Here is a 72,089-nt window from a genome sequence, read left to right as displayed (position 1 = left end):
AATTTTACCTCGACGGGCTATTTTCACAAGAAATCATTAGTTAATTTAGTAATTCATATGCCGAAGAACGAATTTAATGTTACAGCTCAATTCTGTTGGAATAAAGTTTGCCTGCACCATCCCATTTATTTGAATTACACAGTTCAAAAAATTAGGAGAAAATGTTTTTGAACGTATGCCATGTTCCACAAAACAATACCTCACACCCAGATGTATTACCAACAAAACCTTTATTTTTTACAGTTGAAGTATTCAAAATAACATCGATGGATTCGCGTTCATTTTCAGAACACAAGCGGAAATGTCCAAATAGGGGCGAAAACAAAGTGATAACACTCCTCCAAGGTGGATTTTTATCACAGTTGGAGAGCTTCAGTATGGTGTATGTCCTTCACGAGCATTTGTCACAGCTTGGCACCTACGTGGCATGCTCCGTATAAGTCGACGGAGATCACGTTGCGGTATCAGGTCCCGTTCTTCAATGAGAGCCTGTTCCGAGGTCTTGGAGAGTCTGGTGGAACAGGACGCCCACGAACACTTCTGTCAAGCCCATCCCACACATGGGCGATGGGATTAAGGCCGGGAATCACTGTTGGCCATTCCATCTCTTGAATGTACAGTTCTCGCAAGACAGCTCTGGTGATGCGCGCTACATGAGCCCGGGCATTGTCGTGCAAGAGTATGAATTCAATGCCAACACTGTATGCAGCAACCAACACACGTTGTAGCAGTATCTGCTCGATGTACACGGCGGCGGTAAGATTACCACGGACGACGACATGATCCGTACGGCCATCAATACTGATGTTACCCCACATCATCACATAACCTTGTCCGAATCGGTCGCCTTCCTGGACAACATTTGGCATGTATTGCTCACCACACCGTCTCAATACACGTCGACGTCTGTGTCAGGGGAAATCTGGACTCGTCTGTGAACAACACAGGTCTGCATTGGCGAAGTTACCAGTTGACGTGGGTATGGGCAAACAGAAGGCGAGCTGCGCGATGTTGCTGCGTTAAACGGAGCACTCGATCAGGACGTCTGGGTCGTAAGGACACTTTTCTTAACTTGTTCCTTACTGTTTGGTCAGACACTCTGACTCCAGTGACCCTACTGAGGTCTTGTTGCAGTTCTCCGGCAGTTGCTGAACGACGCCGCAACGCACATATGTTCAGAAATCGGTCATCCTGTGGGGTTGTCTTGCGTCCACGACCTTGTCCAACCTTCCTTTTGAACTGGCCTGTCTCATTGTACCGATTCCACAAGCTGTAAATAACTGACGGAGAGACATTGAGATCCACAGCAACACTACGACAAGTCCATCCTTCCTGGGTCAAAGTGACGGCCCTTGCGACTTGAACCTCGTAGAATGTCTCATGGGATATGCTGGTTTACGTACAACGTGCTCATATGACCGGAGTTGTCTGTACCTCACAACGACACACGGATGCACCGCTATACACTTTGTTTGGAGGGGTCATCTGACAGTTTAATGCATGGCTACGCCTACAGATGGAGTATAACTTCGATTTGATATACCCTGGGTAGGTAAGGTCTCAAGGTATGCTGCACGACCATAGGAACTCCATCTACCAAATTAACGTTCACATACCAGACATTACAAAACATATTCCCCTAATTTTTTTAAACTGTGTATTTTCATGTTACCTCAAGAGTTAAATCTATTTCATAATTAACACAGTGATCATCCACACTATCATAGTTAGCCTAGATGGCATTTTCTGATTTTCAATAAATCATGTGTAATTTTTCTATTTCATGTCGCTCTTTTTCATCTCCATCACGACGCGCAGATCGCCCACGGGAGTCAAATAAAAAATCTGCACTTGGCGAGCCGAACTTGTCCTCGGACACTCCCGGCACTCAAAACCATACGCCATTTCACCTGCCGAACCTAGCGTTATTTTCCCTGCCAGTTACGGTTATTTATTTAGAAGTCAATGAACACCCTTGAAACGTCTTCTGCTTGCTGCTGGCCTTGTTACGGGGACAATACTCTACCACAACGATTTTAGGTATAATTGAAACTGCAGTCCGAGAGGGCATATAAGTCTCTGGTAAGACCTCAACTGGAGTATGGTTCCAGTGTATGAGGACAAAAACTATGTTATGAATCATAAAAACAGTTCGGGTAGAATGATGAACTTAATTTCTGTTGTTTGTACAAAATTTTAAAAGTATAGACTTAGAAACGAACAAAAGTTATGAAATTACTGTTTAAAATCATGCCATATGAAGGACTTAAACAAGAAAGTAATACAGGTCAAATTAACCCGTCAGTCGTCCTATAGCGTTACGCCCAACCCTTTAGAGAGGAACAAATGTACTCATTAGGCCCCATATGCCGTTGATAGATTGCTCTAGAAAGTTGTCTTACTTAACAGTGAGGAGATCGTACTCAATGTCATGGACAGGACACGGTAATCAAAACTCCCACTGCTGATGTCAGTAACACGTGACAACGTTTCTACTCTGCACGTAACGTGTTTAATTCAGTCTGCTACATTCTTTGTGAACTGTTGAGAATCGATCCCGGTATAAATAGCGCCGTCTCTGAAGGCTTTGTCGACAGTCATCCAACACAGTCCACAGCGACAAGTATGACTTTAGTGAAGGTAAAGTAATATAGAACTCTAGACTAGTTCTAGTTCTTAGTTTCAAATTGACCCTTATCAATCTGGTTACATTACTCGTATATATTTTCCTAGAAAAGTATGGGTTTATTGCTTTAGGCTAATATTTTGATACTATCTAAATCTGAAATAAAATACAGTACTCTACATGATTACATGTCCGACTCATTGGCTGAATGGTCAGCGCGGTGGCTTTCGGTGCAGAGCTCTACGTTCAATTCCCGGTTGGTCTTGCGATATTAACCACGTCCGGTGAATTCCTCACAGAAACAGAATTGTGAATAAATCTCTCCACGTAAAGTACGTCTCAGGAAGCGCATCCACCCGTCAAACTGGCCTTAATTACAATTAGTGCCCAACCCACATGATTGGCAAAATACCAGGAAAGAAAGTAATTTGTTCATCACCTTAAATACCTGTAACCGGCTTTCTTCCTCTGCACACGAAATGTTCTTCCAAGATTTCCATTCCGCGTTCAGCAATAAACTTTACAGTCTGATGTATGTTACACTTCGGTATAGACTTCTTCACAATTTTAGAGCTGCTTAACACATCGTTCCAAGTAATTAATTACTACTAATAATAATAATCGTATGGCCTCAGCTACCGTGTGCAGACATTTCAATCTGACGCCATCTGGCTGTCTGCTCGTCAATTTCGACGTTCCGTTTTACTCTTGGCCCCCAGTAGGTGGCAGACCGAGTAAACCGAAACTCTCTTGGGCGTCTATGACTGAGATTTAATTAATTTTGTCGGGTAAACACCAAATGTGTCACCAGAGATCTTTTACATGCCGACATCGTACGACATGGAGTGTCGAATGGACTTTTTTCCGCCCTTCAAAAATCCGACTACCTCTGCCGGGTTTGAACCCGCTATCTTGGGATCCGGAGGCCGACACTCTACCGCCGATCCACAGAGGCAGCTAATTAATTACTAAACTGAGAGAAACAAACCGCGTCATTTTGAATGATAAAATGGTTCTGTTCACTGCTCGATGAACTTTATAGTAACTTTAAAACCGATAGTTTTATCAAAAAACGAAACACTAGGAGTTTCAGCGTCCCGAATGAATTTTAATGGGACACTTAATTGAAAACCGGAATTGTCCTGGGAAAATCAGAACAAATTTAATCCCTTTTCATTAGGAATCCGAAAAACCCTCTCTTATCGATATAATTGTTAATATTAATTCTTTCCCTAGATACTTGCGCTGGTTGCGCTGCTTGCAACAGCATATCTTAGCGTTAATGCTGGAGGTCATGGAGGAGGAGGTGGTAGTGGCGGTGGTGGTGGTCATGGCAGCGGCGGCGGAGGGGGCCATGCACATTCTTTCGCCTATTTCCATGGCCCAGTAGAAGGTGATGCTCAGGAGGTCCACGTTTCTGATGGCCATGGCGGTGGCGGTGGAGGACATGGAGGCCATGGTGGAGGCGGAGGACATGGAGGGTATGGAGGTCACGGTGGACATGGTGGACATGGAGGTCATGGTGGAGGCGGTGGAGGTGGTCATGGATACATTGACTACGTGGTAAGTTCCATTCTAAAAGTGTATTTCTGTTTAGTCTTGGTATTTAAAGTAGCAGTGTTCTAAAATGTGTTTTTTCCAGCTATTTGGCTGAGTTGTCAGCATACTATGCTTTGGCTCAGAAGCCCCCGGGTTCGATTCTCGGTAGGGACCATAGATTATAACCGCGAGCTAGAGTTCGGGGGCTGAATGTTTGTGTTAGTCGATACAGCTCTTTATCTATGAAAAACTCATCACATTGCCATTCATTACAGAAACATGCAATAGTGGACACATCCTTCTAAAATGGGTTGGCGTTAGGAAAGTTATCCGACCATGAAACAGGGATAAATTCACATAATCCATATATTTTGCGTTTTGCGCTTGCATTTTCAAGAGACTCAATGAATCGGAACATATTTGTGGCACATCTTTTAGGCACAGTGTATAAAGTTAACTCATTCCACAACTTAGGTGCAAAAGGGAAAAAGAACCCTTCAACTGGGTAATTAATTTTCTAATTGTGACCGAGACCTGAGTCTCAAATTTAGCCGGGCATTGTACTATAAAATAATGACATTCACCATTAAAAATATTTAGGAGGGATGAAGAACTGCTGTTTAACTAATTTTCATCCCGAGATTGGAACATAATCTTTTAAAGAATCTGAAGAACTTGTTAGCATATTCCAAAGAAGTAAACCATGAATTCCAGCGTGCGTGCACGGGAAAAGGAAATATTATTGCTGGAAGATTTGGATGAATTTCCGCGAAAAATTAATATAAGAATTTTTCTTGAATGTAAAGAAGGCATCTTAAATTTACATACAAAGTGGTTTAGTTGTGACATTTATTTTAAAATCACATCTCCAAATAAGAATACCTTGTGCAGGAAACACTGAACGTGCGTAAAATGTTCACCAATTATAGTCTCCAATGCTTTGAAACATGTTCCTATGTATCGAGCTGAATCTGATACAAAACCAATTACATTTTCATATGAGATCATATTTTAAGTATCCATGATTGCCCTGTTGCAAGTAGTACCATTTGCTTTGTCAAGAAAGGTGCTACTACCCAGAAATACGTCCTGCTTTGCGTTGTCACATATTGTTCGGAATAAAACCGCGAAAACACATCATCTTAGCCTGTCTGAAGTCTCATCTGCAATTATAACAATTGGCTGTTCTTGTAAGCGCTCCTTAACCACAGCTTTCATTACTTTTCCACAGCGAGGTACATATTCATGTCGCAATGTAGTTGCCTTTAGCAGATCTCTCGATCGTGGCATATACCTGAACGCACAATTGAAATTCATTAGCTAAAACCACTTAAGCACAAAATCTGCACCATGCTACAATAATTAATACTGGGCACTTAATGTGCTATTATACCTAAATTTAATGTATTTTACAGATATCATCTGTAAAGTGTAACCGCGGAAATGTCCTCGTTAAATTCATAGCTCTCTCTCTCTTAGGTTTTCAGAATTTGATAAAATTAAATACGCGGTATACAACCGTGAAATAAGGTAGCATAATTACTTTGTCAAGTACTCCCGAAAAGCTGGATGGTCAACTATGTGAAGAGGGATGTTCGCCTCCAGAATAATCTTTTGATGTGCTTTACTAAAACGTTCTTTTGCCATTCCAGGCGCCGATTACACAATTTATACGTTAAAATTTCACTATCACCGATACAAAAACTTTCCTGTTTATAATTTTCTCCGCACTGTTTTACAGACATTTTTGGCCTCACCATCTTAGCAATTTTTGAGCTGACCTATGCAAAAAGAATTAAAACGACTGTTGGGCAACGAGTTGCCGTCGTGAACAGATCGCCGATCCCACCATATTTCGCACAGTGTGGAAAACGCATAGCAAAACTTTCTGGACACGATACCCATCGCTCATAACCGTGAAGTCACGGAAGGTGACCATAGTGCGTTCCCGCTTTAATTTCCGTAGAACGGTGGTCAAGCCTTCATAAACATTACAAGGGTGTACAAACTCCTCAGTTGAAGTTCCCAGAAGAAAGAAAGAAAGAAAGACACAAAGTTTTATTTTAAAAACACGTGAATTGGGCATTATAATAGCATTTTGGTATGATTTTCGGCTTTTGAGTCAATTTTGCATTTTAGGCCTATCGCATTTTTCATAACATTTAAAAAGTGGTTTACGGGTCTTGAGCGATGAAAATACAGGAGTACAAGTTCTTAAGAGCAGTTGGCACTTTATCGCATTTGCGATAAATCACCACCCCTAACGATGCTATTTTTGAAGCAAATTAAATAAACTTCGAAGTCCACAAAACACAAAACACCCATATTAGATTTATTTAAAGGAGAGAGGAAAATTAATGTTATGTGTCTTCTCTTTTGATCTGGAAGAAGTTTCAATGTAGCGTATTTCTATACACTATTGGACCTAATGTACCATGCACCATTTGTTCTGTGTTAGGACGATATTCAAAATTTGATAACGGAACATGATTTATTACTGGACTACAGCTGTAAGTGATTATACTTTTAAAAATCGTGTTTGTGGATCTACGCACGAACATAGGCAAGTCTTTTCGTGACAACGGGGTACGATATTTAAAAGACTGGAAAGGAAGCAAACGTGCCCTTTATTATAATACATTTGTTTGGTGTGACAAGAAAAACCACGAAAACCATCTTCAGGGCCGCCAACAGTGGTGTTCGATCCCGTAACTCCCGAAAGCAATCTAACGCTATTCATTCAATGTTCATGAGGTTTTTTTGTTTTGTTTTCAAAAGTCCGCTTTACTAGTTCTAAATAGCGGACATTTCTTACTAACGGACGTTCTGAAAATCCCAAAACTAATCAGTTATTGGCAATTTTTACTGTACTTTATTGATATTGTTGTGTCTACTATAAATGCCTATGCTTTGAGGTTCTTGTGCCGAGCTCTTCAATTTCCTTCTATGATTTCTAGGCCCATCCAAGGTACGAGTTCGCGTACGGAGTAACTGACCACCACACCGGCGACAAGCACGGCCAGAAGGAGTCTCGTGATGGACATCATGTCGTGGGCGAGTACACGCTGAAGGAACCTGGTGGTAATGTGAGGACCGTCAAGTACCACGCTGACAACAAGGGAGGCTTCATCGCTCACGTCACCAACAGCGGTGGTAACGACGGAGGTGGTGGTGGAAGCGGTGGCCATGGATATGGTGGACACGGAGGCAGTGGCGGAGGCGGCGGCTATGGACATGGTGGACACGGAGGTGGTGGTGGAAGCGGCGGTCATGGATATGGTGGACACGGAGGAAGTGGGGGAGGCGGCGGCCATGGACAAGGTGGACACGGAGGAAGTGGGGGAGGCAGCGGTCATGGATATGGTGGACATGGAGGTGGCGGTGGAGGTGGTCACGGACAAGATTACTATTAGAAGACCGATAACGGAACCGAAAACTGAAGTTCTTACGGAGCATAACCACTGAAGTTATTAAACACATCTCAACACGATATTTTACTGCTGCCGGAAAAGCTGCAAGGCAGAGATAGCATAGTGAAATGAACGGTTTTCGTTGTATGGTTTAGTAGAACTACATCTGCCATGGAGTGATAGCGTTTTGGGGCCTTATATGGTCAATTATTATATGTGTAATTGTTATTATTTTGTTATTGTTTTTGTTATTGTTTCTTGTATTAAATGTTACCTGCGCTTTCATAATTCAGTCTCATTATTTGTTGTTCAACCTCACTGTGGTTAATTTACTAATATATAACCGACCTGGTTCACAAAATTTTAGGGATAAATTGAAAATGATATTGAGGGGAATAAAACAAATTCAGTCGAGCAGTAGCGGCAAGCGGGTGACCTCAGCAAAAATATACTCCTGATACCCTTCGTCACAGAACATGCTACACATTGCTCCGCTGATCTCCACTACTTACTGTAGCGGTGTACAATTCGGGTAGCCGCGACGAATAACATTTTCTGCGTATTTGCGCTAAGTATTTTTCTTAATAAGTACAGAAATTAAAGGAAATAATTAGCTGAAAAGTCAACAGGGTTTGTACAATTAAAAAAAATATTAATTCCTGGTTTCAGGCGGCTAAAAAAATGTAATTTTTCTCCACAAAGTGGGAGGGGAGGACTGCCCCTCTGGCCCCCCTAATCACCGCTAGTGCAATAGAGTGACAAGTACTGTGTAGAGATGAGAAGAATGCAAGAATGAGGAATGTGTCCTGCAAGCACGAACTTCCTGTTCTTTCCTAGACAGATCGGCTCTTATCTTCTCCTATCTGCTACACGAAAACATTGACTCACACTTTGCAGTTTGCTGGATTACAACTGACAAGAGCGAAGAGCTGATAGTAGAAGATACTATAAAGTAGCCTGGATAGTAGCGAAGATGCAATGGTAATCATTGCGTCACTGGCTCTGCTGGTGAAAACCCTTTCGCCCCGTGACTCATCGGGCATGTGCATTCTTCTGATCTCCCAACAGTACTTGTCCTTCGCGCCTTCATTTAATATTTCCTTTGACTTCCTGGATCACCTCGCGAGACTATGCTAATTGGATTTAGCAAATGAGTTCGAAACTGATATGAGAAAGGAATCGTTCCGGATATATCAGAGTGTTTGCGATGGAACTTGGGGGATGATCACGTAAGACATTACAACAACGATGCACGCCTGCAGGTCTTACATAGGTTATCCACCGCTAGAGCACATACACAATTCTGGACAAGAATATCCGGCAGTTACCTCGGTTGTGTCAATGAAAATAAGGTTATAAAATGCACGTTTATGGATTTCATACTATATGCTACTTTAGCTTCCATTGTAAACGATACAGTAATACCGAACAGTTATATTTTTATGTATTATAAACTGTTCATCTTAGTAAAATAGGTTTGTAGAGGACAAATTCTGTTCGTGAAGTCATTGACCACTTACAACAGAACTAGCAGTTTTTTCTGCGGTGCAGATACAAAATCATTTACGCCACCATCAGCTGACTGTGCTGAGTCGCCAAGCTACTCTTCAGCAATTAATTATAATACTACCGCAAATTCTATGGCAAAATTATTAGTAAAAATCTATGCTTCGGATATGTTCTTTGATTATCCACCCAAGTTTCACTGAATTCTGAGTGGTCGAACTAAAATAATTCCCGAGACAGAGAGAGCGGTGAGCAACAGATTTTTAAAATGTTCTGATCATGTTGATGAAAACTGTTTTAAGAAGCCTAACAAAACTTCCAGATGTCCTCCTTTGAACAGGAAGACTGTACGAGCCTGATGGAAAATATTGGGAACTGATCCGGTATTCAATATTAAATATTATCCTATCGATTTTTGCATTTGTAATATATATTAGGTTGTCCTTGTTTGCTCGGATATAACACTGTCTGGACCAGGGGCTATGCCACAGCCCGTTGAGTTAAATGTTAGGACCCTTTAAACAACAACCAACAACAACAATTACCTCCTCTTTGCTTACCGTTGTCGTAAAATTCGTTGAGTGCTATCCGCTCCGCTTCATTCATGCAGTCCGGATGATCTTCTCGTTCGCAGTTATTGGGATTGGAAGAGATGGAAGAGAAATGGTCGTCAATACATTGAACACTTGAATTAGAAGTAGGCGTTTGTTGGTTAAGAACATTTCTCATAGTTTTTCTCCGTTGGTTGTAATAGAGGAACTGCATTTCTTCGTAGCTCTATTCTCTTCTCTCTGTCCCTTATCGTCGCGCGTTCCGGGTTACATTGATTTTTATATAATCGTTGAATTAGTCGATCACGTTTAGTATTCCTGGCTTCAACGTATTTCGTAGTGGGGTGTTATGGACCTTGGAGAAGGCTTATTGATTTGGACAGGAATTCGGCAAATCCATTTGCGGCTATGTCGAAATCATCGAGCGTAATCCCTAGTATATGAAGCCAGTAGACTAACTCACTCACTCACTCACTCACTCACTAACATTAATGTTTACCCACTTCCAGATGAGCTAGAAACTTAAAATTCGGCAAGCTGATAGATATAAGGCTGTAAGCTAAGGACAAATTCCAAAAAGTTAACATTTTTAATATTTAACCGCCCTTCCCCCAAACAAAATGTCGGACGCAAATTCCGGGTGGGCTAGAAAATTGAAATTTGGCAAAATTATACCTTTTACTCTGTAACCAACGGAGAAACTCAAAAAAGTTCCAATGCTTAACTTTTTACCTGCGAGAAATATCGACATGTGGCGGTGCAGACCTTCGTTTCGAGATATTTCGTGGCTAAATGGCAATTCCTATAAAAATGGATAACACTTTTGGTTCTAAAAGGAAAGGATCTACGGCAAGAACCAAAATATTTGATCGTTTTATCGTCTATACGCCTGCCACCTTTCAAGACTATAGGTGTGTGCTAGGCTGGTGAAATAATGTTTAAAATTGTGAGAAGCGTACGAAATATGACAGATCGAAACATTCACCTCTACGGTATATATAGCCGAGATACGAAAAACTGTTATAGCCCCAAAACTGTAGGCCACCCAAGGGGTTGTCTGATGGTGTGATCCGTTTGTCGATTTCCCAAATTAAAGCCAGCAGTTATAAACGTGTATATTATCTCGCTTCCAATATCTATATCATATAAAACAGCATGGCTGGCTGACTGACCTGATTTCAGACAAACTAGAAACTTGAAGTTTGCCCACAACCCGCGGTAAATTTCCTAAAAGTTCAAATGTTAACCCCCTACCCTCCATCGTGAAGTCAAAATGGCTAACACAAGTTCCATTTACGTTAGAAAATCGAAATTTTGCAAAATTATACCTCTTGGCCTGTAACCAATGGAGACATTCCAAAAAGTCACAATGTTTATCTTTTTCCTCCCTGAGTATATCAAAATATAGAGGCAGATTTAACAACGCTGCAGAACATCGTTTCGAGTCGTTTTTGCGGCTAAACGGCAAGTCGTATCCCAAAATGGACCAAGACATTCGGTTTGCACTATGAAGAAGTCTACAACTTTGGCTCTATGACCTTTAGTCGTACCTCGATACCTTATGCCTTACATACAGCTGCTTTTCCCATTTTACGTCAATTTTGTACATTTTTCATAATTAATTTTACTGTTTAGCACACTTACAAGACTGACAGAATCATCAAATGTGGCAGAATCATTGGCAAGTCGATGGACCATATGCAAGACGAATTGCCTGATTCTAGCTGCCGTATAAGTATGGTATAATGGAAGGATTATGTGGAAACTGTACTCAAATTTCAGGCTAAACTAAGTTTCTAAACCAATCTAAAGTGTACCCAGTGGAGATACGACAAAACGTAAACAAAATCGAACTTGTAGATCGTTTCATTCTTCATACGCTTTCCAAGTTTCAAATATCCAGCTGTTTATAATTAATTGACATTGATTTTATCAAGAACATATGGGACATATGTACCCAAAGAATATTACACTCTTTACTCAAGAATGTAACTATCCCAATGATCTGCAAGTTATTATGAAGAGAATCCATTTAAGCTTTGGACATTTTTAGAATCTAAAAGAGCTTCACTGACAAAAATTGTTAATTTTCACGATTACAGACACTATCTATTCTTGATACTCATAATGTGTAATGTGACATTTTTTTAAAGAATATAATTGTCGCATGCTAACTTTAAGACGTTTTTAATGTGTTATGTAATTTTCATTATAATCCATGTATAAATAGTGTGACCGTATCGTCACATTGAATAGTTATTCGTAAATTAATATGTGGGGAATATATACGCTTGGAGCGTCTTTATTTGTGTGGGAGCTCACTTGCATCATGTTGCGCAATACCTTTCGCCAGTCCGACGCCTAACGCACGCAGATGATGGCTTAGAAAACCCCCGAAGTGAGCGCTGACTTACAGTACAGCCAACATGAGGATGTGATTTTGAATGTACTTTCGGCATAATAATGCTGAAATTAAACTCGATGCACACGGCGAAGAAACAGTCGGAATATTGGATCATCAACAAAATTATGAAAGATAATAAAATAATATCAGTCCTGAAATTACGTTTTAAAGGTGTTACGTAAGATGGTCTGGCTTCCCCACGCTAGCGATGAAACCAGACGGCCAACAGGGATTCCCCGGAACACACTGATTTAGACGACCGAATTAAGATAAAACCATTGATCGTCTTGAGTTCAATATTACATCTTGCATCTCTGAGTGGCGGGCCACACAACTTGCCGCATCGCTGATTTACAAAAAATCAGTGGATCTGGAGATCTAAAATTATGGTGGGGAGGAGTTCCTCAGCTCAACCCCCACTACATGTGAATCCTTACATGCTTGAACTTCAGAGGGTAGCAGTACAATCTTCAGAGTGTGTATGGCGTGACCAGATGGTCGGTTTGTGGTTGGACTTTCCCGCTCTGTGTATAATAAATGTGCAGTAAATGGGAGTGCGATAAGTATTATTTCCATGTGAATTATCAGTAAAGATCTGAACTGAGTGAGAGCGATATGAGAATTATAGTTTGATTGTGACGCGGCACGAAAGTACGTGAGTTACGTTGTGTTTTTGAACCGAGAACTGTGAAGCTATGATGTGCCGTGCATCGGACGTAGAATGCTACTCTTCGATTAATATACCATAGTAGAGTCAGAGAGGCCATCGATTGTGGTATTTTTTTAAAACTTTGTGAAGGCAGACGTGTGAATAGGGGTAGCACGAATAATCAGTGTCTTATCACATAAAAAAATTCCGATAATATTTATCGTGCTGAATAACGGCGTAATTTTTAGAAGTGCGCAGAAACAAGCGCAAGAGACAGGGCTTTGTAATAAATACAAGTACCACATATCACGTTAATTTGGAGTAATAAACTTATTCCAGTAACGAAACCGCGAGTTCGGTATTGTCTTTGCCAGACTGAGTTAGACTAGCTGTGTCCTCAATCGGGGTAATAAAGACGTAACTTTCGTTTTGTTAGAGGAAAAGAGAAATTTGACTGTGACGTGTGCAGAAGAAGTATTTGTGAAATCAGTGTAAACAGCATCTTTTCAGTGTTCACAACTCCGACGCCATGGATTACACAAGGATCATCGCGGGACGTCTTGTAACAGTGACCTCACACATCGGCGCCATGGAGCAAAAGCTTCAGGCGAGTCCCTTCGCGGACTCGGACGGTGGACGATGAACCAAAGCTGTTGAGTACAAAGCTATGATTTTATGATATTAATATTCCTCTTTGTAAATAAATAAGAATGTGATGATAGGGTTAGGATGATTTCTATTACTGAATAATTAAATTAGTTCGCTTAGAGTGGTCAACAGCTTCCCTTTAATTTTAATTTCTTGAGGCTATTTTGGGGAGGAAACAAATTAGGTGAATAGTATGAATTTCTGGCCCCAGTTATGTCATTGCATGTGCATGGTTTTATCTTTGTTTTACGAGTACTGTCAGAGGAAGAAGGGGGAAGAAAGTAGTGAATTTTGACAAGTTAAGGAAGTCGATTTCATCTGAAAAGGCTATACAAGAGGAGTCAGGATCATATGATGCTAGGATCTTTGCCAAATGCCTGTGACCAAGATAAATGTGGGACAGACGAAGTACTTGATTTTAATGTAAAGTAGTAGTATTTGCTGCATGGTAGGTTAAGGTTTGCTGTATCCAGATGTGTGTGAAGAATTCATCGTGCCGAGGTGCGAATGCCCACCCAACAAACACGAGCTAGGACCCTGTAAAATTTTGTTTGTTTGTTATTGTTTATTGGAATTTTAATTTAATTTTAATTAATTAATTTGGTCGGATATTTAATGCCGATATATTGAACGTAGCATAAATTCATATCAGGTACACAGTTCTCATTATTATTTTTATTATCTGAGTTAATAGTAAACTCTAGCTTGCTAGCTTGCGGAATTGTGGTAATTCTGCGACGAGGGGAATGCTAGGGGGCTTTACGTCGCACCGACACAGATAGGTCTTATGGCGACGATGGGATAGGAAAGGCCTAGGAATTGGAAGGAAGCGGCCGTGGCCTTAATTAAGGTACAGCCCCAGCATTTGCCTGGTGTGAAAATGGGAAACTACGAAAACCATCTTCAGGGCTGCCGATAGTGGGATTCGAACCTACTATCTGCCGGATGCAAGCTCACAGCCGCGCGCCTCTACGCGCACGGCCAACTCGCCCGGTACGAGGGGAATGATGTTTGAACTCCGGACTTCCGTAAAGTTGAGAAAATATGAAGTGATAGAACGGCACAAATGTTGAGAGATTTATTGAATATCAATAACGCCTGAGCTGATTTGAGCATGGTTATAAATGTATCAGCTATTACCGCGAGAATATAATGACCCATTGAATAGGCATTGTGAACGCGTCAATGTTGGTTTTAAATAGATTAGTGCCCCGTTGGGAGAGCGAGTGACAGGCAGTATTCATTGCAGGCGACCCTAGAAAGTCGGAGCTTGTTTTTTTCTTTTGTGTAAGAGCAGGCCAGTTGAGCCGAGGGCCGAAGCCGTTTCGTCGAGAAAGTGACGTTTTCTCAAACACATTGTTTCTGATGCTAGTAAAAGATATATTTTACCTGATTACCACATTCTCAAAAGGCTAGGTCGAATTAATGTAGGGACACTAAATTGACACACCTAAACATGCGGCAGATAGGGGTTTGGTTATTTCCAGGATACCCGATAAGGAAGGACAAAAGGTCTCCACTTCGAACCTCGGGGCACGATAAGAGTAGTTAGTCACACAAACGGCGGATGATGGTAAACAAAATGCAGCCATTATGTATATGATATGTGATTATATGTGGTTTCTTTGGTGTTATAAGAGTGTAAACATGATGTTTTGATAATTAGTGATTTATTCAATGTAGACTTCGTGAAAAATCCTTTGATAGTCCGTTTAAGTGGAGGGTTTCGACCCTATGATGTGTATAGTTAGTCATCAAATGAGGTGATTTGTAGTAACCAGAATCGTGTTCATTTTGTTGAATTGGGAAACAGGTGGTAATTCCGTAGAATTTGCATATCATTTTAAATTTTATAAATTCTCTAAATTTTTTATTTCTCGTGTTATGTTCAATTTTGGCGGCAACTCTAAGACGAATCTCAGAGCAAACCAGTGTTGCTTGTTTTTAATATGTAATTTGGGAACCATTCCCGGGAATATGTATATTCGTAAGGTAATAGCTCCTCACTGTAAATAAGTAAGGTTTGTTATAATATTGTTTATCGTACTCAACAGTTAAAATAATCTGGTTAATAAACATCGAAAACAATTTAAACAATGAAGACCTTAGGAAGGCAACTCAATTTTCTCCGAGTTGTCTGGAAGTAAATGATGTAGCGCTCAAGTGCTTAATTTGAATATGTGATTTGTTCTGGTATTAAATACAGCAGCGTAATGTTAGTAGACCACTTAAAGACTTGTATAAAGATGTGGATCTAATGTTCACTTGAGTGACAGCACGGACCTGATTGCCCGTTGCTGTAATTTGAAATTAATGAATGTAATTTCTTTCTTGCTATTTGCTTTACGTCGCACCGACTCAGATATGTCTTATGGCGACGATGGGATAGGAAAGGCCTAGGAAGTGGAAGGAAGCGGCCGTGGCCTTAAGGTACAACCCCGGCATTTGCCTGGCGTGAAAATGGGAAACCACGGAAAACCATTTTCAGGGCTGCCGACAGTGGGGCTCGAACCCACTATCTCCCGATTACTGGATACTGGCCGCACTTAAGCGACTGCAGCTATCGAGCTCGGTAAATGTAATTTAAATTTGATAAACAAGGTTGTAGATTTAACGAGAGTTAATTAAATGTTTAGAAAATTTTATTCGTGCCTATTTTCGCTGATATTAGCATCCTGACCTCTTCCGTTCATTTTATGCCTATAAGTTAGTTGTAAGATGATTATAGTTCATAGCCGCGAACGTACAGCGCCCTCGAGAGGCTTGTGCTCACATTTTTAGAACGGGAGAGTAGCAGAAGACCTCGCTATGCTGTAAAGGGCATTTGTCGCCTGATGTGAGTGGATTAGTTATTAAAATCCCGATGAGGCGGCATTGTCACCAGGCAAAAAAGGTCCCTTGACTGTCATTTTTCTGTGGAGCGTGATCCCATGAGTTCATGACCCGGAAGGGATACACGAGTGTTGTCACATGGTTCCATGAGCCATGGGAGACGATGGGAAAGGTCCCAATAGATAATGTTTCAGACATTTGACCTTAAGGTTACCTACTGGCTGAAGATGCCCTTAAAAACGGGCGAAACATCTCCCCGAGAACTGTACATAGTATTATGTAGATTTCATCCACGTAGTACGTGGCTTGTATTGAATAGGTGGTGATAACAGAATACGTTATTTTTGGTGATAATTTGTTCATAGTCAGTTTCAATACGGATCAATCATGAGAATTGTCTTTTGCAATATAGGGCCTACACAAAACGAAGATAATGTTATACAGTATGTGCATTATAGGAAAGTATCGCACGCCAATTCAAAGTTGGTTTGATTCATGAAAAAGATACCCAAATTATATGTATTTAATTTATTACAAAGTTACGGAATTTCATTAAGAGGAGAATTCTTATGGGCTTGTGTGTGGCATTTCTTAATGTAAATTAAATTCTTTAATCTGCCAGACTTAAGAGGAACGGAAAATGGTATACTTTCAAGTAACTCTTCATTATTAACTGGTGCGGCGCTGTGACCCAATGCCCACCACCAAAGATGAACTGTGGAACCAGGTGAATGCAGCATGGAGGGCTATACCCCACGACGCCTTTCACGCCTTACACGAGTCGAAGCCTTCACGCATGGAACAAGTTACCAGTGCCCATGGAGGACCCAGAGCATACTTGGCAACAGGACACATGCTGAACAAAGGTGACTGAAATGCTAATCGTTTCTGCAGAACATACTAATGAACATGTCCTGTGAATATGAACTTCCTATCTCTAGTCTTTCAGTGTGTTCTGCTTTTTATGAACATGAGTGTATATTTTGTGACTGCCCCGAACTCTTTTCACATCCATTTAGCAGCTGAAATTAATATCGGGGTATACAAATTTGACATAATACTTGCAGATAATTCTTGGCCTGTTTAAAATCTGACTAGGCTTGAAAGGGAAGATCTCCACAACCAAAAACCGCTCCATGTAGTTGACTGAACCTTTAGCTTATCTGCAAGTTTTGATGATGCGCAAACGTTATCAGCAGTCACATTTAGACGTTTCCCAGTGAATCGAGTTATCAAACGGAGAATTACTTTCTCACCAAATGATTTATGAGCAGTCTTTTAGCTTCTTTGCCTGTACTGTATATGGAAAACTTTTGCACACATATTACGTGTCTACAGCAACAACTAGACAAAACTTAATGCCCTATTTATCTGACTTACTAGCACCGTACTGCAAGAATGGACACCTACCTTTGAATGGAAAATGAAATGAAATGGCGTATGGCTTTTTTAGTGCCGGGAGTGTCCGAAGACATGTTCGGCTCGCCAAGTGCAGGTCTTTTGATTTGACGCCCGTAGGCGACCTTCACGTCGGGATGAAGATGAAATTATGATGAAGACGACACATACACCCAGTCCTCGTGCCAGCGAAATTAACCAATGATGGTTAAAATTCCCGACCCTACCGGGAATCGAACCCGGGACCCCTGTCGCCAAAGGCCAGCACGCTAACCATTTAGCCATGGAGCCCTTTGAATGGAAATAACTGTCATCGGCGCTAAGATTTGGACCTGGGTGGAAAGAAACAATACAGTTTTATATGGAAGGATTCCATACCTGAGATGCACGGGAAAACTTATCTGTAGGTAGTCAAACGCTGTCTTCAGGTCACTTTGTTGTCATATCTGAGGTATGCCTACTTCAAGATTTCTGTAACCCGGTCCCCTCGCATCATTTCAGAGAAGAAGGGCACACTCCACGTTTTATTCCACAGACTCCTCCTCGGAACCGATATCCTTCTACATGCACCACTAGCATACAATACTGCACAGAAGGCATCTATTTCCTCCAGAGTGATAGACGATATTGCGTCACCCGTCTTCAATCTTGCCTCCTCTTCGGTACAATTTTCAATATGTTTCAGAACACAGTTATCAGAGGACGCAAGGCACTGCCTACATCATTCTGAGAGATATGTCTTTTAGCGTATGTTGTTGGCCCACTGTTTTGTCGAAGAACGTTCTGGTTTCGGTGTCAACCAGCGGTATCGTATCAACGAGGGATGACTCCCCAAAGCGCTCAACATGCAGCTTGTTCTACAAGACCTAAAGGAAAATTTGCAGACCGAAATTGTCCTCTTCCTGAAGTAGCTCTTACAATTCGTTCATTACAACATCCTTGAAAAGGAAATGCGATTGAAGGAGCTTTGGCATGTAAAAAGAGAGATTAATCTGTTTCTCTTTCACTACTTTCATCTCCACTTGTTGATCTAATGTCTGTTCCTACTCATCTTTTCATTAGGCACATAGTCTTCATCTTCACCATCTGACCTACGAGTATCACCATTACTGCTTGCAGACGAATCGCTAACAATGTCATGTAAAGCACGTATTGAATCTTCCTCAGTCTTCAAATACTGCCGTTTAGCTCTGATTTCAAACCATATGTACAGTTTATAAACTATTACAAAACTGTGAACGTTAAAATGAACTTGCCACTACAAGACTGAAACATAAAATGAATGAGTGTACTGCGGCAACAATGAAATATTTTCTATTGATGTGAACTGTTATATTGTTGGAAAATAAATGAAATATAATATGATTCCGAACTGATGCAAACAAATATTTTATATGATTTATCTCCCGGCTCTATTTCCTTCGTCGGAAGGGGCTGGAGTTGTATTGAGAGGTGAACTTCGGACTTAGCACATATATTACAAGTGAATGCCCTCCCTGTCGCTAACCTCCGCAGACGTGATGAGTCTCAAATGAACGCTAGGACACACAAGAACAGTCAGTCCCCGAACCAATGGAATTTAGCATTCAGGCCAGAATTCCCTGACCCGGGCACGAATCGAATCGGGAACCTTGGAAATGCCAGCACGCTAACCACTCAGCCATGAAGGTGGACTAACATTCTATACGATTACCAGGTGAAATAAAAATATATTCCAATTGCATACACTAGTACAAAGATCTGGATCAAACTGACCGTGCAGTCCAAGGGGAATCATCAGAGAAATGACTAACTTCTTCAATTTGCCACTTATCAAAACCAAATTTAACACGCAAGCACATACAACATATTTTTATTATTATTTGTTGCATGGAAAATGCTCCTTGTGCGACGGTTTTCATTTATTTTGCGCTACAATTTTGCAGACTTAGAAAAATGACCATATTTCAGACCAAATCCCGATTTTGCAGTCACCTGCAAACTATTGGAGATATATTTGTTACAATATTGTTCATTATTCATTCAATAGACAAAAATCAAGTATCGTTCTATTGCAGGAGTAAAAATTTGAAGGTTTGCAGAATTAACTTACTTTTAATTCCTGTATATATTCAGACATTCTCAGAAAATTTCAGGTGAATCCGATAAGACTTCTCTCATAAGGAGCATTTTATGAAAATCCACGGATTGCGAAAGAACTCCGTAGTAAAAAGCTTCCATGTACATGGAGAAGTCCATGGTTTGTCTACGACAGGATGTAATAATAATAATGTTATTTGTTTTACGTCCCACTAACTACTCTTTAAGGTCTTCGGAGACGCCGAGGTGCCGGAATTTAGTCCCGCAGGAGTTCTTTTACGTGCCAGTAAATCTACCGACACGGGGCTGTCGTATTTGAGCACCTTCAAATACCACCGGACTGAGCCAGGATCGAACCTGCCAAGTTGTGGTTAGAAGGCCAGCGCCTTAACCGTCTGAGCCACTCATCCCGGCACGACAGGATGTACTAGACGAAATGACATAATTGCCTTTAGAGATGTACGTAAACTCCCGCTCAGGCACACCTCTGCGGAGGTACGGACCTGCCTTCGGGCAGAATATTCCTTTACCCTTACCTTTCCTTTAAAGATAAAGGCAAGAAAAGCTTCATTTTCGATCCGACCATCCGATTCGAGCACCATGTCGGCTAGTGTATTGAAGTTCATCTTGAAAAGAAGAACTTCTACGCGCCCACCATACCGTTCTGCAAAAATAAATACGGTACCAGCTGATTGAAGTAGAGATTATCGGCCTAATGGTTGGTGCTCGTGGCACAATACCTGCATTGTTCATAGAATTATGGAAGAAGTTCGACCTGACTAGTAACAGCATTAAAAGAATAGTTACCACCACCATACGTAGATCTGTACATACCCTGAAATCTCATTTATTCGGACCTCCATAATTTTAAAAATCCGTATTACCGCTATATTTCATTTTGTATCCTGTTACGCTTTACTTTGTCCATTGTGGCAACCCGTAATTGTGGGGAGTCGTTGATTCGTTCAATAAATATATTTAAGGTAGATAAAAGAGATTGAAAGTTAAGGAGCATACATGCTTTAAAACTGCCCTGGTCTGTAAATTACACCTTTAGATGTCTTCCCCTCTTACGCACATCGTAGGCCTACTACGACGTAGATAAATTCCAAAGATTTTTGAAATGGTTGTCCAAAACACCTCAAGTTAATTTTGTCCGACAGCGCCAGAGAAAGGGGCTAACCGCCACTGTATAAATCAGGCATTTAGAACTTTAAATGGCGTTAGGAAAATACGAATAATGGGATTTGAATTTGGAAGATACGGGGAATTTTCAGGGTTAAAATTGAAAATTCGAACTTTTGGTCAAAAACTGCTATATTTCAGTCATGACTCCTCTTAAAGGTAAAATTATCAAGAACTTAATTTCTGTTATTTGTATGAAATTTAAAATGGGTAGATTTAGAGACAAATGAAAAGTAAGACATTTTAAAAATCCTGTCATATTAAGGCCGTCAGCAAAGATAAAAAGTCTAAATAACTCGTCAGTTCTTCTGTAGTGTTAAGGCGAATCCGTCCTGACGTGTGCTACGGCCAACCGTTTAGCGCAAAGAAATGTACTCTTTAGATCAAAGATGCTATCGATTAGATTACTCTAGAATGTTGTCTTAACAGCGGGGAGATCGTACTCAGTGTCATAGAGAGTTCACGGTAATTAAAACTCCCACTGCTGATGTCACTAACACGAAGAGCAGTGAAAAAGTTTCTACACTTCACTTAACGTGTGTAATTCAATCTATTCTATTCCTTGTGAACTGTTGAGAATTGATCTCGGTATAAATAGCGCCGTCTCTGAAGGCTTTGTCGACAGTCATCCAACACAAACCACAGCGACAAGTATGGCTTCAGTGAAGGTAATATAGAACTGTAGACCAGTTCTCATTCTTATAATGTTATTTGCTTTACGTCCCAGTATCTATTTTCACGGTTTTCGGAGACGCCGAGGTGTCGGAATTTTATCACGCAGTTCTTTTACATGCCAGAACATATACTGACACGAGGCTGACGTATTTGAGCATCTTTAAATACCACCGGACTGAGCCAGGATCGAACCTACCAAGATGGGGTCAGAAGGCCTGCGCCTCAACCGTCTCAGCCACTCAGCCAGTTCTAGTTCTGAATTTCAAATTAATCCGTATTAGTCTGGTTATATAAGCTGTATCTATTTTTTTAATGGAAAAGTACGGGTTTACTGCTCCAGGCTAAGATTGTTTACTAATCCGAAGCTAAAACAGAATACAGTATTTTAAAGGATTATATGTCCGGCTCTTTGGCTGAATGGTCAGGGCAGTGGCGTTCTCTTCAGAGGGTCCCGAGTTCGATTCTCGATCAGGCTTAGAATTTTAACCGCGTCCGCCGAAATCCTCACAAACACGAAATTGTCAATACATTCCTCCATATAATGTCTGTGTCAGGAAGGGCATCCGTCCGTAAAACTGGCCTTAATTTCCATTAGTGCCACCGCACCTGACTGACAAAAGGCTAGGAGAGAAATAAAATTTGTTCATTTTACATCACCTTAGGTACATGAAACCAGCCTTTTTTCCTGCAGACGAATTGGTCCTCCAAGAATCCATTCTGCCTTCAGCAATGAACTTAACGATCAATTCTAATTCGGTGTAGACTTCTTCACGATTTCAGAGCTACTTAACACATAATTCCAAGTACAGTGATAAAATGACCGAGTCATATTGAATGATTTTTATCTGGTTCTGTCCACTCTTCGACGAAATTTATAGCAACTTACACTTCAATGAAAACCGGAATTATCTCGAAAAAAAAAAACAAAACAGACGAACGGGATCAATATTCATTAAGCTCCCAAAAACCCAGTGTCATCGATATAATTTTAATGTTTATTCTTTCCCTAGATACTTGCGCTGATTGCGCTCCTTACATCAGCGTACCTTAGCGTTAATGCTGGAGGTCATGGAGGAGGAGGTGGTGGCGGTCATGGCGGCGGAGGAGGAGGCGGTCATGCACATTCTTTCGCCTATTTCCATGGCCCAGTAGAAGGTGATGCTCAGGAGGTCCACGTTTCTGATGGACATGGCGGTGGCGGCGGAGGACATGGAGGTCATGGTGGACATGGAGGTCACGGTGGACATGGAGGACATGGAGGTCACGGAGGAAATGGAGGTCATGGAGGCGGTGGTGGTGGAGGTGGTCATGGGTATACTGACTACGTGGTAAGTTGATTAACTTAACCATTATAGGTATTATGTTTGATCCTGTATTGTCTGAATGTTTAAAGAATGATTTAACATAGTTTTTACTTGAGTCCGCCTTGTCAATACACTTTACAATGATGGAACTGATATTACTGATGAAGGGAATGGATGATTTTCCCGAAACGTGTATGGTAAAATAGTTTTCTATCGTTATAAGGTGTATTGACAAGGCGGACTCAAGTAAAAACTATTTTTAAATAGTTCTTTAACAGATTAGGTGGCAAGTGTCATTCTTAAAGTGTATTTTTGTTAAGTACTGGTATTTAAAGGTAGCAGCGTTCTAAAACGCGTCTTTCCAGCAGTTTTGCTGAATGGTCACCATACTAGCCTTTGGTTTGGAGGGCCTCGGGTACGGTACCTGTTACGGATCGGAGATTTTAACCGCGAACTAGAACTCCGGGCTGAATGCTTGTGTTATTCGATACACCTCTTCATTTATGTAAAACACATCACATTAACACTCACCACAGAAAAACGCAATAGTGAGTGCATCCCTCCACAATGGGTTGGCGTCAGGAAAGGTATCCGACCGTATAGGCTTAACTGGGCTAAATCCATACATAGTGCTATCTAAGTCAATTTGGAAAAGTTCAGAAAGAACGAGACGTTTGTAAAGGAATTTTAACATCAACCATTCTTACCTATTAACTTTTTAAAAATACGATTCTTTAAAAATACATTTTGAAACAGGTATACAGTCTGCGAAACGGGAATATTACTTAGGCAAATAATTCTGCCTCACGTGTACTGAAAAAAAAACCATCAGTCATATTGTGATTACTGAGCATTTTCCCCGATATTTGACTCAGAGGTATTATAATGCTATTTGCTTTACGTCCCACTAACTACTTTTACTGTTTTCGGAAACGCCGAGGTGACGGACAGCAGTAGTTCTTTTACGTGCCAATAAATCTACTGACACGAGTCTGACGTATTTGAGCACCTTCAAATACCACCGGACTGAGCCAGGATCCAACCTGTCAAGTTTGGGTCAGAAGGCCAGCGCCTCAACCGTCTGAGGCACTCACGCTGGCCAGGAGTATTATGAAAGTAATACAAATGATGTAACTATTTATTTGTGGACGGAATACCAAATAATGAAAACACATTATACTTCTGACAATTTTGAACTGAACTAAAACAACTAATATTAAAGAGATCTATTTAGATGTTGCATTTCATTTTTTTATACCATGTCACGTCGGCCTCGTGCTAGTAAATCTACACCTGCAGACAAAATTCCGGCAAGTGTGCCTCTCCGAAATCCCTAGTAGTAGTTACCAGGCGTGAAATAATAACATTATTATACCAGGTCATTTCTCCACATTCCACGTTTTAGTTGGAGAGGCTCAGATTTAACGCAGCGAGTTTTGATTCCACTTTTAGATAAACAAATTCTAGGTCTGGTAACTATTGGCCAGCCGCAGCAACAGAAATAATAGAAACCCTGGGAGAATTGCTCAACAGCAATGTCAGGTGACACGGAAAAGCGATCATATTCTTCGTCTCCGTATTCTTTAGTGTTACAAGATGTTCTCTGCACTGTTATAGGCTACTATGATGAGGATTGTAGACTCACAATTAGTTTCAAAAAAATATTAGAATCTTTTAAATGTAAAAAAAATCAACGACAACGGTATTGTACATAAAGAACGCAAAAACGAAGTGCTGCCGACTAAATAAACAAACAAAGGTCAGTATACCATTATAATAAAAAAGAAGTGGAGGACTTCGGTCATCTGATGAACGTTCTGTACTTGTACACAGAAGATCAAACCATGAATACTGAGCGTCTCGTTCAATGAGTATGCCAACGGCCATAGCCGTGTTGAAACACCGGATCCCGTGAGGTCTCCGAAGTTAAGCAACATTGGGCGTGGTCAAGATTTGGATGGGTTGCCACGCGCTGTTGGTGGTGTAAGGGAATGGAGGAGCAGATAGGTACTGGCCACCCTACCGTACCTAAACTCCGGCTCAGTCACACCTCTGCGGAGGTTCGAACCTCCCTTCGGGAAGAATACATCCTTACTTTACCTTCAATGAGTGTCTGTTGATACTACTGCATCGAATATCGATGATATATGTGAAGCAAATTAAACTAACTTCAAAGTCCCCACAACACAAAACTCCGTCAATTGATTTGTTTAAATGAGGGTGGAACATTGATGTCAAGTGTTTTCATTTTGATATTTTGTACCGTACTCTTAGGCCTAATGTATGCTGCACCATTTGTTTTGTGTTACAAACTATTTAATGGAACATGATTTATTATTGGACTACAGCTGTGAAAGCTAATACACCTTAATTTTCCTCTGTGTTTAACTTCGCACTGACATAGGAACGTCTTATCTTGACAACGGGTTAGAATAACCATAGGACTGAGAGGGAAGCAACTGTGGCTGGTAAGCAATCGGAAACAACGGACAACCATCGTCAGAGATGCGAACAGTGGGGTTCGAACCCGTAACTCCCGAAAGCCAGCTAACGGCCATGTGACCTAAGAAACTTCAGAAATTAATTCGATAATCATAAGGAAAATGTTCCCCAAATCTGCTACTCATTCTGAGTAGCGGACAATTCTTAACGGACATTATGCAAATCCTTATCAAATCAGCAAATAATATTAACTTTTCCCAGGCTGTATACCTGTTTCAAAATGTGTTTTTAAAGAATCATATTCAACAAAAGCTATTGACAATTTTCACTGAATTTCACTGAGCTTGTTGTGGTTACTAAAAACTTCTTAGCTTAGATTCTTGCGGGCTCTTCAGTTTTCTTCTATGTTTTCTAGGCCCATCCAAGGTACGAGTTCGCGTACGGAGTAACTGACCACCACACCGGCGACAAGCACGGCCAGAAGGAGTCTCGTGATGGACATCATGTCGTGGGCGAGTACACGCTGAAGGAACCTGGTGGTAATGTGAGGACCGTCAAGTACCACGCTGACAACAAGGGAGGCTTCATCGCTCACGTCACCAACAGCGGTGGTAACGACCACTCTGGAGGTACCTATGGCGGTCATGGACATGGAGGTGGTGGCTATGGACATGGTGGACACGGGGGTGGTGGTGGAGGCGGTCACGGGCATTAATACCACTAGAATACTGATAACGGACCCGAAAACCAAAATGTTAACGGAACATAACCCACTGAAGTTGTTGAACACAACTCAACATGACATCTTACTGCTGTTAGAAAAGGCACAAGGATCAGATAGCAGTGATTTGAACTTTTTTATCCAAACAGCATCTGCCATGGAGTGAAAGCTGTTTGGCGCCTTAACTTATCTGGTCGATATTATATGTGTAATTGTTAATATTTTATTGTACTGTAATTGTTATTCTTGTTTCTAATATTAAATGTTACTTTTATAATTATAATATTTGTTGGTGTTTTAATGTCACTGTGACAAATTTACTCATGTATGAATGGCCTAGTTCACAAAATTGTGAAGTGCAAGCTGAAAACTAAGTAGAAGTGAATAAAATAAATTCTTCAATGGAGTGACAAGTACTCGACCTACTTGACCGTACTTCGTCTCCCTGCATCACTCCGCGAGATCATGCTAATTGGAAGTACCAGAGTGACCGCAATGGAACTTAAGACACCAGAACAACGATGCCAAAGAAAGACAAGGGCCACGAAGGGCGTGAAAATGAAAGACTCCCTAACACTCAAACCTAATAGCGTCGGGGAAGAAATGAACAAGAGTTGACCAATGGGGGTCGGATAGGACAGATGAAAGTGAGGAGACTGATAAAAGTAAGTGGAAGCAATATCAGGACTCCAAGAGCTCCGTAGTCGCCAACCCACCTCCCAAGTTGAGAGGCCCTAGGGCCCCCTTTAATCGCCTCTCACGACAGGTAGCGTGTATTCCTATGGTGTTATTCTACCGCCCCCACCCACAGGCGGTAAAGAGGGATGGGGAGGGAAAGAGACAGCAGTGAGTAACAGAGTTTTAAAATGTTCTGATCATGCTGATGAGAATTGTTTTTAAGGAGCCTAACAAAACGTTCTGATGTCTTTGAACAGCAAGCCGGATGGAAAAGTGTGTGAACTAATCCGGTATTCAACATTATCGTAGAATTGTTTTGCATTTATGATAGATATTAGGTTTTCCTTATTCGCTCGGATTATAACATTGTCATGACCAGAGGCTGTGTCCACTGTTATTTTACTTGTTGCACGAGTTCCTCCTCCTTGCTTACCGTTATGTCATAAAATTCGTTGAGTGCTACCCGCTGCGCTTCAATCATGCAGTCCGGATTCTCTTCTCAATTAGTGGAATTGGAATAGGTGGAAGAGAAGTGAAGGTCAACATATTTAACACTTGAGTTAGACGTAGGCATTTGCGGGTTAAGAACTTCCCTTACAGCTTTTCTTCATTGTTTGTAGCGGAGGAATTTTATTTCTTCGTAACTGTATTTATCGAGTCTCTTCTCTCGGTCCCTGATGGTAGTGCGTTCTTGGTTAGATTGATTTTTTTATGATCGTTGAATCAGTGCATCACGTTTAGCATTCATGGATTCCAAGTATTTTTTGGTGGGGTGTTATGGACTCAGGAGAAGGCATTTCGACATTAATTCGGCAAATCCATTTTGGTTATGTCGAAATCATCGAGTGTAATCCAACTACAAAAGCGCATTTTCAACTGTGCAATATCTTCTTTGTACAGGTTCATTGAAGTGTGTTCGTTCATTGGGTCTAGTTCTTGCAGTTCGGTGTCTGGTATCTGGTCAGATTCTATACGTCGCTGTTTGGTTGCAACGCGTGGCTGCTAGCAAGCTGTCTGGACGTAGAACTACTTCTATATACCTTTGTATGAGGACGGGGTTTGGGTGTATTGACACTGAGATATAGTTTACAGTTAAGAGGATAGGGAGATGGATTATTACCAGTAGATACAACGCTGATACCTGTCTCTAGTATTGAACGATGGTAATCTTATCTAGGTAACTGATAGACTCCAAATAAATTCCAAGGTAGCAATTTGTGACTTGAACTACAAGATTAGAAATGGCACTAACACGGAGGAACTGCGCAGCGTAGGCTGAATATGTAAGCTATGAATACGGCACATGTACTATACCAAAAACAATCGGGCAACATAGTGACTTGGCCAAACATCTGGCGAGTTACGAGGGAAATAGGTGCTAGGAATTGCTCCGCTCATCTGTGAAGTTGCTGTTTTGGAACTCAACAGTGTGCTATATGAAGCGAAATTTGTATTATAATAAGCGAGTACAGAAGTAAATAAAATATTATTTCGTTAAGGAAATAGAATGATATGCCAGGAAATGTGAAATAATTTGCAGGAAGTTAGTTTACTGGGCTCTCAGATTTTTACAGATTTTCCAATGGACATTGTGCCCCGAAGCTTACATAACCAAATGTTAGACTCTAGATTATGTTACATATCTTCTTCTAATTTCCTGGCCGTATGTGTACCCATAAAACGGGCACTCTCAAACTCACTCAGGGTCGGCCCGTCTGACTCGGAGAGAAAATGTCCGATGTTTTTGTACCAGATCTAATGACACTTCAAGAGCTTTCCGTACCAAATGGTGTTCATTTCTTCTTCTGACGTGACCATACCAGCAGAGCCGTTTCTGTTCCGTCTTGTCGCTAATGGGCACAACTTTAAAGGATCCTCGCACGTGTTCATTGCGCACTCCCTCACGCAGAGTGACTCCCGCCGACCATCGCAACATCCGTATATCTGCGACATGCATTAGCTGGTCATGCTTTTTCTGCCTTGCCCAACATTCGGAGCCGTACATGAGGACAGGCCGGACAGTGATTTTGTACACTTTGCTCTTTAATTTGAATGGCATCCGCTTATCACACAGAACACTAGTAAGAGACCGCAATTTCATCCAACCGACAAATATGCGGTGCTTGACGTTGCATCGATGTTACCATCAGTTGTGATGGCTGATCCAAGATATTTGAACTTGTCGGTCATCGTCAATGGTTCTCCAGCAAGGAAGACAGTGTTGTATGGGCCCGCTTGCCCTGGCTGCACAAAGTTGAAGAACAAGTACTCTGTCTTCTTGTGACTTATTCATGACCCATTCGCATGTAGTATTACTCGCCATCGTTCCAAGACTGCCTCAACCTCCTGACATGACACACCAACCAAAACAATATCGTGTGCATAAAGTATGGTCTGTCATCAGCTGCTCCGTCAGGTAGTTGATGACAATGTTGAACAGTACCTGACTCAGTGCCGACCCCTGATGTACACCAACATCAACACCCTGAAACACCTGCAGTGCTTTTCACCATAGCAGATGGACGTAGGTACATATCTTGGATCATCTTCACATATAGCTCAAGAACCTTTTGATGTTGTAGTGCTGCCCAGACAGTATCTCTAGGAACGCGATCGAAGGCTTTTTCCAGATCGATAAATACCATCAGTTTTTACGTACCTCATGGCGTTTCTCAATCAAGGTCCGCAGTCTGAATTGCGTCACTTCTTGACATACTTGATATGAAACCACAGTGGTTCCGGTGGATGTTAATCAAACCCTTGCTGCAGTCTCCTATGACGCGCTCCCAGATTTTGAGTGTGTGTGAAGTGAGTTTGATGCCTCGGCAATTCTCACATTCTCGGACATCACAGTTTTGCTTGTAGATGGGCACAAGGAAGCTTTGACGGAACTGTTCTGGCATTGGGAATCCATCGAGGATTTTGTTGAGCAATCTCGTCAGCCACTCATTTTCTTCGGCATCTACGATTTTCCATAGTTCAGCTGGATTATCATCAAGGCCAACCGCTTTGCCGTTCTTCATCTTTGACACAGCTGCTGCAATATTAGAAAGGGTGACTTCAGGCACAGGCCCCTCAACTGGACACTGCGGAACTGCTCTGTCTCGTGGAAACTCCTCATTTAGTAACTATTCGAAATACTTCTTCCAGCGGTTGTAATGGCTTTATCTTTAATCACAATCAGTAATGTTCCCCGATCATCATGGACATATTTGGTGGCGACAATATCCCTGGATTGTTTTTTGCGCTACGCATCGACCTTGTAGATCCTCTGCACACCCTCTGGTGTCTCAAAGTCGTCATAGAAGCCTTGCTGCTCTTCACTTTTAGCTATTGCTGCGACTCTCTTGGCGTGATTTTTGATAATCGTATATTCTTCCTTTATGTCTTGTCCATTCTGGTTGTCTTTCTCTTTCCAGCATGGTTTAAAGGCAGTCCTTTTCTTCTTCAGTGCTTCATTAACGTTATATTTCCACCACTAGGTTTCCTTGTCTATTTTCATTCTACGATTAAAAACTCCTGCCGGTACAGCACTTTTGGAACCTCGTCCACATTTGATCTGGGGTGTCGTTGTCGTTCCTCTGCGTGTCTTGTACGATATACGTCCCGATATCATCAATGATTGGTTGTGCTGTCTTTATATCGCAGCTTGAACCACTTAATCTTCGTAGTTGGCTTGACTGTTGTTTAACCGACGCCGTAGCAATAGCTCTCCGATCAAAAGCCAATGTTGAGATGTCAGAGGCTCTCATGGGATGACCTTGCAGTAAATAAACTGAGCATATCACGGTTGCAGAGAATGTAGTCAATTTGTGTACATATGACTTTCTCTTCCACTCGGTTTTATGCCATTGAGCAGGTCATCACCGTGAATATGATAAGGTGCTCTTCCTCCTTCTGAAAATATGCGCTGACTACAGCTAGACTGTACGCTGAGGCAAACTGAAGAATCTCTTCACCCTGGTCATTCCTCATTCCGTAACCATATACATTCGGATAATCCTCTCTAGTCCTTCCAATATGACCATTAAAGTCACCCAACACATTCTTGTTCTCTTCATGTGGCATCTGCTGCACTAGATGATCGTAGTCCTCCCAGAATTTTAGTTTCGTGATTCCATCACAGCCAAGCTGAGGCGCATATGCAGAGATCACATTCAGGTGGACGGTATCATCCATGGCTTGTTTTACTACCAATAGACGGTCGCTGATCCGTGTGACTGAAATCAGCCTTCTGATAAGATGATTGGCGAAGACGATTCCTACACCATTTCTTACATTGGTATCACGGTTGTACAAGAGCATATAGCCATGGCTATGTTTCTGGCTTTTCCTTCTTTCCACTTTGTCTCCTGCACACCTGCGATGTTCATTCGGCGCCTTTCTAGAATTTCTGCTAGTTCGGAGGTTTTCCCAGTGAGCGTGCCAACGTTGCACGTGACGATTCTCAACTTTGGCAACGCATTTCCCGCTTTCTGCATGGGGGCAGGTGTCCTAGCTTTTGCCTTACTTTTGTGGGGAGGCAACCTATCTCTAGCCCCACTTTTGCGGGGAGGCGACCTATCGATCTACAAATATGTCGTGCTCTCATGGTCAACATGGTTTGGCAAAAAGTTTTACAGCCGGTTGGCTACTGACGCCAAGCCAGATTAGTCTCGCTGACTGTGACCTGGACGCAGCCGTTGACTCTACTGTTAAGTTCATCTGCCACCAGTCCTATTGCTGTTACTGGCAGTCAGCAGAGTCCCATGGACTTCTAATTTGAACCTTTCAAACAAGCCTCATGAGGTATGGTGAGATGGCTTCAGGTGGCATTTCCTCCATTGAAGGGGCCATCTCCCCCACCTAAAGAAGTTCATCCGCCCGAAGCCATTGACACCCTTAGGAATTCAGGTTATTTACCGCCGCCTAACACTCGGCGTTGAGTCGCTGGCTGTATGCTCTACTCGATTACTGCAGCGGGATGTTCCGGCCAGACGATGTTGTTACATATATATTGTCTATTAATTATTTTTTATTACTTGTTTAAGGCTGAAATTACATGAAGACTTGTCTAAGGGAGCACATGATATTCTGTCCCGCATTGAATGTGGAAATACATCTGAACTGAAAATATTTTCGGCTGATGAAATTAATCTGGAGAACCAGAAATTCTATTTTCATTCAGGTGAAATAAGTTCTTGTGAATTAAACTGCGATGCAGTGTAATTTTTACATGAAATGCTTCATGTTAATTTAGTTCCAGATTGAACTGATGATGAATCTGATAATGGATGACGAATTACAGATGTTGTGCACAATGATGACCATGTGCCACTGCAGGTGCAGTCCAGTGAAATAACACCAATAGTACACGAAGAAGGTACACCGCCAACATCAGAGGCAGGTCTTGACAAATACAACTTGAAAAAGGAACGTGACATAAAATGGATTGAGGACAACAACTCCTCCGATTCAATGGCATGTAGGCTACCCTTGCTCATTGTTATCAATTATTTTCACTCTCCAGTGGAATATTTCAGCACGTTTTTACCTGTGAATATGTTCGAAACAGTATCTCAAACTACAAAACTATATGTAATACGAAAAAATACACATTTTTTGCCAACAAATCCTGAAGACATTCTAACTCTTGTGAGGTTACACACTGTTATGGGTAACTTTAACTATCCTAGAGTATGATTATAATGGGATGAAAAACTGCTTATTCCTCTATTTTAAGAGAGTATGGTTCTAAGTGTAGTTTATAAATTGCGGCAAAACTAACCTTTTGTGGACACACAGGCAGAATATGCAAATGATTGGTAGGTTTGGAATGTCCGTCCTCCGCATGATGCAATTAGGTCGAAACGTTTGACAATTCCCTTAGAAACTAAACCCTGCTTTGAACAACAAATCATGCCATCTAGAGTCCAGTTAAATATTAAACAAGTCCACACCATGGGGAATATACTTCATTTTATGTGGTAAAAATTGTATTTTGAATTATTTCATCCATTATCATGTTTCTAGAAATCAAATTAAGCAATAATTCAAGGATTTGAACTATTGATCTGCTGTAGCGACACATTTGTCGAAGAAAATTTAATGAACCAAACCACCAATTATTCTTTGACAATTATTTTAGCTCATACTATTTGTTTCAGATGATCCAAAGAAGCAAATTTATTGTGCACGCACAGTACGAATAAATCGTTTCAAATGTCCATCTCTTTTATCAGATAAGGAACGTACATAGAAAGGCCGAGGGTTCTCTCCTCAAACAGTAAGTGCAGATGGCGATGTTCTAACTAAGTAGTTCTTAAATAAACTTTTATGCATGGGATCCAATTTTGTAAGTGTTCGTCACGGGGGTATCTCCAAAAGGTGGAATCAGTAAACAAAACATTACATTAACGTTTCAGTGCCAGAAGTGATAAAGCATAGGGGGAGTGGATACATTTACTGTAATTTTATGATTAGCATTTACACAACCTTCATTCAATCAAAAGTAGACACTTAGGATGATTGTCCGTGCTTTTCATATGGCTTGCACTATATGGAGTATGAAAATGATGACAAAGTACTTGGTGTACCAGGAAAGAACGTTCTGGGACCTGGTTCACTTTAGTAAACACATCGGAGAATCTTCGATCATCTCTCAAACTATTTGGCCTAAAAAGAGCGGGACGTCCTAGTGCCAGTACAGAACATGATGTACCAGAGGCGAAGCGACACAGGCACGCTGAGCAGCGCCCGATCAACGAAGTACGTTTGGATCATACAGACCATATGACAAAAAAGATGCATCAAGATGCAAGGCTTCAGAACGTAACAACAGAATAAAGGTCTTATGCCTAAAATGTAAAGTTCACCTTTGCATTAAAAGGGGACGCAATTGCTTCCAGAGTTATCACATTCCAACACCTGTTAGTGAAGGAGGTTCTTTATTCCTTTGGTCTTGTTTTTTTCCTGCTGGCAAGTGTCTCCGGATAGCTATAATGCAATCCTAGGCTCTGAATTGCCATATCAAACTTTTGTGTTATTTCGCAGCTTGTTCTGAGAATATTGTATTAAGTGAGGGATTTTTGGTAATATTCTTTTGGTATATTCCTTATTATAACTTTTAGTAAATTGTTTTCGAACTTATTGTATGATTAATTTACCTACTATGTACTTGTAAATATGAGAATGACTGAATAAAACCTAAAATATAACCTACAACCATCGACTCACTGTGTCCATTACAATGGACATTAATATCTCTAAAATTGCTCAACCTGACTCCAAACTCAGATATAATGAATCAGAATGTTTCATTTAGCAAGTGTACTAACCTTCAGAATTTTGGGTCAATTAGAAAAAAAAAAGCGTGACTGAAAGAGTTAACAAAAAGATTAACTTAACACACAGTTAAGATATTAAACAGTATCGAACGAAAATCATGTCTTGAATAAGATACCGTACTATGAAGACACGGAAAAAATGTTAAGAAAAACAACTATTTTGTCACAACTGTATACAGTACATTGTGTTTAGTGGATATAAGAGTGCCTCTGAACACTTAGGACACCATTCTTTTGCCACAACCATGCACTTCCCCCCCCCCCCCCCCCCCCCCAACGATTTCCCGAATCCCGTCCACACGTCACGAGATTTGTTCCCTGCACAATTACCAATTCTGCATATCACTCGGGTACCATAATTCTTGGCTTGTTGCTTTCACTGATCATGAAAGGGCCGCGACGGTTTGGTGGGATACACTTTCTCTGAGCCGTATACAAAGCGCCCAATTGAGTAATTTGGCCACGCTTCCTTAATCTGCTCCGGTAATGGGCAGGTAGCGCTCACATCGATTGAGCGGCAGAGGTTTTCTGAAGGCTAAAATGAAAAAATATCCTTGGCTCTATAGTGGCACATTTGGTGTCTACACGATAAAATTCATTAAAACTCGCCATAGGTCACCCAAGAGTATTTTGGTTCACAATTGCGATCTGGCGGAGTAAACCGGAACGTCGAAATTTTCACGCAAGTAGTCTTGATGGCGTCACCTCAATATGCCAACATCTGATGCCTGAGGCCTTTCAATTATTATTTTACTTCACATCTGCCACTAGCGCCAACATCTCTATATGCAAACAAAGCATATTGATTCATTTATTTTTCGGGGTCTAGAAGCACTTTCGAACACTTTCAAATAGTAAGCTTAATTATATTTTGTGACAGCCCCAAAGTCGTCGTCCTGCCAAATTTTCACCCGTTTAGACCTAGAAATTAAATTCTTTCAGGTAATTCTTGGCATTTTAAAAATCTGAACTATGGTTGACAGTCAAAGTCCCCCAACCAAACCGCTTCTTATAGTTGACAGAACATTCAACTTATTTGTAAGCTTTGATGATGTGAAAAAGTTATCATCAGTCACATTTAGGCCTTTCCCTGTGAATTGAGTCATCCATTGGTGAACTGCTTTCTCACCAACTGATTCATGGGCAGGACTTGTATCATCTTTGCCTGTATATGAAAAACCGTTGCACACACATTTCGTGTCTACATCAACAGCTAGACAAAGATTAATGCCATATTTATCTGGCTTACTAGCAATGTACTGCAAGAACGGACACCTACATTTAGATGGAAATAGCAGTTCATCGACGATAACATTTGGACCTGGTTGGAAACCAAGACATTTTTTTTTTTTTTTTTTTTTTTTTTTTATGGAAGGATTCCATACCTGGGATGCAAGGGCAAACTTATCTGTACTCAAATGCTGTCTTCGAGTCACTGTATTTTCAAATCTGAGGTAGGCCCTATTTCATGATTTCTGTAAACCGATCCCTTCCCGTCGTCTCAGAGAAGAAGGGTGCACCCCACGTTTTATTCCACAGACTCCTCCTCGGAACTGACTTCCTTCTATATGCACCACTAGCATACAATACAGCACAGAAGGCATGTATTTCCTCCAGCGTGATACACCATGTAGCATCTCCCGACTTCAAACTTGCCACCGCTTCGGTACAATTTTTAATATGTTTCAGAACACCCTTACCTACCCGAAGACGCAAGGCACTGCCTAGAGTATTCTGTGAGATATTTTTAAAATATGGACTTAGCTCACTGTTTTGCCGAAGAATATTCTGGTTTCCGCGTCAACCAGAAGTACCGGATCCGCAAGCGTTCAATATGCAGCTGGTTCTACATGACCTACCGGGAACTTTGCGGACTGAGATTATTCTTTTCTTTGAGTAGCTCTTACAATTCGTGTAATACCACGTCCTCGAAAAGGTAATGCGACCGAAGGAGCTTCGACATGTGAAACGAGAGTTACATCTGGTTCTGTTTCACGACTTTCATCTCCACTTGTTGATGCAATATTATTGTTCCTATTCATCTTTTCATTACTGTAGGCGTTCCTCAAATATTGTCGTGTAGCCATAATATCAAAACATATGTACAACTAGCTGATGTACCCGTGCTTCGCTACGGGATTCTCAGAAAGACTGACTTGGTGGTTTTCCTAACTTAATCCAACATAGGTCATTACAAAAACGTCAGTAGGAATGTAGCGATTGAAAGCAATGTTATCATATAAAATACTCGATCAAATGAAACACCGCAAACTTTCTCACTTTCAACGAACAGTACTACGGTGCCGATCTAAGAGTCCGAAGTTCCACAGCTGGAATAACCAGGTCGCAGACTGCCGTGAACACTCCTCTGTCATTATTCCGTTAAACATGCACACTACTCATTCCAATCAGTGCCTCCGAGTAGGGACTGAATAGCTCGAATACTATGATGAACCAATGTGTTACGAACCAGATATATCAGAAAATGTATGAACCAGAGGAATGGCATGCTACTTCCCGCCAATATACAGGCAGGCTGTTTCAGTCGGTACGACCAGGCGAGTTGGCCGTGTGGTTAGGGGCGCGCAGCTGTGAGATTGATATATATAGATTTATCTATACGACCACTAATGACATAAATAACTTATTTGAGAATTACATTTCAGGCCTTCCCCTAAACTACCATTTCACTCAGCGTGAATAAAATAATTTATAGCCTAGATGGTAGTGGATCATCACCCGACATTACATGACGATTTTCATTAAATTCTCTTCAGCCGTTTCCTCTTGATGCGTGTACATACATACATACATACATATAGACGGACAGACAGAAATTACGGGAAAGTAAAAAAATGCATTTCCTTGTTACTGTAGACATGACAGATACAGAAATACCATTCATTTCAAATTCTGAGCAATGTACAGGCAAAACACTTATTTTATATATAGATCACATTTCAGGCCTTCCCCTAAACTACCATTTCACTCAGTGTGAATTACATTATTGATAGCCTAGATTATAGTGACCTATTCCCAGACTTTGCATACCAATTTTCGAGAAGATACGACCACTAATACAATAAATGTTTGACAATTAAATTTTAGGCCTTCCCCTAAACTACCATTTTTCTCAGCGTGTATAGCCTATATTGTAGCTACTTATTTCCAATGTTTGTCTACTGTTTTTCATTAAGGCACGACCACTAATAACATAAATATTTGAGAATTAAATTTCAGGCCTTCCCCTGAACTATCATTTCACTCAGCGTGATCAAAATAATTTATAGCCTAGATTGTAGCGGTTAATCACCCGACTTTACATTCCGATTTTCATTAAATTCTCTTCAGCCGTTTTCTTGTGATGCGTGTACAGACAGACAGACAGACAGACAGACAGACAGAAATTACGGAAAAGTAAAAAATGCATTTTCTTGCTACTGTGAACATGACCGATACAGAAATACCATTATTTTCAAATTATAAGCAATGTACAGACAAAACTCTTATTTTATATACAGGGTGAAGCGAAATTCGCGCACTCAGGCGTCGCAGCGCGACTGCTCACATGCCAGCAATAAAAAAAGTCTCTCACAAAAGTTCGTCCTTCGAGTATATCCGGCAGAAAAAGGGCGTTGAAGAGTGGCAATCTGGCAACACTGTAACCACATGTAGGGTAACTACCTCTGTCAGCACGTATTCTTTGTGCTGTACAGTTGGTGCAGTGGTTACAGTTTTGGGTTAGCATTCAGGAGGTCGGGGGGTCGATCCTGGGTTGAAGCGTATTTTTTTTTTTCATAAATGTAGTCCAGGTGGTATGGTATCTGGCAACTTAATCGTCAACAGCCATTGCAGCGGGTCCTCTAGAAACCCTTTGCACTTACATACTACGATCCTACAAATGGACGAACAATCGTTTCCCTTGGTCAGCTTTGAAAGACGTCCTTTCCACGTCGTGGGCGTGAATTTATTCGCACAAATTCATATACTAAATGCGAAACCTGTTTTCTTTCTACCGTCCTCCAACGATCTCATAGATTAGTAGCAACTGTTATTCTTGCCTCGTTCAAGTCCATTGTATTTCGTAAGGGCTTACGTTACCAGTAGGCCTAGCAAGGTATTTGTTGTGTTCAGCGTTACAAAATGTTGTAAATGTAGGATACATGAGACCTAAGGTACGGTGTCTTACTGTATTACAGTATGTAATGTCCGATGGAAATTAGTAAACAAAAAATTGCGCCTTAACCCAGGATCGAACCCTCTACCACCTGCATGCCAACCCAAAACCCTATCCAATGCACCAACTGCTCAGCACGGATGTATGATGCTGACAGAGGTACTTACCGTACATGTGGTTACAGTGTTGCCAGATTGCCACTATACAACGTCCTTTCTCTGCCTGATATACTCGCAGGACGAACTTTTGTGAAATACATTTTTTATTGCTGGCATGTAGGGAGTCGCACTGCGACGCCCGAGTGCGCGAATTTCGCTTCACTCTGTATATAGATTACATTTCAGGCCTTCCCCTAAACTACCATTTCACTCAGTGTGAATAACATTATTGATAGCCTAGATTATAGCAACCTATTCCCCGACTTTGCATACTAATTTTCGTGAAGATAAGACCACTAATACAATAAATATTTGACAATTAAATTTTAGGCCTTCCCCTAAACTACCATTATTCTCAGCGTGTATAGCCTATATTGTGGCGACTTATTTCCCATCTTTGTCTACCGATTTTCATTAAGACACGACCACTAATAACATAAATATTTGAGAATTAAATTTCAGGCCTTCCCTAAACTACTATTTCGCTCAGCGCGATTAAAATAATTTATAGCCTAGATAGTAGCGGTTCAACATCCGACTGTACATTCCGATTTTCATTAAATTCTCTTCAGCCGTTTTCTCGTGATGCGTGTACAGACAGACAGACAGACAGACAGACAGACAGACAGACAGACAGACAGACAGACAGACAGACAGACAGACAGACAGACAGACAGACAGACAGACAGACAGACAGACAGACAGACAGACAGACAGACAGACAGACAGAAATTACGGAAAAGTAAAAAATACATTTTCTTGTTACTGTGAACATGAACGATACAGAAACGCCATTCTTTTCAAATTCTGAGCAATGTACAAACTCTTATTTTATATATAATTACATTTCAGGCCTTCCCCTAAACTACCATTTCACTCAATGTGAATAACATTATTGATAGCCTAGATTATAGCGACCTATTCCCCGACTTCGCACACCAATTTTCGTGAAGATACGACTACTAATACAATAAATATTTGACAATTAAATTTTAGGCCTACCCCTAAACTACCATGTTTCTCAGCGTGTATAGCCTATATTGTAGCGACTTATTTCACATGTTTGTCTACCGATTTTCATTAAGACACGACCAATAATAACATAAATATTTGAGAATTAAATTTCAGGCTTCCCCTAAACTACCATTTCACTCAGCGTGATTAAAATAATTTATAGCCTAGATTGTAGCGGTTCATCACCCGACTTTACATTCCGATTTTCATTAAATTCTCTTCAACCGTTTTCTCGTAATGCGTGTACAGACAGACAGACAGACAGACAGACAGACAGACAGACAGACAGACAGACAGACAGACAGACAGACAGACAGACAGAAATTACGGAAATGTAAAAAATGCATTTTCTTGTTATTGTGAACATGACCGATACAAAAATAGCATTCTTTTCAAATTCTGAGCAATGTACAGACAAAACTCTTATTTTATATATATAGATTTATGAACTATTACAAAGCTGTGAATATGACAATGAACCTGCCACCAAAACATTGTCCGGCTCCATGGCTCCATGGTCCAGAGGGCCACGGGTTCTATTCCTGGCCGGGTAGGGGATTTTAACCGTTATTGGTTAGTTCCGATGGCTCGGGGACTTGGTCTGTGTATGACATCTTCATCATTAGAATTTATCATAGCTAGGGCCCCATCTTCATAGACGCGCAGGTCACCAAACGGTGTCTACTCGAAAGACCTACACCAGGCCTCTTCGGAGGCAACTCACCATTATTTACCAAAAGACTGGGGCATATAATGAAAGGGCACATCGCAGTATATTGAGGCAACAATGAATTATTTTCAACTAGCTGATGTACCCGTGCTTCGCTACGGGATTCTCAGAAAGATTGACTTTGTGGTTTTCCTAACTGAAATCAACATAGGTCATTACAAAATCGTAAGTATCAATGTAGCGATTAAAAGCAATGCTATCATATAAAATACTCGATCAAATGGAAAGTCGCACGTTTTATCACTTTTAACGAACAGTACTTCGGTTAGATTGCGGTGCCAATCTAATAGTCCAAAGTTCCAGAGCTGGGATGACCAGGCCGCAGATTGCCATGAACACTCATCTGCCATTATTCCGCTAAATATGCCCACTGTTCATTCCAATCAGTGCCTCAGAGTAGGGATTGAATAGCCCGAATTCTATGATGATCCAGTGTGTTACGTACCAGTAGTATCAGAAAATGTATAAACCAGAGGAATGGCATGCTAAAGAAGAAAGTTATCTAACTCCCCAGCTAATTCCCATCAATATTCAGGCAGGCTGTTACACTCTGTACGACTGGGCGAGTTGACCGTGTGGTTAGTGGTGCGCAGCTGTGAGCTTGCATCCGAGAGATAGTGGATTCGAACCCCATTGTCGGCAGCGCTGAAGATGGTTTTCCGTGGTTTCCCACTTTCACACCAATCAAATGCTGGGCCTGTACCTTAATTAAGGCCTAAGGCACTCCTAGCCCTTTCCTACCCCATCGTCGCCATGAAACCTATCTATGTCGGTGCGACGTAAATCAAATAACAAATACTCTGTACGCAGCAGTAATCCTATCTACCGGAGATGAGGGGCAACAGTAGACACAAAGCACATCACGACAAACAATGGTCAATGTAATGTTATTGTTGATCAATGTTATGAGCGTTCTATATTGTAGGCCTACACATTTAGTTTTCTTTCGACTCTGTGATTTGTAAAATATTTTATACCGTAAACTGTAGTTTCTTATTCTCCGACTTTACATACAGATTTTCATTAAATACTGTTTACCCATTTTCTTGTTACTCAGCGCTGATATGGACTTAGTAACAAAAATCCAAATTCATGAATATATTTGTGATCATAGCCAGTACGGTATGTATAAGACATGAATAATAGGAAATTTAATACTATATAACCTTAGTTATGTAGCATTCATCGGTTACACCTCTAATAAGAAATATTTAAGAATTACATTTTAGGCTTTCCCCTAAACTACCATTTTACTCAGCGCGAATAAAATAATTTACATCCTAGACTATAGCGACTTATTTCTTGACTTTGCATACCGATTTTCATCAAGATAGGACTACTAATAACAACAATATTTGAGAATTAAATTTTAGGCCTTCCCCTAAACTACTATTTTTCTCAGCGTGAATACAATGATTGATAGCCTAGATTGTAGCAATGTATTCCACCAACTTCGCATACCAATTTTCTTTAAAATACGACCACTAATAATATAAATAGTTGAGAATTCAATTTTAGGCCTTCCCCTAAACTACCATTTCACTCAGCGTGAGTAAAATGATTTATAGCCTAGATTGTAGCGGCTCATCCCCCGACTTCACATACCGATTTTCATTAGACCACTAATAACATAAATAGTTGAGAATTCAATTTTAGGCCTTCCCCTAAACTACCATTTCACTGTGTGTGAGTAAAATGATTTATAGCCTAGATTGTAGAGGCTCATCCCCCGACTTCCCATACCGATTTTCATTAAATTCTCTTCAACCGTTTTCTCGTGATGCGTGTACATACATACAGACAGACAGACAGACAGACAGACAGACAGACAGACAGACAGACAGACAGACAGACAGACAGACAGACAGACAGAAATTACGGAAAAGTAAAAAGTGCATTTTCTTGTTACTATGGACATGACCGATGCAGAAATACCATTATTTTCAAATTCTGAGCAATGTACAGACAAAACTCTTATTTTATATATATAGATTGGCGTCATGACCTGTTACGCTGTTGAAAAGGGGAGATAGGATGTGTTTACCAACTAAAGCAAAAATACATGATAGAATTATACATTTTATATGAATTTTTCGTGGCTCTGTTTGTCTCGTAGGAAAGGCTGGAAGGGCATGGTGACGTGATTTCCAGACTTGGCACATGTTTTACAGACGAATGCCCTTCCTGTCGCTAAACTCCGTCGAGATGTTGAGTTTGAAATGAACGGTAAGACACAAAAGAACAATCAGCCTTCGAGCCAATGGATTTCATAATTAAAGCCAGAGCTTCCTGACCCAGACGCGGATCGAACCTGGGACCTTCCGAATGCCAGCAGGCAGAATTATTTAGATGGTAGCACAGATTATTCTGTATTAATAACACAGTGCAACAGTGAAAACATTTTTTTCTGAAAAGTAGGTGTACTTTATGTATTTCTGCCTCCTGGATTAGAAAATGAGACTGAAAATATTTGGAAAAGATCCAAATCATTATTAGCAAAGTATGCGTTATGTGCCAAAACTGTGGGTGATAATTACATATTGAAGTAGTACATATACACGGCACACGAATCCTGCTGAACTAGAATACAATTTTAAATCAACAACATATTGAAATACGCACACATTGAACAGATGCATACAGAAAATGTGGTAGAATACAAGCACTAACGTAATTCATTCCGTGCTTTCTAGTTGTCATGGCGTGACCCCTGGACTTCCTCTTATGGGGCATTTCCGTGTGCTCACTGTGAAGCATCCAGCAGTAGTCTCCCATCATCCGAACATCCCAAGTGCCCTGGTATCGTCGTTCCATGTCCTTTATATCCTGATGGAACCTTTCACCCTGTTCCTCACTTACAGCACCCAGGTTTGGAGGAAAATGTCAAGGTGAGAATATAAAAAATGTAACTTCAGACTCATGGAGCATCCCAACATTTCAACTTCGGGAGCATGTCCTACACTATGTCCACATACTCTGGGCTACGATTGTTTCGCAGGAAGTTTCGAACTACACACTTAAAGGCAGTCCACACTTCTCGCTCCACGGAATTCATTGAATGAAGGAGACCTTCGTCTAGCATTAATTTCCGAATATCAGGACCAGTGAACACGCCCTCCTTCAACTTAGCATTAGACAGGTTGGGAAACTTGTTACATAGATATTTGAAACAGTTGCTACACCTAGGTAATGCTTTGACAAACTGCTTCATTATGCCCAGTTTGAGGAGCAGAGGTGGCAAGAGTAATCTGTCCCTTTCCACTATAGGATCACACTAAGATATGTTTGTCCCCTGGAACCAATTCCAACCTTCGGGGCCACGGCTTTTGCATATTATATTATATTAATATTATATTATATTATATTATATTATATTATATTATATTATATTATATTATATTATATTATATTATATTATATTATATTATGATAAACACTAAATCACCATATGATGTTCAGAATATCAATCATAATATTATTATAATACCATTAAACTGCATAACCATTAATTAAAAATTTACGCGATTTGTGCAAAAACTGTGGGCGATACGATATTTTCAGTATCAGTTTCGAATTCAGGAGGTCGAAGCACATGAACAACGCCTACATTTTCGAAAACAATTTTTTGTGACTTTAAAATTTGTTGCATTGTGTAATCTGAGTGTGCATTAGATCAATTAAAAGCGAAAACACAATTAATGATCGCTTGAGCCTACATTCATGTTTATCACACTTACCTGGCATGTACGGAGAAAATTTGTCGCAGTGTCAGTAGTTGATTTCATGATTTGTAGATATGTAGTACAATACTTCTGTACACAATTCTCAGTATTTAGATTGTAAAAGTGTAGTTTCGGTAGATTTGCAGTTCTTAGAGATATAGACAGGAGGATGTGATTTCTTTCGGACATGTGTGTGTGTGTGTGTGTGTGTGCGCACGCGCTATGTGGGCAAATTTATGTGTGTTTTTTTTGCTATTTGCTTTACGTCACACCGACACAGATAGGTCTTATGGCGACGATGGGATAGGAAAGGCCTAGGAATGGGAAGGAAGTGGCCGTGGCATTAATTAAGGTACAACCCCAGCATTTTCCTGAAATGAAAATGGGAAACCACGGAAAAATCTCTTCAGGACTGCCGACAGTGGGGTTCGAACCAACTATCTCCCGATTACTGGATACTGGCAGCACTTAAGCGACTGCATATGGGTGTTTCAGCGTATAGGGAATATGATTTACGATGTTGTCCATTTTCCAGCGTTGATGGTTAATTTTGTTCATTGTAAGAATACGAGTTTTTTTCTTTTCCTTCAGTTCATTTGAAGTGACCACATGATACTAATAGTTCAATTAATTAACTGATAATCCATCCCGGACAGGTACATAGTTGATGTGTCGATTTACTTTACAACATTTGATCAAGCATATTCAAAAGAAATCAATTTAACTTGTTAATTTAATTATACTGTGAATATATAACGATATCATTTCAAATTAATTTTCATTACAAGAAAATTAATTATAGTATACTTAATGTTTATTTCTCTCGCTCGTCGCAATCGTCGCCATAAGACCTATCTGTGTCGGTGCGACGTAAAGCCCCTAGCAAAAAAAAAAAATTCTCTCGCTAATTATAATTTATATTTAAATTATTTTTCTTACGATTAATCGATGTATTTTTCAGATATATACGAAAATTTTACCTCGACGGCCTACTTTCACAAGAAATCATTAACTAATTTAATAATTCATATGCCGAAAGAACGAATTTAATGTTACAATTCAATTCTGTTTGAATAGTTAGGATAAATATTGTATACATCATCCCATTTATTTGAACTACACAGTTTAAAAAATGCTCCACAAAACAATACCTCACACCCAGGTATATTACCAACTAAACCTTTATTCTTTTCCGTTGAAGTATTCAAAAGAACATCGATGGACTTTCGTTCATTTTCAGAACACGGGGAAATGTCCAAATAGGGGCGAAAACAAAGTGATAACAGTCCTCCAGGGTGGATTTTTATCACAGTTGGACAGCTTCAGTATGGTGTATGTCCTCCACGAGCATTTATCACAGCTTGGCACCTACATGGCATGCTCCGTATAAGTCGACGGAGATCACGTTGCGGTATTAAGGTCCCATTATTCAATGAGAGCCTGTTCGAGGTCTTGGAGATTCTGTGGTGGAACAGGACGCCCACGAACACTTCTGTCAAGCCCATCCCACACATTCTCGATGGAATTAAGGTCGGGACTCACTGCTGGCCATTCCCACTCTTGAATGTCCAGTTCTCGCAAGACAGCTTTGGTGATGCGCGCTACATGAGCCCGGGCATTGTTGTGCAAGAGTATGAATTCAAGGCCAACACTGTATGCAGCAACCAACACATGCTGTAGCAGTAACTGCTCGATGTACCATGTGGCGGTAAGATAACCACGGACGACGACAAGATCCCTACGGCCATCAATACTGATGCCACCCCACACCATCAGAGAATCTTGTCCGAATCGGTCGCCTTCCTGGAGAACATTTGGCATGTATAGTGCGCGAACCGTTTCTTGAGCCCTGAGCTCCATACTGCCGAATGGGAACTATGGCTCAAGAATAGCTTCGCGTACTATACTGCTCACCACGGCGTCTCCATACACATCGACGTCCATCACGCTGGGTCAGGGGAAGTCTGGACTCGTCTGTGAACAACACAGGTCTCCATTGGCGAAGTTGCCAGTTGTCGTGCGTACGGGCAAACGGAAGGCGAGCTGCGCGATGTTGCTGCGTTAAACGGGGCACTCGAACAGGATGTCTGGGTCGTAACGACATTTCTCTGAAACTTGTTCCATACTGTCTGGTCAGACATTGTGACTCCAGTGACCCTCCTGAGGTCTTGTTGCTGTTCACTGGCAGTTGCTGAACGACGCCGCAACGCACAGATGTTCAGATATCGGCTATCCTGTGGGGTTGTCATGCGTCCACGACCTTGTCCAACCCTCCTTGCGAACTGGCCTGTCTCATTGTAGCGATTCAACAAGTGGTGAATAACTGACGGAAAGACATTGAGATCCACAGGAACACGACGAAAAGTTCATCCTTCCTGGATCAAAGTGATGGACCTTGCGACTTGAACCTCGTTAGAATGTCTCATGGGATGTGCTGGTTTACATACAACGTGCTCATATGACCGCAGTTGTCTGTACCTCACAACGACACACGGACGCACCGCTATTCACTTTGTTTTAAGGGGTCACCTGACAATTTAATGCATGGCTACGCCTACAGATGGAGTATAACTTCGATTTGACATACCGTGAGTAGCTAAGGTCTCAAGGTATGCTGTACGACCATTGGAGCCCCATCTACCAAATTAACGTTTACATACCAGACGTTAAAAACACGTTAAAAACACGTTCCCCTATTTTTAACTGTGTTTTTTCATGTTACCTCAAGGGCTAAATCTATTTCATAATTAACACAGTGATCATCCACACTCCCATAGTTAGCCAGGATGGAATTTTCTGATTTTCAATAAATCATGTGTGCTTCTTCTATTTTACGTCGCTTTTTCATCCCCATCACGACGCAGGTCGCCTACGAGAGTCAAATCAAAAGACCTGCACCTGGCGAGCCGAACTTGTCCTCGGACACTCCCGACACTAAAAGCCATACGTCATTTCATCTGCCGAACCTAGCGTTATTCACCCTGCCAGGTACGATTATTTATTTGGAAGTCAATCCTTAATGAGCTCCCTTGACACGTCTCCTGCTCGCTGCTGACCTTGTTACGGGGACAATACTCTACCACAACGATTTTGGGTAAAACTGAAACTGCAGTCCCTAAACGTAGAATGATGAAGAACTTAATTTCTCTTATTTGTACAGAATATAAAATGTATAGACTTCAAAAAGAACAAAAGTTATGAAATTACTTTTTAAAATCATGCCGTATGAAGTACGTAAAAACGAATACAGGTCAAAATAACCCGTCCATCATTCGATAGTGTTACGGCGAATCTGTCTTAACGTGTGTTACACCCAACCCTTTAGAGCAGAAGAAATGTACTCATTAGGTCGAAGATGCTGTCGATTAGATTGCTCTAGAAAGTTGTCTTACTTAACTCAATGTCATGGACAGGATACGGTAATCAAAACTCCCACTGCTGATGTCACAAACACGTGACAACGTTTCTACTCTGCACGTAACGTGTTTAATTCAATCTCTTATATTCTTTGTGAACTGTTGAGAATTGATCCCGGTATAAATAGCACCGTTTCTGAAGGCTTTGTCGACAGTCATCCAACACAGTCCACAGCGACAATTATGGCTTTAGTGAAGGTAAAGTAATATAGAACTCTAGACTAGTTCTAGTTCTTAGTTTCAAATTAACCCTTATCAATCTGGTTACATTACTCGTATCTATTTTCCTGGAAAAGTATGGGTTTATTGCTTAAGACTAATATTTAGATACTAATCTAAATATGAAATAAAATACAGTACTCTACATGATTACATGTCCGGCTCATTGGCTGAATGGTCAGCGCGGTAGCTTTCGGTGCAGAGGTTGGCCTTGCGATTTTAACCACGTCCGGTGAATTCCTCACAGAAACACAATTGTGAATACATCTCTCCGCGTTAAGTATGTGTCACGAAGCGCATCCACCCGTAAAACCGGCCTTAAATTACCATTACCGCCCAAGCCACATGACTGGCAAAATACCATGAAAGAAAGTAATTTGTTCATCACCTTTAATACCTGTAAACGACTTTCTTCCTTTGCACACGAAATGTTCTTCCAAGATTTCCATTCCGCCTTCAGCAATAAACTTTACAGCCTGATGTATGCTACACTTCGGTTTAGACTTCTTCACAATTTCAGAGCTGCTTAACACATCATTCCAAGTAATTAATTACTGAACTGAGGGAAACCGACCACGTCATTTTGAATGATAAAATGGTTCTGTTCACTGCTCGATGGACTTGATAGTAACTTTAAAACAGATAGTTTCATAATGTTTTCGCGTCCCGAATGAATTTTAATGCGACACTTAATTGAAAACCGGGATTGTCCTGGGAAAATTAGCACGAATGTAATCCCTCGTCATTAGGAATCCGAAAAACCCTCTCGTATCGATATAATTTTTAATATTAATTCTTTCCCTAGATACTTGCGCTGGTTGCGCTGCTTGCAACAGCGTATCTTAGCGTTAATGCTGGAGGTCATGGAGGAGGAGGTGGCGGTGGTGGTCATGGCGGCGGCGGCGGAGGGGGCCATGCACATTCTTTCGCCTATTTCCATGGCCCAGTAGAAGGTGATGCTCAGGAGGTCCACGTTTCTGATGGCCATGGCGGTGGAGGTGGAGGTGGACATGGAGGTCATGGAGGCCATGGCGGTGGTGGCGGAGGACATGGAGGTCACGGAGGCTATGGAGGTCATGGAGGACATGGAGGTCATGGTGGAGGCGGTCATGGATACATTGACTACGTGGTAAGTTCCATTCTAAAAGTATATTTCTGTTTAGTCCTGGTATTTAAAGTAGCAGCGATCTAAAACGCGTTTTTCTAGCTCTTTGGCTGAGTTGTCAGCATACTATTCTTTGGCTCAGAGGCCTCCGTGTTCGATTCCCGATAGGGACCGTAATTTTAACCGCGAGCTAGAGTTCCGGGGGTTGAATGTTTGTGTTAGTCGATACACCTCTTCATTTATGAAAAATACATCACATTACCATTCATCACAGAAACACGCAATAGTGAACACATCGTTCCAAAAGGGGTTGGCGTTAGGAAAGTTATCCGACCATAAAACAGGGATAAATCCACATAATCCGTACATTTTGCGTTTTGCGCTTTCATTTTCAAGAGACTCTATGACTCGCAACATATTTGTCGGTAACCACCCTCTAGCACACCTTTTAAGCCAAAACAAACCAATCCCCATGGCACTAAACGCCCTAGAAAGGGCCTTGGCCCGCCCCGCGACCGCCGCTCAACCCAAAGGGGTCGTGTGGTCAGCACGACGCATCCTCTCGGCCGTTATTCTGGGCTTTCGAGACCGGGGCCACCATCTCACCGTCAGATAGCTCCTCAATCTAATCACGAGAGAAAAATCCCTGACCTGGCCGGGAATCAAACCTGGGGCCTCCGGGCGACAGGCAGGCACGCTACCCCTACACCATGGGGCCGGCTACACCTTTTAAGCACAGTGTATAAAGTTAGCTCATTCTACAACTTATGTGCAAAATGGGAGGAAGAACCCTTCAAATGGGTGATTAATTTTTTAATTGACCGAGACCTGAGTCCCAAAATTTAGCCGGGCATTGTACTACAAAATAATTACATTCATCAATAAAAATATGTAGGAGGGATTAAGAACTGCCGTTTAACAAATTTTAATCCAGAGAATAAAACATGATCTTTCAAAGCATCTAAATACTTGTTAGTATATCGTCGCTGCCGGGACAAAACCTCCGTGTGTGGAATATTTTAGCTTAGAACTTTGGCCGGTAAGGTTCTGTCATTTAAGGTGCAATATTGTGTGCATATGGTCAAGGCATTCTCGCTCTTCATAATTGTATGTGCTGGGGGTCAGTATATCTCCAAAAATATTATCACATAGGAGGTTTTGTCCCGGCAACGACGATATTCCGAAGAAGTAGGCCTAATCCATGAATTCCAGCGTGTGTGCACGGGGAAAGTAAATATTATTGTTGGAAGATTTGGATGAATTTCCGCGAGAAAATTAATATAAGAATTTTTGTCGAATGTAAGAAAGGCATCTTCAATTTATATACAAAGTGGTTTAGTTGTGACATTTATTTTAAAATCACGTCTCCAAATAAGAATACCTTGTGCAGAAAACATACAACGTGCGTAAAATGTTCACCAATTATAGTCTCCAATGCTTTGAAACATGGCCCTATGTATCGAGCTGAATCTTATACTAAACCAATTACAGCCGGGCTGAGTGGCTCAGGCGGTGAGGCTCTGGCCTTCTGGCCCCAACTTGGCAGGTTCAATCCTGGCTCTGTCCAGTGGTATGTGATGGTGCTCAAATACGTCAGCCTCGTGTTGATAAATTTACTGGCACGTAAAAGAACTCGTGCGGGCCAAAATTCCGGTACCTCGGCGTCTCCGGAAACCGTAAAAGTAGTTAGTGGGACGTAAAGCAAATAGCATTATTAAACCAATTACATTTTCATATGAGATCATATTGTAAGTGTCCATGATTGCCCTGTTGCAAGTAGTACCATTTGCTTTGTCAAGAAAGGTGCTACTACCCAGAAATACGTCCGCGAAAACACATCATCTCTGCCTGTCTGAACACTCGTCTGCAACTATAACAATTGGATATTCTCGTAAGCGCTCCTTAACCACAGCTTTCATTGCTTCTCCCCAGCGAGGTACATATTCATGTCGCAAGGTAGTTGTCTTTGGCAGATCTCTCGATCCTGGCATGTACCTGAACGTGCAGCTGAAATACATGAGCTAAAACGACTTAAGCACAAAATCTGCACCATGCTACAATAATTAATACTGGACACTTAATGTGTTATTCTTTTATCGATTTTGGCCAGTTGTGGACCACGTAAATAACTCCTCATGACTTAAATTTTCTTTGGCGCCAGTACTCCTTCATCCTCCTGCTTGCTGCTTCTTTCCTTTCAGCCGTCCATTGTTGTTTCTTCTTGGTCGCTGTTTCTGGCTCTAGGAAACCCTTAAATGTGTGTAACTTTTTTCTGAAGGTGGTTCTATTGTGGATGTCTTGATGTTTGATGTTCAATTCTTGCAAATCTTTCTTCGTGTTAACAAACCATTTTTCATAAGAGCTGCCTTTCCTATTGGGCTTATTGAAGTGGTTAAAGATTTTCTTGGCAAGTCTGCCATCAGGCTTTCCTGAAATATGTCCAAAAAATTCTCTTCGCTTTCGAATGACATCTGAAATTGTACTGCAGGTGTTAATGTGTTATTATACCTACATTTATTTTAGTTTACAGATATCTTCTGTAAAGTTTAAACGCGGAAATGTCCGGGCTGCCGACAGTGGTGTTCGAACCCACAACTCCCGAAAGCAAGCTAAGGTTTTCTTTTTCCAAGTCCACTTTACTTGTTCTGAATGGGGGACACTTCTTACTAACGGACATACTGCATATCCCAAAACAAACTAGCTATCGACAATTTTTACTGTATTTTATTGAGTTTGTTGTGTTTACTGTAAATGTCTATGGTTTGAGGTGTTTGGTACTTGTGCCGAGCTCTACAATTTCCTTCTATGTTTTCTAGGCCCATCCGAGGTACGAGTTCGCGTACGGAGTAACTGACCACCACACCGGCGACAAGCACGGCCAGAAGGAGTCTCGTGATGGACATCATGTCGTGGGCGAGTACACGCTGAAGGAACCTGGTGGTAATGTGAGGACCGTCAAGTACCACGCTGACAACAAGGGAGGCTTCATCGCTCACGTCACCAACAGCGGTGGTAACGACCACTCTGGAGGTACCGGTACCTATGGCGGTCATGGACACGGTGGTCACGGAGGTGGTGCTGGAAGCGGCGGCCATGGATATGGTGGACACGGAGGTAGTGGCGGAGGCGGCGGTCATGGATATGGTGGACATGAAGGTGGCGGTGGAGGTGGTCACGGACATGATTACCATTAGAAGACAGATAACGGAACCGATAACTGAAGTTCGTACGGAACATAACCACTGAAGTTGTTAAACACATCTCAACACGATATTTTACTGCTGCCGGAAAAGCCACAAGGCAGAGATAGCATTGTGAAATGAACGTTTTTCGTTGTATGGTTTAGTCGAACTACATCTGCCATGGAGGGAAAGTTTCTTGGGGCCTTATATGGTCGATTATTATATGTGTAACTGTTAGTATTTTTTATTATTGTTGTTATTGTTATTGTTTCTTGTATTAAATATTACCTGCGCTTTCATAATTCAGTCTCGTATTATTTGTTGTTCAACCTCACTGTGGTTATTTTACTAATATATAACCGACCTCGTTCACAAAACGTTAAGGATAAATTGAAAATGATATTGAGGTGAATTAAAATAAATTTAGAAGTGCAGTAGCGGCAATTGCGAATTGGAAGTGGCGGTGGTGGTGGTGGTGGTGGTGGCGGTGGCGGTGGGGGGTGGTTGCACAAAAATTTATAGACAACAGTAAGTCCCGAGTCCAAGGGATATCGCGGGGGTGCGGGGGTGGGGTAGACATCAAAATTGAAAGAAATTGCAATACAATGGTAAGTTTTTGATGCTCTCTGAGCGAATTTCAATACAGGGTTGACAGTCTATCAACTTAAGTAAGGTCATTTAGTATTTGGCTACACACTAACGAAGTAACAGGCACCAGGTAGAACTGAACAGACACATTGACTGGGTGAGACTTCCAGATCGACGAATGAGCGTGGCAAGCGGGTACCTTGACAAAAATATACCCCTGCTACCCTTCGTTGCAGAACATGTTACACATTGCTCCGCGGATCTCCACTACTTGCTGTGGCGCTGTACAATTCGGGTAGCCGCGACGAATAACATTTTCTGCGTATTTGCGGGCTAAGTATTTTTCTCAATAAGTACAGAAATTAAAGGAAATAATTAGCTGAAAAGACAACAGGGTTTGTACAATTAAAGAAAATTAATTCCTAGTTTCAGGTGGCTAAAAATGTAGTTTTTGTCCACAAAGTGGGGGGGACTGCCTCCTGGCCTCCCCTAATCACCGCTACTGCAATAGAGTGACAAGTACTCGTCCTTCGCGCCTTCAGTTCATGCTTTCTTTGACTTCCTGGATCACTCTTCTAGACTATGCTAATTGGATTTAGCAAATGAGTTCTAAACTAATATGACAAAGGAATCGTTTCAGATGGATCAGAGTGATTGCGGTGGAACTTGGGGGATGATCACGTAAGACATTAGAATAATAATGCACGCCTGCAGTTCTTACATAGGTTATCCACCGCTAGACCACATGTATAAATTTTAACAGGAATATCTGGCAGTTACCTCGGTTGTATCAATAATAATAAGGTTATATTAATAAAATGCACGTTTATGGATCAACCAGATTTCATACTGTACGTTATTTTATCTTCCATTGTAAATGATATAGTAATACCGAACAGCCATATTTTTATGTATTATAAACTGTTCATGTTAGTAAAATAGGTTTGTAGAGGACAAATTCTGTTCGTGAGTCCATTAATCACTTACAGTAGAACTAGCAGTATTTTTCTGCGGTGCAGATACAAAGTCATTTACGCCATCATCATCTGATTGTTCCGAGTCGCCAAGCTACTTTTCAGCAATTAATTATAATACTACCGTAGATTCTATGGCAAAATATTTAGTAAAAATCTATACTTCGGATATGTTCTTTGATTATTCACTCAAGTTTCACTGAATTCTGTGTGGTCCAACCAAAATAATTACCGAGAGAGAGAGAGAGCGGTGAGCAACAGAGTTTTAAAATATTCTGATCATATTGATGAAAACTGTTTTTAAGAAGCCTAACAAAACTTCCAGATGTCGTCCTTTGAACAGGAAGATTGTACGAGCCTGATGGAAAATATTGGGAACTAATCCGGTATTCAACACATTTACGCTAGAAAATGGAAATTTTGCAAAATTATACCGCTTGGCCTGTAACCAATGAAGACATTCCAAAAAGTCGCAATGGTTATCTTCTTCCTCCCTGAGTATATCAAAATATAGAGGCAGATTTAACAACGCTGCAGAACATCGTTTCGAGGTATCTTTGCGGCTAAACGGTAAGTCGTATCCCAAAACGGACAAGACATTCGGTTTGCACTATGAAGAGTTCTGCAACTTTGGTTCTGTGACTTTTACTCGTATCTCGATACCGTATGCCTTACATACAGCTGCTTTTCCGATTTTACGTCAATTTTGTACATTTACCATGATTAATTTTACTGTTTAGCACACCTTCAAGACTGACAGAATCATAAAATATGGCAGAATCATTGGCAAGTCCATGGACCATATGCAAGACGAATTGCCTGATTCTAGCTGTCGTATAAGTATAGTATAATAGAAGGAATATTTGGAAACTGTGCTCAAATTTCAGGCTAAACCAAGTTTCTAAACCTATCTAATGTGTACCCAGTGGAGATACGACAAAAGGTAACAAAATCAAACTTGTAGATGGTTTCATCCTTCATACGCCTTCCAGATTTCAAATATCCAGCTGTTGTTTATAATTAATTGACACTGATTTTATTAAAAACATTTGGGACTTATGTACCCAAAGAATATTACACTCTTTACTCAATAATGTTATTATCCCAATGATCTGCAAATTATTATGAAGAGTATCCATTTTAGCTTTGGGATTTTTTAGAATCTAAAAGAGCTTCACTAACAAAAATTGTTAATTTTCACGATTAAAGACACCATCTATTCTCGATACTCATAATGTGTAATGTGACATTTTTTAAGAATATAATTGTTACATGCTAATTTTAAGATGTTTTGAATGTGTAATGTAATTATCATTATAATCCATGTATGAATAGATAATGTTTCAGACATTTGACCTTGAGGTTACCTACAGGCTCATGATGCCCTTAATAAGGGGCGAAACATCTACCTGAGAAGCCTACATAGTATGATGTAGATTTCATCCATGTAGCACGTGGCTTGTATTGAATAGGTGGTGATAATAGAATACATTATTTTTGGTGATAATTTGCTCATAGTCAGTTTCAATACGGATCAATCATGAGACTTGTCTTTTGCAATGTAGGGCCTATACAAAACGAAGATAATATTCAACAGTACGTGTATTATAGGAAAGTATCACACACCAATTCAAAGTTGGTTTGATTCATGAAAATGATACCCAAATTATATGTATTTAATTATAAAGTTTCCGAATTTTAGTAAGAGGGGAATTCTTATGGGCTTCTGTGTGGCATTTCTTAATGTAAAATAAATTCTTTAACCTGCCAGACTTAAGAGGAACGGAAAATGGTATACTTTCAAGTAACTCTTCATCATTAACTGGTGCGGCGCTGTGACCCAATGCCCACCACCAAAGATGAACTGTGGAACCAGGTGAATGCAGCATGGAGGGCTATACCCCACGACGCCTTACACGAGTCGAAGCCATCACGTACGGAACAAGTTACCAGTGCCCATGGAGGACCCAGAGCATACTTGGCAACAGGACACATGCTGAACAAAGGTGACTGAAATGCTAATCGTTTCTGCAGAACATACTAATGAACATGTCCTATGAATATGGATAGTCTTTCAGTGTGTTCTGCTTTTTATGAACATGAGTGTATATTTTGTGACTGCCCCGAACTCTTTTCCCAGTCAAATGTTCACACCCATTTAGCAGCATAAATTGATATCGGGGCATACAAATTTGACAAAATATTTGCAGATAATTCTTGGCCTGTTTAAAATCTGAACTGGGCTTGAAAGGGAAGATCTCCACAACCAAAAACCGCTCCATGTAGTTGACTGAACCTTCAGCTTATATGCAAGGTTTGATGATGCGTAAACGTAATCAGCAGTCACATTTAGACTTTTCCCAGTGAATCGAGTTATCAAACGGAGAACCACTTTCTCACCAAATGATTTATGAGCAGTCTTTTAGCATCTTAGCCTGTACTGTATATGGAAAACTTTTGCACACACATTACGTGTCTATATCAACAACTAGACAAACTTAATACCCTATTTATCTGACTTACTAGCAACGTACTGCAAGAATGGACACCTACCTTTGAATGAAAATAACTGTCATCGGCGCTAAGATTTGGACCTGGGTGGAAAGAAACAAGGTAGTTTTATATGGAAGGATTCCATACCTGAGATGCACGGAAAAACTTATCTGTGGGTAGTCAAACGCTGTCTTCGGGTCACTTTTCTGCCAAATCTGAGGTATGCCTACTTCAAGGTTTCTGTAACCCGGTCCCCTCGCATCGTTTCAGAGAAGAAGGGTGCACCCCACGTTTAATTCCACAGACTCTTCCTCGGAACCGATTTCGTTCTATATGCACCAAGGAGCATAGAATAGAATAGAGATGAAACTCAATGATAAATTTTCGGTACCAAGCCACTCGGCGCTAGTAGTTTCAGTCCCCGATCAGAGATAGCGCCACAGTGAGCATTTTGTGCACTATCTTACCGCTATTATCAACAGATAGCGCAGGGAAGTGACATCCAGCGCAGTGACGCACATCCGGGTACACTTACAGCTCCTCCCCCTCCTTTCCCCTGCCCCTCGCCCACCCACACCCCCTCGATAATAACAAAGTTCTACTACTTCCATGCCCAATACATTGTAATTCATATATTTTTTTAAATTTCCAAGTACTTACCATGTTGTAAATAATGATCTGATACCCCTAGTTCGTATGGCATACTATGTTACTGAGAACATAACCACACACCTCAAAGCAGCTTTAACTTCATATGAATGACACATTAACACGAAGCTGATATTATAACAAATAAGAAATCCCTTCGAAAGCAAGACAGCAGAGCACACCATAAGGAAGAGAATGGGGTTATCACATCAATATCCAAGAACCACATGAAAATAAAAATAACAGAATTAAATGCACTGAGACAGGAAATATTTAGAACTACATTAATAGAAACATTCAGGTTTCAGCCCCTGAGGTGTACTCAAACAGGAAATACAGGATTTCAGGAGGACTGGCGAAGATAAATTTCTAATAAACAAGCGCAAGGAACAATGATTTACAGCACAAGCACATGAGCACTTGGAATTCAAACACAAATACTGTAGCATCATGGGAACTATCGATTAAAATCGATATTAGTTCGAACAATACCAACTACAATTACATCAGACCGTAATCCAGAAAAAACATGGCCGACATCGGTGTACGGTATGAGGGATTGTGGGAAAGGTTATGCATGCTTATTCCGTGTCATCTAAAGAAAATATCACAAGTCGAACGTCATGAAATCCAACTCACTAACTCGAAGAAGGAATAATTAAACACCAAAAGTAGCTTTATCGCGTATTGTAAGTCAAAATGAAATTTCAGAAGGTAAAATAACGAAGGGGGAATTATTGTATCGATGTCCGGTTGAAAAAGACACAGAGCATAAGAATATTTCACATATAAATCTCCGGTCAGCAAATACTATATATAGACGTCAACAAAGAACATTATTAACCTTACATGAAATACTATGTACCACAGCCAATTATGTAAAATTTCTCCAACAAAATTTGAACTCTCCAAAATCCACCTGTATTGTTGAGTAGGTACAAGCTATATTTGTATGATATACTTGACCAACTAAATGCACTCGTCACCTTAAAACTCACCAGAATTGATGCCACAATAGTATTTTATATAAAAAAGAACATAATCCTCATGTTCGCTCACGGGAAATGGGGTTAGGTTTAGTTTACGCATGTTCATTGTAAAACGTTGAAAATTCTTGCACCACCGGTCAAGATTAATTTAGTCTCTAAATCATAAATCTTGGTCATGATTTTCCGGATCTTTCTGGGACATTTAATTTTCTTTGTAGTAAGGTACCTACGTTGTCTGAGAGGACAAATGCTAGGATGTGCATCATTAGTTTTAACTTCGGAAATTTGCGCGGCACTCGAATTAGATCACCACCTTCTATGGGTATATAATGTCTTCCCTCACAATAAATTTGATTTCAAAAATGATAAAATGATTAATGCACACAAAATTATTAGGCTTATGATTCGGTTCTAAATTTTCCTTACGAATATCCTTAACCCAATTTTGCCTTAATACTAGGTCTTTCGGAAATGGGAACACTGAAGCTCTTACTTAGATCCAGGCACACAGCACATCTATACTAATATTATAAAGAGGAAAAATTTGCTTGTTTGTAACGAATAGATTCAAACAACTGAACCGATTTTAAAAATTACTTCACCTATAGAAAGCTGCATTGCCAGTGAGTAACATGGGCTGTATTTTATTTTCAAAACAATTCGAGGTGCGTGGCACGGGTGGATATATAAAAATAATAGGCTAATATAGGCAAAATATCGAATTTGTCATATAAGGACGAGACAAAGCTCAATTTAATCCTCTTGACGCAAAGAACAAAACCATGTTTTAAGGCCCTAAAACCAACCGTTATGGAGATATTGGAACCACACTACCCCTGCTCTAGGAATCGGATAAAGAAACGAACGGCCGTAACCATCGCAACGTCAGCTCCAGGATTCTACAGCAGCTAGATTATGCATGTACGTTTGGGCATAGTTGCCAATCAAAATTGATACACATATGACTTACTACGTGGAAAAAAATAAACTGTTGCGTAAGACGCTCATAGCACTCGTTTTGGCGGAGATGGAAAGGGAGCGAAGTATAAAAATAATAGCCCCGGAGATCTCCGTAGTACAGCGACCAGCGGTTGCCGACGGGCCTCCGTTTTTACGTTTTGGCTTAGGTTTCAGTATTTTGCGGAGTCTGTTACCTATAGTTTAAACTATTTTCTATCAAATAAAGGAGTAGTAGGATCACTGATGTTATTAGTGCCGATATTTTGGCCCACTTTTACGATCATTGTAACCATGAAAACAACCTATATACTGTACACAATTGTCAAAATGGTGCGCCCATGACTTGAAAAAAATTCTCAACATTTATACTCAGATTCATTATATGATGTGCGACATGAGTGACAAGCCCTGAGAATTATAATTCTCGATAATTATAGTAGTTTCTTTTATGCATCGCATATTTCCTTGATTATTTGTAATAGTTACGAAATGTCGGATCAAACAAATACATTTAATAATATTTATATTTGTGGTACTATCTAGCGGAAGTATACTTACACTAAACCTGCAGCTTTGTGAAGGGAGCAGGTATATCTAGGTGAGAATGAAGGAAAAACATGGTAGCAAAAGATCTTAGAGGTCGAGGCTAATTAGGAACTAACATTTAGATTTTAGAGGCCCCCATGAAGAAAAGAAGAAGATACACTATAGTTCCAAACATGACAAATAATTTCTACGTACTTAAGTAAATACACCAGTGATATAAATATCTAATGAAGTCAGTCACACCGATAGTATGAGTAACTAAAGCCAGTTTCTGATAACCCGTACGAAGAACGGGTACTTCTGCTAGTTAAACTATAAACATATTACATAGGTACCTAAAAATGAAGAAAATACTTTCAGCGAAGAACACGAGAATCAACATTAACCTAACCACCAACGAAATTGTTGGAATAAATAAGCTCTCTGAGAACAAACAGATTCTTACGGCACTGAAAGAGAATCTATAACCTTCTTAAGACCATAAATAAATATAATGTACGATTAATAATATACAAATTTCCGTAAATATTTGGTAACAACACGGCTTACACAAATCAAAACAAACGCAAGCTACCACTCCAGTAGCCGCCATTATGGACAGTTTCGATAGGTCAGTTAAGGTCTGAGATATTGTAGTTGGTCTTGGTCCGAACGAGGTTAATCGATTGATTAAAGTCGGATTCAATGCAATCCAGCAATATTATCTCTTGACGTGATACGGCTAATTCTTTGTTAGAAAGGCCCATTGATTGACGTTAGACTTGAAATACTTCGCTTCGAGACAAACTGCCTTTATTATTAATATCGCTCATTTCATGCCTACTTGCCTGCCATCTACAGAACCTTCTTACAACTATCTACACGTTAGGAATGACCATCAGCGCCATCTAAAATCGGGGAAACTACCTGAAGCTAGCTACAGATTGGAACCAAAAGCTCCATTAGACTTCACCGGTGTGACATGCACCACTAGCATACAATACTGCATATAAGGCATCTATTTCCTCCAGCGTGATAGACCATGTTGCATCACCCGTCTTCAATCTTGCCTCCTCTTCGGTACAATTTTTAATATGTTTCAGAACATACTTACTTATCAGAAGACGCAAGGCACTGCCTACATTATTTTGAGGCATATGTCTTTTAGCATATGTAGTTGGCCCACTGTTTTGTCGAAGAACATTCTGGTTTCGGTGTCAACCAACGGTAACGGATCCACGAGGGATGACTCTCCAAAGCGTTCAACATGCAGCTTGTTCTACAAGACCTATAGGAAAATTTGCAGACCGAGATTATCCTCTCGCTGAAGTAGCTCAAACAATTCGTTTATTACGACATCCTTGAAAAGGAAATGCGATTGAAGGAGCTTCGACATGTAAAATCAGAGATTAATCTGTTTCTCTTTCACTACCTTCATCTCCACATGTTGATTCAATGTTTGTTCTTACTAATCTTTTCATTAGGCACATAGTCTTCAACTTCTACGGGTATCTCCATTACTGGTTCCAGACTAATCCCTAACAATGTCAGGTAAAGCACGTATTGAATCTTCCTCAGTCTTCAAATACTGCCGTTTGGCTCTGATTTCAACATATGCACAGTTTATAAATTATTACAAAAATGTGAACGTTACAATGAACCTGCCACCGCAAGACTGAAACATAAAATGAAAGAGTGTACTGCAGAAAAAATGAAATATTTTCTGTTCATGTGACCTGTTATATTGCTGGAATATAAATGAAATATAATATGATTACGAACTGATGCAAACAAACATTTTATATGATTTTTCTTCCTGGCTCTATTTCCTTCGTCGGAAGGGGCTGGAGTTGCATTCAGAGGTGAACTTTGGACTTGGCACATATTTTACAAACAAATGCCCTTCCTGTCGCTAACCTCCGCAAAGGTGTCGAGTCTGAAATGAACGCTAGGACACACAAGAACAGCCAGTCCCCGAGCCAATGGAATTTACCATTCAGGCCACAATTCCCTGACCGGGGTGCGAACTGAATCCGGAACCTTGGAAATGCCAGCACGGTGACCACTCAGCTATGGATGTGGACTAACATTCTATACGATTACCAAGTGAAATAGAAACAAATTCCAATTGCATACACTACTACAAAGATCTGGATCAAACTGATCCAAGGGGAGTCAACACAAAAATTATTAACTTCTACAATTTGCCACTTCAAATTTAACACGCAAGCACATACAACATATTTTAATTATTATTTGTTGCATGCCACAGTTTTCATTTATTTTGCGCTACAATTTTGCACGCTTATAAAAATAACCATATTTCAGACCAACTCCCGATTTTGCAGTCACGTATAAACTATTGGAGATATATTTGTTACAATAGTGTTCATTATTCATTCGATAGACAAAAATCAAGTATCGTTCTATTTCAGGAGTAAAAATTTGAAGGTTTGCAGAATTAACTTACTTTTAATTCCTGTATATATTCAGACATTCTCAGAAAATTTCAGGTGAATCCGATAAGAACTCTCTCGTAACGAGCAATTTATGAAAAATCGCGGATTGCAGAAGAACTCCGTAGTAAAAAACTTCCGTGTACATGAAGAAGTCCATGGTTTGTCTATGGCAGGGAGTACAAGACCAAATGACATAATTGACTTTAGAGATGTACGTAAACTCCCGCTCAGGCACACCTCTGCGGAGGTTCGGACCTGCCTTAGGGCAGAATACACCTTTATCTTACCTTACCTTTAAAGTTAACGGCAAGAAAAGCTTCATTATCGATCCGACCATCCGATTCGAGCACCATGTCGGCTAGTCTACTGAAGTTCATCTTGAAAAGCAGAACATCTACGCGCCCACCATAACGTTCTACAAAAACAAATAGCAGCTGAATGAAGTAGAGATTATCGGCCTAATGGTTGGTGCTCGTGGCACAATACCTGCATTGTTCATAGAATTCTGGAAGAAGTTCGACCTGCCTATGGACAGCATTGAAAGAATAGTTACCGCCACCATACGTGGATATGTACATACCCTGAAATCTCATTTGTTCGGACCTCCATAACTTCAAAAATCCATAATACCGCTGTATTTCTATATGATAAAACATTCTGTATCCTGATACGCTTTACATTGTCCATTGTGGCACCCCGTAATTGCGGGAAGTCGTTGATTCGTTCAATACATATATTTAAGGTAGGAAAAGAAAAAGATTGGAAGTTTAAGAAGCATACATGCTTTAAAACTGCCCTGGACTGTAAATTACACCTTTAGATGTCTTCCCCTCTTACGCACATCGTAGGCCTACTACGATGTAGATAAATTCCAAAGGTATTATTGAAATGGTTGTCCAAAACACATCAAGTTAATTTTGTCCGACAGCGCCAGAGAAAGGGGCTAACCGCCACTGTTTAAATAAGATATTTAGATCTTTAAATAGCGTTAGGGAAAAACTAATAACGGGATTTGAATTTGGAAGATACAGGGAATTTTTAGAGTTAAAATTGAAAATTCGAACTTTTGAACAAAAATTGCTATATTTCAGTCATGACTCCCCTTGAAGGTAAAATGATCAAGAAATTAATTTCTGTTTTTTGTATGAAATTTAAAATGGGTAGATTTAGAGAAAAACAAAAGTTATGAAAAATAAGACTTTTTAAAAATCATGTCTTATTAAGGCCGTCAGCAAAGATAAAAAGTCTAAATAACTCGTCAGTTCTTCTGTAGTGTTGAGGCTAATCCGTCCTGACGTGTGCTACGGCGAACCGTTTAGCGCGAAAGAAATGTACTCATTAGGTCAAAGATGCTGTCGTTTAGATTGCTCTAGAAAGTTGTCTTAACAGCGGGGAGATCGTACTCAATGTCATAGAGAGAACAGTAATCAAAACTCCCACTGCTGATGTCACAAACACGAACAGCAGCGAAAAAGTTTGTACACTGCACTTAACGTGTGTAATTCAATCTGTTCTATTCTTTGTGAACTGTTGAGAATTGATCTCGGTATAAATAGCGCCGTCTCTGAAGGCTTTGTCGACAGTCATCCAACGTAGACCACAGCGATAAGTATGGCTTCAGTGAAGGTAATTTAGAACTGTAGGCCAGTTCTAGTTCTTATAATGTTATTTTGCTTTACGTCCCACTAACTAATTTTACGGTTTTCGGAGACGCCGAGGTGCCGGAATTTTGTCACGCAGTTCTTTTACGTGTCAGTAAATCTACTGACACGAGGCTGACGTATTTGAGCATTGTTAAATACCACCCGACTGAGCCAGGATCGAACCTGCCAAGGTCAGGTTCTAGTTCTGCATTTCAAATTAATCCGTATTAGTCCTGTTTTATAAGCTGTATCAATTTTTTCTGGGAAAGTACGGGTTTACTGCTCCAGGCTAAGATTGTTTACTAATCCGAAGCTAAAATAAAATACAGTATTTTAAACGATTACATGCCCGGCTGTTTGGCTAAATGGTCAGGGCAGTGGCGTTCTGTTCAGAGGGAACCGAGTTCGATTCTCAATTAGGCTTGGAATTTTAACCGCGTCCGGTCAAATCCTCACAAACACGAAATTGTCAATACATTCCTCCATATAATGTCTGTGTCAGGAAGGGCATCCGTCCGTAAAACTGGCCTTAATTTCCATTAGTGCCACCCCAATGGCTGGCAAAAAGCTAGGAGAGAAAGAAAATTTGTTCATTTTACATCACCTTAGGTACCTGAAATCAGCCTTTTTCCCTGCAGAGGAATTGGTCTTCCAAGAATTCATTACGCCTTCACCAATGAACTAAAGTCTAATTCTAATTCGGTGTACAGTAGACTTCTTCACAATTTCAGAGCTACTTAACACATAATTCCAAGTAATTGCTGAACAGAGAGAAACTGACCGAAACATATTGAATGATAAAATGGTTCTGTCCACTCCTCGATGAAATTTATAGTAACTTACACTTCAATGAAAACCGGAATTTTCTCGAAAAAAAACCAACAGATGAGCGGGATCCATATTCATAAGCATCCGAAAAACCCACTCTTTTCCATATAATTTTCATGTTAATTCTTTCTAGATACTTGCGCTGATTGCGCTGCTTACAACAGCGTACCTTAGCGTTAATGCTGGAGGTCATGGAGGAGGAGGTGGCGGTGGTGGTCACGGCGGCGGCGGAGGAGGAGGCGGTCATGCACATTCCTTCGCCTATTTCCATGGCCCAGTAGAAGGTGATGCTCAGGAGGTCCATGTTTCTGCTGGCCATGGCGGCGGAGGTGGAGGACATGGAGGTCATGGAGGCCATGGCGGTGGTGGCGGAGGACATGGAGGTCACGGAGGACATGGAGGACATGGAGGTCATGGAGGCGGTGGTGGTGGAGGTGGTCATGGATATACTGACTACGTGGTAAGTTGATTAACTTAACCGTTATAGGTAGGCTATTACGTTTCATCCTGTACTGACTTGTCTGAATCTATAAAAGAACTATTTAAAACAGTTTTTACTGGAGTCCGCCTTGTCAATACACTTTATAATGATTGAAAAGGAACTGACATCACTGATGAAGTGATTGGATGATTTTCCCGAAACATGTATGGTAAAATAAATAGTTTTCTATCATTATAAGGTGTATTGACAAGGCGGACTCAAGTGAAAACTATTTTTAAATAGTTCTTTAATGGATTATGTGGTAAGTGTCATTCTTAAAGTGTATTTCTGTTAAGTACTGGTGTTTAAAGGTATCAGCGTACTAAAACGCATCTTTCCAGCAGTTTGGCTGAATGGCCACCACACTAGCCTTTGGTTTGGATGGCCCTCGGTTCGGTACCTGTTACGGATCGGAGATTCTAACCGCGAGCTAGAGCTCCGGGGCTGAATGTTTATGTTATTTGATACACCTCTTCATTTATGTAAAAGACATCACATTAACATTCACCACAGAAAAATGCAATAGTGAACGCGTCCCTCTACAAAGTGCCTATCCAAGTCAATTTGGAAAAGTTCAGGAAGAACGAGACGTTTGTAAATTAATTTTAACATTAACCATTCTCACCTATTAACTTGTCAAAAATATGATTCTTTAAAAATACATTTTGAAACAGGTATACAGTCTGGGAAACGGGAATATTACTTAGGCAAATAATTCTGCCACACGTGTACTGAAAAAAAAATACCATCAGTCATATTGATTAGGTGATTACTGAGCATTTTCTCCGCTATTTGAGATAGAAGTATTATAAGTTTAATGCTATTTGCTTTACGTCCCACCAACTAGTTTTACGGTTTTCGGAGACGCCGAGGTAACGGACAGCAGTAGTTCTTTTACGTGCCAATAAATCTACTGACACGAGGCTGACGTTTTTGAGCACCTTCAAATACCACCGGACTGAGCCAGGATCCAACCTGCCAAGTTTGGGTCAGACGGCCTGCGCCTCAACCGTCTGAGCCACTCAGCCTGGTTAGGAGTATTATGAAAGTAATACAAATGATGTAACTATTTATTTGTGGACGGAATACCAAACAATGAAAACACATTATACTTCTGACAATTTTGAACTAGAACAACTAATATTAAAGAGATTTATTTAGATGTTGCATTTCATTTTTTATACCATGTCACGTCAGCCTCGTGCCAGTAAAATTCCGGTAAGAGTGCGTCCCCGAAATCCCTACAAGTAGTCAGTGGCCGTAAAATAATAACATTATTATACTAGGTCATTTCTCCACATTCCACGTTTTCCTTGGAGAGGCTCAGATTTAACGCAACGAGTTTTGGTTCTACTTTTAGATAAACAATTTTTAGGTCTGGTAACTATTGGTCAGCTACAGTAACAGAAATAATAGAAACCCTGGGAGAATTGCTCAACAGCAATGTGGGGTGACACGGAAAAGCGATCATATTCTTGTCTCCGTATTCTTTAGTGTTACAAGATGTTCTCTGCACTGCTATAGGCTACTATGATGAGGATTGTAGACTCACAATTAGTTTCAATAAAATATTAGAATCTTTTGAAATGTAAAATATCAATGACAACGGTATTGTACATAAAGAACGCAAAAACGAAGTGCTGCCGACTAAATAAAGAAACAAAGGTCATGTGTACCATTATAATAAAAAAGAAGTGGAGGACTTCGGTCATTTGATGAACGTTCTGTACTTGTACACAGAAGATCAAACCATGAATACTGAGCGTCTCGTTCAATGAGTATGCCAACGGCCATAGCCGTGTTGAAACACCGGATCCCGTGAGGTCTCCGAAGTTAAGCAACATTGAGCGTGGTCAAGATTTGGATGGGTTGCCACGCGCTGTTAGTGGGGGGTAAGGGAATGGAGGAGCGGATAGGTACTGGCCACCCTACCGTACCTAAACTCCGGCTCAGGCACACTTCTGCGGAGGTTCGAACCTGCCTTCGGGCAGAATACATCCTTACTTTACCTTCAATGAGTGTCTGTTGATACTACTGCATCGAATATCGATGATATATGTGAAGCAAATTAAACTAACTTCAAAGTCCCCACAACACAAAACTCCGTCAACTGATTTGTTTAAAGGAGGGTGGAACATTGATGTCAAGTGTTTTCATTTTGATATTTTGTACCGTATTTCTGTAGCCTACACTCTACACTAATGTATGCTGCACCATTTGTTTTGTGTTACAAACTATTTAATGGAACATGATTTATTATTGGACTACAGCTGTGAGAGCTTATACACCTTTATTTCCCTCTGTGTTTAACTTCGCACTGACATAGGAACGTCTTATCTTGACAACGGGTTAGAATAACCATAGGACTGGGAGGGAAGCAACTGCGGCTGGTAAGCAATCGGAAACAACGGACAACCATCGTCAGAGATGCGAACAGTGGGGTTCGAACCCGTAACTCCCGAAAGCCAGCTAACGGCCATGTGACCTAAGAAACTTCAGAAATTAATTCGATAATCATAAGGAAAATGTTCCCCAGATCTGCTACTCATTCTGAGTAGCGGACAATTCTTAACGGACATTATGCAAATCCTTATCAAATCAGCAAATAATTTAACTTTTCCCAGACTGTATACCTGTTTCAAAATGTATTTTTAAAGAATCATATTCAACAAAAGCTATTGACAATTTTCACTGAATTTCACTGAGCTTGTTGTGGTTACTGAACACTTCTATGCTTTAATGCAGTTTGATTCTTGCGGGCTCTTCAATTTCCTTCTATGATTTCTAGGCCCATCCAAGGTACGAGTTCGCGTACGGAGTAACTGACCACCACACCGGCGACAAGCACGGCCAGAAGGAGTCTCGTGATGGACATCATGTCGTGGGCGAGTACACGCTGAAGGAACCTGGTGGTAATGTGAGGACCGTCAAGTACCACGCTGACAACAAGGGAGGCTTCATCGCTCACGTCACCAACAGCGGTGGTAACGACCACTCTGGAGGTACCTATGGCGGTCATGGACATGGTGGAGGCGGCGGCTATGGACATGGTGGACACGGAGGAAGTGGCGGAGGTGGTGGACACGGGGGTGGTGGTGGAGGCGGTCACGGACATTAATACCACTAGAATACTGATAACGGACCCGAAAACCAAAAGGTTAACGGAACATAACCCACTGAAGTTGCTGAACACAACTCAACATGACATCTTACTGCTGTTAGAAAAGGCACAAGGATCAGATAGCAGTGATTTGAACGTTTTTCGAAGCATGGTTTATCCAAACAGCATCTGCCATGGAGTGAAAGCTGTTTGGTGTTTGGCGCCTTAACTTATCTGGTCGATATTATATGTATAATTGTTAGTATTTTGTAATACTGTAATTGTTATTATTGTTTCTAATATTAAATGTTACTTTTATAATTATCATATTTGTTGGTGTTTTAATGTCACTATGACTAATTTACTCATGTATGAATGGCCTAGTTCACAAAATTGTGAAGTGTAAACTGAAAACCAAGTAAGTAGTATAATTGGATAGTTCGACCGCCACCTCCACCTCAGGCTCCCAGAGGCCACCTCCACCTCCACCTCAGCCAGAGGCCTCCCAGATGCCTCCTCCACCTCCACCTCAGCCAGAGGCCTCCCAGAGGTCTCCTCCACCTCCCGCGGGAAATTTGAATTTGTAAACAAAGCCACGTGCTATTTGACAGCTGTCATCGACAACAACGCATCGCTAACCTCAGTACTGCCATCTTGACGGGCCTAAACCTCAGTAGTGCCAACTTAACCTAACTAGCGCGTGGTAAACAAAGCCACGTGCTTTTTGACAGCCACGTGCTTTTTTGACAGCTGTCATCCGCCATCTTTAAACCACAAAGCACTGTGCCGCCCTCTATATCGCAGTAGCTGCAAAATTCGTCACCTGTCATCGGCAGTGCTGCCATCTTGACGGGTCTAAACCTTAGTGCTACCAACTTAACCTAACTAGCGCGAGGTAAACAAAGCCACGTGCAGCTGTCATCCGCCATCTTTAATCTATAGAGCACAGTGCTGCCCTCTTTAGCTACTTACCTTTGAAATGTGGTGGCGGATAATTTGAAAAATGCTTTTTGACAGCAGCCATCTTGCATCGCAAACCTCAGTGCTGCCCTCTTTAGCTAGATACCTGTGGTGGCAGACAATTCCACGTGACAGCAGCCATCTTTAATCAAGAGAGCACCGTGCTGCCCTCTATGTGGTGGCGGCAAATTCCACGTGCTCTTGTTTGGAAACAAACTCACGTGCTTTTTTTGACAGCTACCATCCACCATCTTTAATCAACAGAGCACAGTGCTGTACTCTTTAGCTAGATACCTTTGAAATGTGGTGGCGGCAATTTGAAAAATTCTATGTGCTCTTGTTGGGAAACAAAGCCACGTGCTTTTTTTTGACAGCTGTCATCCGCCATCTTTAATCAATAGAGCACTGTGCTGCTATCATGCGGGCAATTTCGTTAGCTGTCATCCGCCATCTTTAATCCAGAGAGAACAGTGCTGCACTCTATGTGGTGGCGGTAAATTCTATGTGCTCTTGTTTGGAAACAAATTCACGTGCTATTTTCTGACAGCTGTCATCCGCCATCTTTAATCCAGAGAGAACAGTGCTGCCCTCTATGTGGTGACGGCAAATTCCACGTAGAAACAAAGCCATGTGCTTTTTTGACAGCTGTCATCCGCTATCTTTAATCACCGTGCTGCCCGGTGGCGGCAAATTCCACGTGCTCTTGTTTGGAAACAAAGCCACGTGCAGCTGTCATCCGCCATCTTTAATCAACAGAGCACTGTGCTACTATCATGCGGGCAATTTCATCACCTGTCATCCACCATCTTTAATCCACAGAACACCGTGCTGCCCTCTTTATGGCTACTACCTTAAGCACGTAGTAGCGGGCAATTTGAAAAGTTCTGTTAGATATCATCCGCCATCTTTGAGCACCGTGCTGCCATCTTTAGCTAGATACCTTTGAAATGTGGTGGCGGCAAATTGAAAAATTCCACGTGCTCTTGTTTGGAAACAAACTCACGTGCTTTTTCGACAGCTACCATCCGCCATCTTTAATCAACAGAGCATAGTGCTGCCCTCTATGTGATGGCGGCAAATTCCACGTGCTCTTGTTTGGTAAACATAGCCATATGCTTTTTTGACAGCTGTCATCCGCCATCTTTAATACAGAGAGCACCGTGCTGCCCTCTTTATCGTAGTAGATGTAAATTCGTCACCTGTCATCCGCAGTGCTGCCATCTTTAGCTAGATACCTTTGAAATGTGGTGGCGGATAATTTAAAAAGAAAAATTCTACAGCAGCCCTCTCTCGACGCTAATTGCATAAGATGGCGGCTATACATGACTCCTTAAGGGTGCTTACGCAAGATGGCTGCTATACACAGGTTCTTATGAGACGCCCTTGGGATGCTTGCGCAAGATGGCAGTTATACATGGCTCCTTATGAGATACCCTAGGGATGCTTGCGCAAGATAGCAGCTGATCTTATGGGACGGCTTAAGGGTCCTTGGACAAGATGGCTTGTGATGCCCTAAGGATGCTTGCGCAAGATGGCGGACACAAGATGGCAGCTATACATAACTCCTTATGAGACGCTTTAAGGGTGCTTGCGCAAGATAGTTGCTACTCTTAGCTTAGAGGCTAACGTGTCATGCTAGTTCGATTCAGTAAATTTGGGGCTTAAATGCAAAATGTTAAATATATCGAAAACGGTGCACCGTAGAGCAAAACGGACAAAATTTTTCTGCCTAATACCTCGGTTCGCAGTATGAGGAACAAGAAAAACATAGTCTAATGATGAGATCAACGGTTCGGTTCCTACTTAGGCCCTTTGGCATTCACTCTGTTTTAGCTTGTATTGAAGCGAGTCTTCGTAACATGATCAGGTTTAGCTATGGTAGAGAGTATAACGTGCCGTGCAGGTTCGATTCATTAAATTTGGGGCTTAAATGCAAAATGTTAAATATCTCGAAAACGATGCATCGTAGAGCAAAACGGACAAAATTTTTCCGCCTAATACGTAGGTTCGTAGTATCAGGAACAAGAAAAAACATAGTCTAATGATGAGATCAACGGTTCGATTCCTACTTAAGCCCTTTGGCATTCGCAGCTATCTATTTCCACAAGATGGTGGCTGCTCTTATGAGAAACAAGATGCCTTGAGACGTCCTAGGGATGCTTACGCAAGATGGCAGACACAAAATGGTGACTATACATAGCTCCTTATGAGACGGCCTAGGGGTGCTCGCACAAGATGGCGGCTACTCTTATGAAGAAAGCTAGCTTAGAGGCTACTGCGCAAGATAACAGCTGCTGTTATGCATGTGGTGGAGGGCAATTTGAAATTCTATGTGCTTAATCAACAGAGCACCCTGCTGCCCTCTTTAGCTGAAATGTGGTGGTGGATAATTTGAAAAATTCTTTTGACAGCTATCATCTTTAAAAACAATGGCGACTATACATAGGCTGTTAAGGCCTTATCATTCTCCTCCTCCTCCTCCTCCTCCTCCTCCTCCTCCCTCCTCCTCCCCCTTCTCTACCTCCTCCTCCGCCTCTTATGTCAAGGCATAGCTTTATATCGAACAAGTTTAAACCTGCATCGCGAAGGCAAGCGTGTGCAGCGATAACATTATTGTGCATGTTTAGACTTTCGAAACATAAGAAGAGTAGAATCAAACGCTGTACTCGATACGACATGTGATCAGAACATTGATTGGTGCGTTCAGAAAACAAAATAAGTGATCAAGACTAGAATCGAACGATGTACTCAATACATCATGTGTTTAGAATATGTCAGGGGATACGCTTGTTCTAAGAAGATCAGATTGAAACATAACAAGACTAGAATAGAACACTGTAATCGATGTTGTTAACTTCAACATGTGATCAGAACATTGATTGATGTGTTCAGAACACAAAATAAGTGATCATGACTAGAATCGAACACTGTACTCGATACAACATGTGATCAGAACATTGATCGACGTGTTCAGAACACGAAATAAGTGATCAAGACTAGAATCGAACACTGTACTCAATACAACATGTGTTTAGAACATGTTAGGGGGTACCCTTGTTCTAAGAAGATCAGAATGAAACATAACAAGACTAGAATCGAACACTGTAATCGATGTTGTTAACCTCAACATATGATCAGAACATTGTTTGATGTGTTCAGAGCAAAAGTACAATTTTGATGATTTGCGCAGCTAACTCGCTCGGTAAACGATATAGCCAAAGTATATCTTCAAATTATTTACCTTCCATCATTCGTCTTGTGTGTAAAAATCAGTCGAACAAGTTATCGCATAAACATGGCTGAAAAAAATCGTGATAGGGTATGGAACCCAGGGGTTACATCTTATCAGAAGGGCAAAAAGGATGAAAGGACTCTTCCTCCTCCTTACCGCACATTCCTTGGCTAAAGGGCTAATGGGCTAAAGGGCTAATGGGCTAAAGGGCTAAAGGGCTAATGGGCTAAAGGGCTAAAGGTCTAAAGGTGCAACAACCTCATCGATCGCTATCAGCAAGAACGCTTGTACTTTGTTAAGTGTAGAAAATTAATCTTTATTGGTAAATGGTTTTATGTTCAGAACAAGGAATGGAACCTAGGGGTTACGTCTTACCTAATAAAATCCCCGAGGTGCGATGAGTTACGTTTTTCGAACTAGTGTTTGGAACACTGAACTTTTCAAGATGGCAAGAGTGAGGTTAGCAATGTTCCGTTGTTGGATTTTTAAAATTCCCCGCTATAACATGCAAAAG

General features: G+C 40.9%; 4 protein-coding genes across 4 annotated transcripts in view; all 4 read left to right on the top strand.

Annotated features, from left to right (window-relative positions):
• Positions 1–7,578, top strand: part of LOC136884249 (uncharacterized) — a 17,169-nt gene extending 9,591 nt beyond the window's left edge. Inside the window, exons 3-4 of the mRNA XM_068229561.1 lie at positions 3,863–4,189; positions 7,123–7,578. Of these exons, the coding sequence (XP_068085662.1) occupies positions 3,863–4,189; positions 7,123–7,578 (783 nt within the window). The remainder of the gene's footprint in view (positions 1–3,862; positions 4,190–7,122) is intronic.
• Positions 7,579–16,859: 9,281 nt separating this feature from the next.
• LOC136884166 (uncharacterized) lies at positions 16,860–25,963 on the top strand. The gene is made up of 3 exons (XM_068229553.1): positions 16,860–17,006; positions 22,513–22,830; positions 25,664–25,963. Exons 1-3 carry the CDS (start codon positions 16,860–16,862, stop codon positions 25,961–25,963), a joined length of 765 nt encoding a protein of 254 aa, XP_068085654.1.
• A 5,467-nt stretch (positions 25,964–31,430) lies between these two features.
• LOC136884074 (uncharacterized) lies at positions 31,431–51,707 on the top strand. The gene is made up of 6 exons (XM_068229533.1): positions 31,431–31,435; positions 31,678–31,814; positions 31,935–32,107; positions 42,745–42,939; positions 48,214–48,537; positions 51,330–51,707. Exons 1-6 carry the CDS (start codon positions 31,431–31,433, stop codon positions 51,705–51,707), a joined length of 1,212 nt encoding a protein of 403 aa, XP_068085634.1.
• Positions 51,708–61,792: 10,085 nt separating this feature from the next.
• Positions 61,793–67,401, top strand: LOC136883972 (uncharacterized). The gene is made up of 3 exons (XM_068229514.1): positions 61,793–61,903; positions 63,936–64,262; positions 67,072–67,401. Exons 1-3 carry the CDS (start codon positions 61,793–61,795, stop codon positions 67,399–67,401), a joined length of 768 nt encoding a protein of 255 aa, XP_068085615.1.
• Positions 67,402–72,089: the final 4,688 nt, after the last annotated feature.

The sequence above is a fragment of the Anabrus simplex genome, chromosome 1, assembly GCF_040414725.1.
Source record: "Anabrus simplex isolate iqAnaSimp1 chromosome 1, ASM4041472v1, whole genome shotgun sequence".
NCBI lineage: Eukaryota > Metazoa > Arthropoda > Insecta > Orthoptera > Tettigoniidae > Anabrus > Anabrus simplex.
Note: the sequence above shows the minus strand (reverse complement) of the source record. Positions and strands in the feature narration are given on the sequence as shown.

Coding starts and splice junctions, on each gene's coding strand:
- LOC136884166 (XM_068229553.1), top strand. CDS start 16,860: ATGCCCACCACCAAAGATGAACTGTGGAACCAGGTGAATGCAGCATGG. Junction 17,007..22,512: donor GAGGACCCAGAGCATACTTG/GCAACAGGACAC, acceptor TTCTTTCCCTAG/ATACTTGCGCTGATTGCGCT. Junction 22,831..25,663: donor ATGGGTATACTGACTACGTG/GTAAGTTGATTA, acceptor TATGTTTTCTAG/GCCCATCCAAGGTACGAGTT.
- LOC136884074 (XM_068229533.1), top strand. Junction 32,108..42,744: donor ACAACTCCTCCGATTCAATG/GCATGTAGGCTA, acceptor CGTGCTTTCTAG/TTGTCATGGCGTGACCCCTG. Junction 48,538..51,329: donor ATGGATACATTGACTACGTG/GTAAGTTCCATT, acceptor TATGTTTTCTAG/GCCCATCCGAGGTACGAGTT.
- LOC136883972 (XM_068229514.1), top strand. CDS start 61,793: ATGGTTGGTGCTCGTGGCACAATACCTGCATTGTTCATAGAATTCTGG. Junction 61,904..63,935: donor CCGCCACCATACGTGGATAT/GTACATACCCTG, acceptor AATTCTTTCTAG/ATACTTGCGCTGATTGCGCT. Junction 64,263..67,071: donor ATGGATATACTGACTACGTG/GTAAGTTGATTA, acceptor TATGATTTCTAG/GCCCATCCAAGGTACGAGTT.